We start from the raw sequence: 72,089 nt of genomic DNA on the forward strand, positions 1-72,089 counted from the left end.
ATTTTAATCAAGCTCATTTCCCCATAAATATTAGGCTAGCCAAAGATCTACATCTTTAATTCGCTCAATACTTATGTGAATTTATATGGAATGCAGAGAATAAGCTTATACCACAAGCTCTTCTGCTGTCTGCTAGTTTGTTTTTCCTATGTCAGATATGTAAATAACCTCACTGTAAAAAATTATTGCAGTTTATTTGCTAACCTGATGTTTAAGCTGAAAAAATATCTTGTTAAGAGAGGACTACCATTTTTACATGAGGTGTCTGAGGGCATGATGTATAAAGTAATAAGATTTGATCTGACATTGCTCAGAGTGCCCTTTGGCAATGCAAGAAAGAATATGCATGTTAATATCTGGAGAAATGTGCCTTGTTTACCTTCACCTCTGCACCTTGTCCAGAGGAAAAGGTACATATCGCAAAAGTGCTTTGGTGGCTTCACAAACAGTAATACTGTTTAAAAACATATGGCAAATCAGTGCCTTATAATATTATGAATAACCATTCTTGCATACAGCACATATGGAAGAGTGTATCTGGAGGGTTTTGCCCTTTCTAAAAGTGGTGTTTCACAAACAAGACAAATAAGGAAGGCATTCAAAAGTAATGTCTCTAGTGAGATTAGGCCGACTCATGCCAAAAAGGAATTAAAGGACCACTCTAGGCACCCAGACCACTTCAGCTTAATGAAGTGGTCTGGGTGCCAGGTCCAGCTAGCTTTTACCCTTTTTTTTTTTATAAACATAGCAGTTTCAGAGAAACTGCTATGTTTATTCTGAGGGTTAAGCCAGCCTCCAGAGCCTCTAGTGGCTGTCTCACTGACAGCCGCTAGAGGCGCTTGCGTGCTTCTCACTGTGAAAATCACAGAGAAAGCACGCAAGCGTCCATAGGAAAGCATTATGAATGCTTTCCTATGCGACCGGCTGAATGCGAGCGCGGCTCCTGCCGCGCATGCGCATTCAGCCGATGACGTCGCGAGGAAGAAGAGGAGGAGGAGTAGAGCTCCCCGCCCGGCGCTGGAGAAAGAGGCAAGTTTAACCCCTTCCTTCCCCTAGAGCCCGACGGGAGTGGGTCCCTGAGGGTGGGGGCACCCTCAGGGCATTCTAGTGCCAGGAAAACAAGTGTTTTCCTGGCACTAGAGTGGTCCTTTAAAAATAAATAAATGATAATATACAAAAATATTTAAAAGGGGAGATGCTAAACATACTGAAATCAACTGCCACCACCATAATCTATTGCTTATCATGTATTGGACATAATATCCTGGAAACAGCACTTTATTAGAGCCCTATAATCCAAGAGCAGATACTACATTCATATTTTAACCCCTCCTGTCATAGAATTCAATCCTCATTTGTAAAAGTCTGAGTGGTAAAATTAGAAAATTTGTCAATGTGGATGACACATTGACAAAAAAAAAAACACCTAAACACATTATAATATATATATATATATATATATATATATATATATATATATATATATATATATATTAAAATATTAATGCATAACGGGGCACCTCAATAATTTAAACTAAAGTTGATTTCCTACCATCTACTTGCCATAAACACATAAATTGGAATGTTAACAGGATCTCAAACAACGCGAGGTACATATTTGATCGGAGATCTGGGTAATACAATGTAGTCAACTAAAGGTATTTCTGATTGTTCACCTGTCCTAATGCATCATTTGTCCACAACTGTGAGAACATAATTGCTTTTCTCATACAGTATAAGTTACCATGACCATCTTTGACTGTAGAACTGCTTTACGATAATTTGCAACAATAAATTTTTTTTTTTTTTAAAACACGCACAAAGTTCTATAACTTCAACAAATGGCCTATTTTGAAAGAATATGGCAACCATTATTCACTTAAATTGACAGAGCCAACACTGAGAATGTCACACACAGACCATTTGTAACCTGCATCCGTGTTATGCAGGAAGCTTGCATGTTATAAGCTGTGTCAAGCACATAGGACCTTATATGAACTAGATACTAGATGATGCCAAGCACCCAAAGGCTGACTTATTACAAGGTCACCTGTATAAGATGCACACATTTGTAACGGCCATATTTTGCATTTAGCAGCTAAAACACAAGCAAATAATCCATTAAAATATACTGCTCATCTGGAAAAGTCTTCAGGAAGACGGCAAACAATGCAAACTGCCGATTGCGTTAGGAGTAAAAGGGGTAATATACTAGAATAGCCAATCAGAAATAAAACACAGAACGGTTTGTTTTTTGGCTGCAATTTGTCTCCTGTGAATAAGTTAAATACATCCCACGGCCACCAAAGATATGTGGCAAAATAACAATTCTGAACAAGTAAATAGCCACATGATTAGATCTTGCACAAAAATACCCGCATTAAAAAGGTTTGACACACACATACATAGATAGGGCACAGGGAGGTCCATAGGTGATGGAGGTGAGAGGAGAAGATGGTAAGGTGTGCCTTTCAACCAAACACATAGTGAGTACAGTTAAAGCTTGTCACTCATAACTAGGAGATCCTTAAGCCTTCATCCATCCATTTCATTATGATGAGGTGCCAGAGCAAATATACACACACAAAAAAAAAAAAATATTCAGGGTCCGTTTAGTCAAAAGAAATTAAAAAAAAGAAAAAAAAATAGTTAAGATTGTTCTTTCTTGAAAACTGTCCCTAACCAATAAAATGTACTGCAAAATAAACATTAAGGAAGCAGTGTACTTTAGGTGCCAGTCACAGTTGAAGAAACCGTTTATTCCTGTTTATCCTGCAGCTGCTGTTTCCATGCCTCATTCAAGTAAACTAGTCGTTTGTAATTGATGATAAAGAGAATGAAGTTCAGCACATAGGTGGTGATGCAGATAACACAGAAGTCCTTCAGCACAAAGTACAGAATGTACGCCAGGTAAAGTGACCCTACTACCGACACGATGGAGGAAGTCATTAACACTAATGCTGCCACTGCACTCACAGTCATACCTGGAAGAGAACAGAGAGTTAGTATACAAGGCACACATCTCTATTGTACATGCAGGAAGACTTTCACATTAACAAAAATAGGAAGACTAACTTTGATACCAGCATTGTGGCTCATTAACTATAAAATAGCTGATGCTTGCAAAACCGTCATGAATTCACTACAGAACAAACTTACGAATTCACTCTAATAGTCAATTCACAGAGGTTATACAAGGTTATTGTAAAAGTTATTTGTGACAGCATTTTTAAGCTTTATTTAGAATTAGAATCTTCTGCTACTGCACAGAAAGACAGTTTATGTAAATCTGGGTCATCCCATGTTAGGCGATCCAGTGCAAAGTATTACAGGCCTTAATTTGTTACACTAAATTACTATGTTCGAGTTAGTTGGCATTTCAAAACCCCATACTCAAACACTTATAAAATTACAATAATTCAAATCAATGTGTTCCCTGACATTTTAGAGCATTCCATAATAAACTTCAGGTTGGAATTTAAAAGTGATTTTATGTATTCAAAATCATATATCTACTATAAACTACTGGAGAAAGACTCCAGGCACCATAACCACTATAGGGACATCCTTCCAAAAGTAATCTGTCAAACTGTTTTAGAACAGTTTGACAACTTTCCTGGGAACCCACATTGCATTAAGTCTTCTCCTAAAGGAGAAGCTGGGTGTCTTCACAGAGCTAAATGCAGTCGATACGAGACTGCACTCATTAGCCAAAAACAATCAACCGATATTCCCAGTCAATGATCATAGTACTGCTGAAACCATTCATCTCAGTGGAGAATCTGGGGGCTCTCGAGGTTTGTTCTAAAACGTAAGACATTACTTTGGGTGGGAACCATAAGCACTACAGTGGATTGTAGTGGTTATGATACTTTTAGTGTTCTATATCTTTTTTTTTTATAATTATAACTATCATTTAGCAGACTGTTCATTCCTGCACAATCTTTAGTAGAAAGGTAAAATTCTAAAAAATTATAATTGTGTTTGTATTTTTAGCCGCAGTGTAAATTGTTATAGTAATTTTCTACCTACAAGCATAATACCATAAAGCTATAGTGATTTGAAGTGGTTATGGTGGCAGGAGTCAGTAAGTGCAGTGTTAGCTTGAAAACCTGCACATACGGAGAACTTTGTAATTGTGTGCTCTGCCTAACTGCATCCCAGCACATGACATTGGCAGCCCAGAACTCTGCAATGCCAAATCTCTGCGCATAATAGGTCTCTTTTCAGTGCACACCGACAGTAGCCGTGATAATTTACCCCTTGAAGGGAGTGAGGCAGTGTTTAAGAAAATAAAAATAACTCACATCCTGCGCGCGCGCGTACACACACGCTCTGAGCTAGCGAAATTGTCCAATCACAGGCTTTTCATACATTGCACCAGTGATGTCAGAGGGGGCACAGAAGCTTAACCCTTTAAGCTTACTAGATTAGTTTTATTTAAATTTGTTGGTTATCCTGAGAGAGTACTTTCATTGCTAATATCTGTTGTCTTCTCCCTCCTCCCCCCCCGGTTCTTAAAGGGTTACTCCAACCAAAACATGTAACACTAGTAACGCCAACCCAGTCCCCACCTTCCCCCAAAAAAACATTAAATAAATAAAAAATAGGAATGTGAAAGAATTCTAGTGGCTTGCTTTTTTTTTTATTTGTAGCAGCTCGAACTTCCTGAACTAGAGTCTCTTCCTTTTGGTCGTAGATGAGAATAAGAATGATGGGAAGCAGCACTTGCAACTGAAGTCCTTAGTTTCAATGGACCAATATGAAAAATAGAAGGGATAAAACCCAAATATATTGTAGTATTTTAGGGTATAAAATATGGCAAATAAAAAAGATTGCACTTACACTTTTCTGGAGCAGTATTGTACTGGACAGTACAATCCCAGTCTGTGGATATGTAGATGGTCCTTGTCCTATATGGAGGAGGCGTTCTTAGGCCAGTGGTTAGAGTTGTAAGGTCAGCAGCGGTAATTGCGGTGCTCACATTTGATGTACTGTGGTATGCCAGTAGATAGTGCTCCAGTAATATAAGAATATATATATATATATATATATATATATATATATATATATATATATAAAAAATAGTGCTCTCTGTAATGTTAAAAGAATAAATAAATGGAGATATACTCACAAAGGAAGAGCAAATAAGTATTGCTCAATCCTAAACAGCATCGTTGTTTTAGAATATGGAGTCTTTTAGGTAAAATCCTCAAGGACGCAGATAAGAAGGTCCAGAAATTAATTTTAAAAACTAGTTTTATTAACAAAATGTTAAAATAAATGTATTTTAATGATATCATTACAGAGAACACTATTGTTTGTTTTTATAGATTTTTTTTTCTTTCTTATATTACTGGAGCACTATCTTCTGGCATACCAGAATATATTGAATGTTAGCACCGATATTACCGCTGACCTTAGAACGCTAATAAAAGGCCAAAAGACACCTCCTCATGTAGGACCAGGACCAGCTACATATCCACAGACAGGGATTGTACCGACCAGGCACAGTGATCTGGAGATGATCTTGAGCTCCATATAAGTGCAAGTGCAATCTTTTTATATGCCATATTTAAAATCATAAAATACTACATTCAATTTGGGGTTTGTCCATTCTATTTTTCATACTGGTCCATTGGAACTTAGGACTTCAGTTGCAAGCATTGCTTCCCGTCATTCTCTTAAAAAATAGAAATGTGCCTTTTTTCCAGCACCAAAGAAAGTTCTCCCTTCAGCCCGATCTTGCTCTACTGACATCACTCCCCATTGCCAGAGGGGAAAGGAGGTCAAGAAGGGCAGAGTGATGGGGTAGATTAGTCAAAATTCATTTTATTGCCACTTCAAAATGTCTTGTTTTACAAATTATGGAACTCTATCTGGTGGCACCAAGACAGTGAAAATCACTTTTTCAATATCAAAGTAAGCTGACAGTGCATAAGACAGCCTGTTATATTAACCCCAATTCTTTTGAAGGAATGTAAAATGATTCTAAGTTCTACTCATGTTTATTTTCAGAACTATTAATCTAAATTCTCAGAAAAGGGGAAGAAAAATAAAAAAATGTCCAAATAAGAAAAACCATGAAATAAATATTAAAACTTTCTAAGCATCTTTGGTAGCAATACCTCTCAAGTGTCAATTAATAAGAGGGATAGTCCCTATATTGAGTCAACATCTGCCCCTCTGTCCTATGCTAATGTCCCTTTTTACTAGGAGCTCTATATTGTTGGTATGCCGACTGTATAGCAGAGCTTGACAACAGCACAAAGGTTATGATGCCAGGGATACTTTGACCCGGTTCCCCGGTAATGCGGCAAAACATTTAGCAACAGTTTGCCCTCTTATCGGTTTCCCTGCTGGGCTCCGATACGCCATAGTAGATCAATGATGCCTTTCAATCTGATACGTATGAGCTGAGAGCGTAATTTGACCGCTTAACCAATAAACGCAAATATGAGCAACTAAAGGTGCACAGAAATGAAATTAGCCAGGCAAGAAGTCTAGTTTTGAGCTTGCTGATGACACCCTCTGAAGTTTTTATGGTGCTTCAAGTAATCATTTTAACTAAAATAAATGTGTGTTTAGAAATCAGTCGCGAGTATAGCCAAGCTGGAAAAACAGCTGTTTTCTGGCTAAATATTGCAATTTTTATTGGTGTGTAATGAATAAATCAGTCTGTTGTGCATCTCAGTTATGGTATCACTGAGTGGCGTTCTGCTTTTACAGCCAATATAAGAAGAGCTTATTTGAAAGAAAGGGGGGAAATACACTATTTTATTGAAGTGAGCAAGAAATTGTATTTTAAAGAACAAAAACATTGGATTTTCTGCAGGATATTAGCATGTAAACTGGATATTCGAAGAGAAAGGAAAAAACAGCAGAAGAGCTGCACATGTTGAAAAATACTTTAAGATACTTTAATAAAAAATATATTTGTTATATTTTGTTTTTTGCACTTTGTCAAGATTATCATCCCAATCGCCCTGTGCAGATAATTATACTGATCTTGTCCATACATGTTTGAGGATGTTAGAGGGTATAAATTTAAAGGATTACTCCAACCAAAAAAGTGTTTTCCTTAAACACCGGCTTTGGTTAGAAAACTCCTTTCTGTGCTGTCACCCCCACAAATAATTTTTTTTTAAAAAGAAACACAAAAAACACTTTTCCACTGCCGAGGCAAAGTTCACCCTCATCCTGATCTTCCATTTGCTGTCTGGCACTGCATGCTCTGTTATATTAGCCTGCCCAGAACAGCTGCCGCAGTTGGCGTTACACCACCATCACCAACAGAGAGATTAATCTCAGTATACAGTATATGCGTTGTTGATGGTGCTTGGCATAAACCTTTAATTACCAGATGGATTCATAAACCAATTCTCAGTTGAAAGTGGCAGCTACAGAGGAGTTGGCAATAGAGGATAATCAAAACAGGGTAGTAGGGGCAGGATGAAAGGATTTGGTAGTAGGGGCAGGATTTGGAAAGGAGGCAGGATAGAAGATGGAGTGGGTAGTGACAATATAGTGGAAGTTTAAGTGAGGTGGTCAATGACAGAATAGTGGGAGAAGGGTGTGGTAGCACAGTATATTCGGAGTGAGCGAGCAGTGGCAGTACTATGTTCTCTTTAAAAAAAAAAAAAATTATATTTATTTTTTAAATCTATGCATCTTGTCTTACAAAACATAGCAAAATTAGATTTGCTAAGTAAACTGGAGCAAAACTTACCAAGTAGCAACTGTACAAAATAAAATACAAGTCCGAACACACTGTTTGGCTGGTTCATTACACTCTCCTTTCCAAAGATGGTACCCAACATGCCAAATCCTCGACCCCATCTGCACAATGGAAACACAATATGCATGCAAGATAAATATAAAGTTCATTTCATGCGTGACAGTGGCCTAAGCCAGCATACAAAATACTTTTGTACACATTTTTAATCTAAGGAGATTACTGGAACATACAAGTTCTGGTCTGGGCTAAACTGGTGGGAGCTGCAACGTCAATGAACAGTTGTCCTAAATTCCGCACTCTATCAGTAATGATAAAGCAGAAGAGGAGGAGGAGTAAAGTAGAAATATGTAGAACAAACAAAAAAACTTAACATTTAAAGGGGTAGATAATCAGGGTAAGGATCCTAACAACGTAACCACTATGATAAGTAGTAGTGGACAAGTTGGTTAAAGTAACAGAAATGTGCTAGGAATTTAAACCTGTATTCCTAACGCTATAGTGTCCTAGATCCGGACTAGTGTTAACCTTTTACTTACCTTTTCTCTAGCACCGAGGCTCCCTCAGTTCTGCTGCCTGCACCACCTCCTGAAGCATAATCTGTCTATCTCTGCAATTGGTGAGTGATGCTGACGAGCTGCAAATGTAGTGCTTCCAAATGCTTCTCAGAGAAATGCATTTAAGTCAATGCTTTCCTATTAACTGCATTTGTTCACATCTGGTATTGTAGAGGTGTGTTTAACCCTTCACACAATGTAAACATTGAAATCTTGTAGAAACTCCAGTGTTTTGCATTGCAAGGTTAAAACTACAGGGACACTGCACCTACGCTTCTTAATTGAGATGAAGTGGCCTGGATGACTTTAATTCTCCTCTAAAATGCTCCTTTAAAGTGGTACGGTCACGGCAGAATCCCGTTTTTATTTTTTAACCCCCCCCCCCCCCTATCGACTCCACTACACCTAATTGACCTCCTAGTCAGCCCCCAAATGCCCCTAAGCCCCCATATTACCTATTATTTAATCTTCATTTTCTGCCTGGACCTAGGTCCTGGGCGCCGCCATCTTTGTGTTGGTAGATGAAGTCCCTGTGGGAAATGTCATCTGCCCACACTAGATAGCACTGTGAAATTCCCGCGTATGCCCAGACGAATGAATTAATAGAAATGTCACACGAACAAACACTGAATATCAGTGTTCATTTTTTCCGTTTTTTACAATGAGGGAGCTACCGGCGTGCAGCTCCCTCCTTGTAAAATGTAAAAGTAGAGCGCTCCCCGCCACTTCCCAAGTCCCCTATTTCCTCCCTCACTCTATGAGGGTCAATATGAGAGGAGATTAAAATCTCCCGAACGCCCCTACTTGCTATGCCGCAAGTAGAGCCATGTCTACTAAACAGTGGCTGCTCACTAAAAAGGGTGGGGGCCCTAAATAGCGATAAGGGGGGAGTGGGGAGAAACACAACTATTGTCCTCCCCCCCCAAGCGGCGGGTGAGGGACCTATTGTCCACCCCCCACCGGCCCCCAACCATGACGGACGGGTGGGGGCCATAAATAACAATAAGGGAGGGACCTATTGTTCTCCACGCCAGGTGGAGGCCATAAAGGATAATGAGGGGGTGGGGGAACTATTGTCCTCCCCCCCCAGCCCACACCCCTGAGCGGTGGGTGGGGACCATAAACAACAATAAGGGGGGTGGGGGGAACCAATTGTCCTCCCCCCCTCCCCAGAGCGGCGGGTGGGGGCCATAAATAATAAAGGGGGGGACCTGTTGTCCTCCCACCCGGCCCCCACCCCTGACAGATCTAACACTGTATAGAGTAGCACATTTATGTCAAAGCGAACCTGTATATATGGGTGCATTTCGTGTACACACAGCCCGTAGCATTAAAAGCAATTTAGGAATAAATACATATTGTAAAATTTCAAAATGAAACGTTTCTCACTTAAATTTTCTAAAGCAAAAGTCTGCTTTCTCACAGAGCAATGAATTGTAACTCCAAAAATAGCAACTTCTGACCTGTCATTAAAGTCTGAGTAACTAACCCTGCCAAAACAAAATACTAAAAATTACTGGGAAAAATGCTACACAGAGTGGGATATTCAACAATGCTCGCCTTTAGGATCCATGGAACACTTACTAGGGCTGAATTCTCACTCATCAGGTTGAAATTATCACTTGCCAAAAGCAGTAGGGTAACATGCACCAGGCATTTTCATTGTTAAACATATAAAGAACTACAAAGTTTACGTAGAGCATGTAACATATCCCCCCTAAAATACGCACATTTCATATTTGCAGTACTCACTCACTCACGCCTTTTCACATTCCCCCCCTGCAAAACAATTTCACATACTCTAGCTCTCTTGTTCATACTTGCTCAATATCAGATGCTTATTTTATGCAACTCCTCACATTTCTTGCCCACTGCCATCCATTATACACTTCCCACCAAATAATCCATTTCCTCCAGATATCCATATACTGCTCCACACACACTTTTAAAATTCAGTAAACATTGCAAAGTTTTAGGTTTGTATTAAAACAGTTTCTCAGATACTCAGAACTCAAGAGGTCATCATGTAATTTCTTATGCTACCAGATAAGTCTAAAAATTACTAGCTACTGCGAGCCCGGTGGATCCACGTCATGCCCACTGAGGCTGAATCTCTACTCGCCATTAGGTGACAGACAAATGGAAAGTCTGAGCTATGACATATAGAGTATCAGTGAGAAGAAGTTTGGCGAATAATAAACTTTGCATATTCACCTGCACATAAGGAAAAAACTATGATGAAATACATTGAAACCAATACATTGAAGACCTCAACTACCCTAACCGAGTTTTTACCCTGCAAGTTAAAACCTTGCAGTTCTGCAGGTATGGTGGTTCAGCAAAGGGCATTAGGTTTTTGAACCTGTTAAATGCCACCTTCATGTCACAATTAGTAGAAGAAGCAAACTAGAAAGGATGCCTGTCTGGATTTCATTATAAAAACAATGTTCAAGTATGGGAGCCTTTAGAAAATAGTGATCAAAATATGGTGTCTTTTGAAAAACTGAATATAAATGGAATATCTTAAAACATTGGAAATGTATACATACACACACACTATGAGAGAGAGAGCGCAAGAGCGAAAGGGTCAGCGCTAATAGATAATAGAATGTAGGCAGCGGCCCAACAAAGGGTAACCCTCAAACCCTCTGAAGATAAAACATGTGACACAAAAAAACATAAGGGCTGCGCCAAAAGGTAGATAATAATAATAATAAAAGTAGTAATAATAGCATATACAATAGTTCTAAGACAATATAATTAGTAAAAGTCTCACTAATTTAGTAGGACTAAAGTTCTAATAAAATCACCAAAAGATAAGATAACCAAAAAATAAAATAAAAACCAAAAACAAAGTCTCACACAGAGGTAAATGTCTTTATGGAGTGCTGGTTTTTAGGTGTAGTGTCCTCAATTGCTTAAAGGACCACTATAGGCACCCAGACCACTTCAGCTTAATGAAGTGGTCTGGGTGCCAGGTCCATCTAGGATTAACCCTTTCTGCTGTAAACATAGCAGTTTTAGAGAAACTATTATATTTACATATGGGCTAATCGAGCCTCTAGTGGCTGTCTCATCACAGTGAGAAGACGCCAGCGTCCATAGGAAAGCATTGAGAATGCTTTCCTGTGGACTGGCTAAATGAGCGCGCGGCTCATGCCGCGCATGCGCATTAAGCCGATGACGGGGAAAGGAGGAGGAGAGTCCCCAGCGTCGAGGGAGCCCGGTGCTGGAAAAAATAGGTAAGGGATTAATCCCTTCCTCACCCTAGAACCCGGCGGGAGGGAGGCCCAGAGGGGTGAGGGGGACCCAAGGACCCTATAGAGCCAGGAAAACAAGTATGTTTTCCTGGCACTATAGTGGTCCTTTAAGTTGTAGAGCCTCCTTGCTCGTATGTAAAACAAGAATGGAAAAATACAATGGTGCAATATGTACTGACAAGTGAAGATAAAATAAATGGATAAGTAAGGTCAACTCACATTTAAAAGAGCTATATAAAGCTCGGGTGTGAAGAGCTTACAGCGGTATAATCCCCGCTTAAAGGATGTGTGATAGGAGTCCTCTAGAGGGGTGAGGTCCAACACTCAGGAGAGTGAAAAAAAATAAAAAAAGACAACTAATAGTGCTCTCAGTAAAATAAAAATGCAATAAACATAAGTAAAATTGTACTCACAAGTGGAGTGCGGGCAAACTGCACTATGGTATAAACGTGGGTGGTATGATCACCACCTCAGGATATACTTGGAGTCGCACGAAGATAAAAAGCAGGTAAAAGTAGGTCAGGCAAAAAATTCCAAATATAAAAATGCGTAATTAAAAAGATTGGCACAATCTTGTAACCAAAAAAATAAATAAAAATAAAAAAATAAACTTAAAATTACACAATTAAAATAACCATACATTTCGCCACTAGGGCTTTTTCAAGTGGGATAACATTTCAAACCTGGCTATTCTGAGTATATATAGGGATCCAAATGCTTAAAATTGGTGCCAAAATAAAACCACAGTTCTGCAGCCAATAGGATACAAGAATATATATACATAGTTAAAACATACAACAAGGCATACTGAAGAGGTTCTGAGTGTAACTGATTTCAACACTAATGAAAATTAAAAAAAAAAAAAAACTAAGCTTCTAGTAAAGTCTAGTAATGATTAAGTTATTTTTTTTTTAATTTTTTATTAAAATTATTTTTTATTTAAAAACAGAAATACACAAACGATTTGCATTGCATCTTGGGAAATGTAGTCCTGCTATTGACATTATGTTAACATAAAGATCAAAAATAATTTGCTTTGCGTCATGGGGGCTGTAGTCCTGCTATTAACATTTTTTTTTTTAACACAAAGCAAAGGAACAGATACTTGGATATAATTGATGTAGGGGAAGGACAAAAAGAAATATGAGAGGAAAAATTGCAAATTACATCAATATTAACCCCTTAAGGACGGTTCAGGACCGTCATCGGCATTTTTGCGTTGCCGACCGGTGACGGTCCTGAACCGTCCAATGTACTTACCCGATCGTTGTCGTTCCCCCGGCGGCGATCGGCGGTGCTCCCGTTGTGGGGAGACTGCCTGCAGCCCAGACAGACAGTCTCCCCATGGCGAATTAGGACCCCTGTGGCCATGTGATCGCTCAACAGGGCGACCACATGGTCACAATAGGTGTCCATGTGTCTGCCTGCAGGGGGACTGTCTGTGCTGACAGGCATTCTCCCTGCTGCTGTAAAATCTTTAAAAAAAATTAAGTTAAAGTGAATAGAAAAAAAAATATTATATATCTATATGATATATAGACCTATATAATATACGTATATATATATATATATATATATATATATATATATATATATATATATATATATATATATATATAGTCATACTAAGTGTATTTTTATATTAATATGTACATATATCAATATAAAAATACACTTATAATTAAATTACACACGTATATATATAATATAGATAATAACTATATATATTGTGTATATATATTATTATAAAATACAAATAAGTAATTTAAATTAAATTAAACATGTAAAAATAATAAAAAATTGTAAAAGGCGGGCATCCCTCCAATGGCCATTGGAGCAACTAAATGACCTCCATTTGTCTAAATATACATAGGGATTAAGGAGAAAGCGCAAGTAACATTTTCTTTTCTTTGGTTTTTACTATATATTGGGGCTGATGTGTGTTGTAGTCCTTGCTGCTTAAGCGCAGGACTTCTCTTTTTGTATTTAAAAAATTTATATATCTATACGAAATTTTATTTTAACTGTATTTTGATATTAATATATATATTTATATCAAAATACACTTAGAATGAAATTGTATATATATCTATGTATATATAAATAAAAAATAATACGAAATATACATTTGTTTAAATACAAAATTACATAAATAATTATATAAATATACACGTAGACTTCAAATATATAAAATAAAATTTAAATTCTACGTGCGTATTTATGTAATATTTTTACATAATTAAGTTATTTTATTGATTGCAATTTAAGGGACCTGCCTGCCAACCCAGGCCAAAAGTCCAGAGAATTTAATTTGCCATCACTGTATTTTACCCTGTAACATTCTACGACACCCTAAAACCTGTACATGGGGGTACTGTTTTACTCGGGAGACTTCGCTGAAAACAAATATAAGTGATTCAAAACAGTAAAACATATCACAGCGATGATAGTCAGTGAAAGTGACTTTTTTTGCATTTTTCACACACAAACAGCACTTTTACTGATGATATAATTGTTGTGATACATTTTCCAGTTTTGAAACACTAATATTTGTGTTCAGCAAAGTCTCCTGAGTATAACAGTAACCCCATGTACAGATTTTATAGCGTTTTTGAAGGTTACAGGGTCAAATATATGGGTCAAATATTTTTACATTGAAAATGGCCAGATTGGTTACGTTGCCTTTGAGAGTGTATGGTAGCCCAGGAATGAGAATTACCCCCATGATGGCATACCATTTGCAAAAGAAGACAACCCAAGGGTTTGCAAATGGGTTATGTCCAGTCTTTTTTAGTAACCACTTAGTCACAAACACTGGCCAAAATTAGCGTTCAATTTAGTTTTTTACTTTTTTTTTTTTTTACACAAACAAATATGAACGCTAACTTTGGCCAGTGTTTGCGACTAAGTGGCTACTAAAAAAGTCTGGACATACCCCATATTGAATACCCTGGGTTGTCTACTTTAAAAAAAATATGTACATGTGGGGTGTTATTCAGCGATTTATGACAGATAATAGTGTTACAATGTCACTATTGATACATTTTAAAAATGTATGTTTTGAAACCGCAATATCCTACTTGTACTTATAGCCCTATAACATGCAAAAAAATAGCAAAAAGCATGTAAACACTGGGTATTTTTGAACTCAGGACAACATTTTGAATCTATTTAGCAGTTTTTTTCATTCGCTTTTGTAGAGGAGTAAAAGATTTTTCACATAAAAGTCAAAAAACATGTATTTTTTTTCAATTTTTCATCATATTTTTTCATTTTTTTTAAATTAAATTACATGAGATTATATAAATAATGGTATGTAAAGAAAGCCCCTTTTGTCCTGAAAAAAACAATATATAATTTGTATGGGAACAGTAAAGGAGAGAGCGGAAAATTACAGCTAAACACAAACACCACAAAAGTGTAAAAAGATGCCTGGTCGCAAATGTACAACATCGCAAAAACAGTCCGGTCCTTAAGGGGTTAAGGAGGATCATATGTATCCATAACAAAAAACTAAATAAAAACAATAGTCAAAAAACACTGGCATCTTTTAATGCAAGATGATCACCTTAACCCCTTAAGGACCAAACTTCTGGAATAAAATGGAATCATGACATGTCACACATGTCATGTGTCCTTAAGGGGTTAAAGGACACTATAGTCACCAGAACAACTACAGCTTATGGAATTTGTTCTGGTGAGGAGAATCATTACCTTCAGGCTTTTTGCTGTAAACACTGTCTTTTCAGAGAAAATGCAGTCTTTACATTACAGCCTAGTGATGGCCACTCCTCAGATAGCTGCTAGAGATCCTTCCTGGGTCATGGCTGCCTAAAATGCATCCAAACATGCAGACACGGAACTTTCCTTATAGAGATTCATTGATTCAATTCATCTCTATGAGGAGATGCCGATTGGCGAGGGCTGTGTTTGGCTGTGTTTGAATAGGTAAACTGGAAACAGAGTGGGTTTTTAATTTACAGACCCTAGCCCCCCACGGCCTAAATGCTGATTTTGACTTGCCTAATTTCTTATGATTCGCTCCCCATTCTCCGCCCCCCCCCCCCCCCCCCCATTTTATTTTTATGAGTTCTGTCATTGGTTTAAATTTTATTTTTTATTCTTTAAAGATTATTCATTTTGTCTCTCAGTATTTTAGTTCTGTGTAATTGTGTCATTCCTTTGACTTTTACACACTACTAATTTCTACATACCATACATATCATCCTCCTTAAAGCGGCACCGTCATGCCAAATTTACCTTTCCCCAATCGATTCCTCTCTCCCTCATGATCTGTTCTTCATTTCTTCCTGTCTGCTCTAGTTTTCTTTAAAATATAAGACAAAGTAGGGACTATTTCTCTTCTGGAGGTTTCCTATGCCATGACCAGCGGAGGAGCAAAGTGTGCTTCGTTTCCGGTGGTCAAAGCAATTTCCCCACAATCCTTAGCTTTCCTTCCTGTCAGTATTGCCGAACGTCCTGTCACTTAGACAGAATGCCGGCAAAACTACCGAATTGCGTCCTAACGGAATGAGAACAGTTTCTCCATTCGTGTTAGGACGCAATTCGGGAGTTTGTTCGTATCGGAATTTTATTGGAATGAATAAAGCTCCGATCCTATTCATTGCCGCCGTTTAGTAGATAACTCCCAATTCCTCACACTAGGTTAGTCTTCAAACTAAAAGAAATTGGTCTAGATGAATATTCTTGTCCTTGGGTAGAACATTGGCTTAAGGATAGAGTACAATGAGTTGTCATTAATGGTAAATTTTCAGGCTGGAAAAAAATGGTAAGTGGTGTCCCTCAGGGTTCTGTTTTGGGACCGCTTCTATTTAACATATTCATAAATGATCTTGAAATAGCCATTGAAAGCCATGTTTCAGTGTGTGCAGATGACACAAAACTCTGTAAAGTAATAAAATGTGATCAGGATATTGCTTTACTGCAGAGGAAATTGGATAGATTGGGGAACTGGGCACTAAAATGGCAGATGAAATTTAATGTAGAGAAATGCAAAGCTATGCACTTCGGGGTCAAGAATGCACAAGCAACTTACACCCTACATAGTAGTGAATTAGGGATAACCACACACGAGAAGGATTTGGGGAATTGTTATAGACAACAAACTAGGCAGCAATATGCAATGTCAATCTGCCAAGGCCAGTAAGGTTTTGTCATGTATAAATAGGGGCATAAATTCTCGGTATGAAAAACAGTAATTTTACTTACCGTAAATTCCTTTTTTCTTAGTATAGTGGCAGTACTTACAAGTGGGATGTTCCTTAGGATTCTGGACAAGAAGCTCCCCCTTCTTTAGAATTTAAATGCTGTGCTCCGCCTGCTGCCTCCATATAAGCTGTAACTCAGAGACACTCACCAGTAATACAAAAGAACCAAAACGGAGACCGAATGATGCATAGAATTTTATCTATTTGAAAGCGGAGGGAAAGCCAGTACTGCCACTATACTAAGAAAAAAGGAATTTACGGTAAGTAAAATTACTGTTTTTCCCTTCGTATAGTGGCAGTACTTACAAGTGGGATATAGCAAGACCCCTGCAAACAACAAAGGGTGGGAACTCAGCAGGCCACAGCATGTAGCACCTTACGCCCAAAGCAGCTTCAGATGATGAGAATACGTCCAGCCTACAATGCTTGATAAAAGTATGTAAGGAAGACCAAGCAGCAGTTTTGCAGATGTCTTCAGGTGAGGCGGCTGCTCTTTCAGCCCAGGAGGTCGTCATAGCTCTAGAGGCACGAGCCTTGAAAGGGAAACTAAGGGGAATCCCTTTGGATTGATAAGCCAACCTGATTGTATACGTTAGCCATCAGGCCGAAGAGGGTCCTGAGACAGCACAACCCCTGTTAGCGCCATGAAAGAATACACATAGGTCTAAGGATCTAATCCCTGAGTCATCTGAAGACAGATTTTCAGGGATCTTCCAACATCTAGGAGATGTCACATTCTTTCTAGATCCGACGTAGGAAAATGATAAAACCCCGGTAGGACAATAGGTTGGTAATTGCAGCACCAGAAGAAACCTTAGGCAAAAAAGAAGGCTTGGTGTGCAGGACCACCTAGTCGCGATGAAAAAGGTGAATTCCGGAGAGAAAGAGAGAGCTCGGATCACACCTACTCAACTAGCAGAGGCGATAGGCACCCGGAAAACCGTCTTGAAGGTAAGAAACTTGATATGAACCTCCAGTAAATGTTCAAATGGTGGTTCACAAAGGGCTCGAAGCACCAGACAGATCCCAAGTAGGGAAAGGTACTACTTAGGAGGCCTCTTAAGCCTTATGGACTTAAGAAATCTTAGAAAAAGCAGGTTTGAGGCAAAGCCACGAACCAGGAAGTGATTTAGAGCTGAAATCTGGCCTTTGAGCGAAAACTCCCAGGCCGGCTTCAAACCCATCTTGCAAAAAAGAAAGACTTTCCGGGATAGAGGCTTTGGCCGGATCCAACCTCGAAGTGAACACCAGGTTCTGAACTTCATCCAAACTCTGAAATAGATTTACGAAGTGGACCAGCGGACAGAAGACAGCAACACATCACATAAAGGTCAGAGAGACCATGGCCTTGAAGGATCACCCTTGCAGCAACCATGCAGTCAGGTGAAAAATATCCAGAGTTTCCACGGGGAGAGTCACATTCTCCAATATTTGAGAAGAGACTGGAGATGCTAACGTGAGATTGTCAAGTTTTCCACTTCCGAAAACCAACTCCTGTTCGGCCAGAAGGGCAGGACTGCCAATTACTTGCCTTCTTCATCTTACTTATGAACAATCCGTGGTATAAGAGCGACAGGAGGGAAAACATAAGCCATGTCGAAGGTCCAAGGTATCGATAGACCGTCTAGGACAACTGGGTACTCTCCTGAATGGAGAGAAGCAAAACATTGAACTTTCCTGTATCTCCTTGTGGCAAACAGGTCTATCTCCGGCCTGCCGAAGCGTGAACCCAGCGCCCAAAAAATTTAGCTTGACAGTGCCCAGTCTGCCTGAGACCAAAGTCTACGGCTGAGGCCGTCTGAACTAACTTTAGAGACCCTCTGACATGGATAGCTGATATAGCGAGAAGATTCGCTTGAGCCCAAGACATATGAGATAGCAGAGCTCTTGAAGAGCTTTTACCTTCGTGCCACCCTGGCGAAAAAAACCACTGTAGTGGCGTCGTCCGACTGAATCCTCATAGCCTGATTTGTGATGGCTGAACGGAAGGAAACCAGTGCCTTCCAAACAGCATTAAACCCTGAAACTTCAGGAAGCGCCTGACTCCACTCCGTTCCAAGACCCTGACGGAACTGAGAAGCTAGATGGGCGCCCCAACCCATCTGGGAGGCATATGTGGATATCATAAACCATTGTTTCTGAGCAAACGATAGGCCCTTTGAGATTTTGCTTCTGTGTTTCCACCAGTTCAGGAGTCCTTTCACCCTTTTGGATAGGTGGAAGGAGAGTCTAGATCTTCCTGTTTTCGTGTCCATTGGGAAAGGATGTCCGATTGCAATGGTTTTGCTTCTGCCTTTGCCCAGGCCACTGCTGGGATTGCAGAAGCGAGGAGGCCTAGAACCTCATAGCATCTCTGATTGAACTTTAAAAATCCTCATTTGTTTCACTAATGGTAGAAAAAGAGAGAGGGACTGTGAATTTCCTCTAAGACCCAAGAACTCTAGACTTCGTGACGCAGTCAGCTTGGATTTTTCCAGGTTCAGGATCCAACCGTGATCTCTTAAAATCTTCATTGTAATCGTGAGATGAAGATTTAGCAGTTGTCTTTATTGGGCCTTCAGGAACCAAACGTCCAGGTATGGAACAAATCGAGATACCTTTCAGACGTAAAACCACTGCTATGGATGCCAGGATTTCCGTAAAAGCTCGAAGAGCTGAGGACAGGCCAAAGGGAAGAGTTTAAATGTAAATGGAGAATCCTTCGCTTTCTTGAAACAAGAATGCTTGGGCACTTCCGGATTTGAACCCGGGACCTCTCGCACCTGAAGCGAGAATCATACCACTAGACCAACAAGCCAGTGTTGCTAGAACCGCAAACCTGAGAACTTCCGGTTAGATTCTGAAACCGGTACCTGGAGATAAGCATATTTAAACCAACTCCGCCATGTAATCTCCCTTTGTAAAAATGTGTGTCAAAAGACAAAATACGTTCCATACGGAACTTCTGTCATGTAAGCAGGTGTTTACTAGATTCCATCTGGTATTTGAACCAGAAAAAAAGGCGTGAGTAAACTCCCTGAAATACTCAACGTTTGGGTACCTCTCTACCACATTTCTTAAAGAAGAAGAGAATTTGTTTACTCTTGATGGATAGCTTGACCGTAGGAAGGATGGACGTGGTTTCGATGAAACTTAATTCTGTAACCTTCTGAAATGGTTCTTGTAATTCACCTATGAAGCACTCTTTCCTAGTCTTGGGTGAAGAACCGAAGGCGTCCTCCCATCTTATGGCGTCAAAACTTCCCCTTTTGTCATGCCTGTTGATTCCTGTCAAGACCACTGGCTGTTTAATTAAGGTACATAGTTGGACTCCCATACAAGTACTAACCAGGCCCGAGTCTGGATGGCTTCTGAGATCTGACGAGATCAGGGATTTTCAGGCTGGTATGGCCATAGGCCATCATGCTTTTGAAACCTGCAAAACCGCCCTGGTAACGAAAGGACCTCTGACCCTTGTACTGAAAACTTTAATATCCCTGGGTTCTTTAATCCAGAGGCAGGGCTTTCTTCGTATCAGACATCTGTCTAACAATGTCTTCCAAAGGAGTGCCAAAAAAAAATTTTTTGTTCCTTTCAAAGGGTAATGCACATAAGGGTGCTTTAGACGCAGAGTCAGCTGTCCATGTTCGTAGCCAAAGAGCTCTTCTGGCTACTGACGACAAACCCATAATCCTCGCTGATAAACAAAGAAAACTCATCTTTCAGTAGGAACAAGAGATGGGAAGGATCTGTATCAGATTTCCCATAATGTAATCTTCCAGGGCTTGTAGCCAAACGCTCTGAGCTCTGAGAACCGCTGAACCTGCAAATTCAGCTCTGCACTGATATCCTGCGGCCTGGAATATTCTACTATACGAAGTTTCGGCCCGTTCGTCCATTGGGTCTTTAAGCCCTGAGACTTCGCCAATGGGTATAGTGGTTTTCTTTGATAGCTGGTCAATCTGAACATCCACTTAGGAAGATCTTCCCATTTTTCTCCAGACTGTAGCTTGACTTGAACGTACGTCTTTCAAGATTCTTTCATTCTCTATGATGGAGATCCAAGATTTAAGGAGACATTGGGAAACCTTTAACCTTACCCTTGGTAGGTTCAGTTTCTTGTACCGCCGTCGTCACTTCTTTAATAAATTTCTTCAGCTCTTCTGGTGGAAACCCCTCCTCCACACTTGAAGTCAGGCTGGAAATATCCGAAGGCGAAGAGACGTCAGACACAGAAGGAGATCTATTCCTCCTACGCTGTGTGGGCAGTTTCTCCCGAATAGCTTCAAATGTCTGGGACAAATATTCCTGAAACCAGCCCAGGAAGGATGCCATATCAGTCTGCTCGGCTTTTACTAGCCGATCCGTTGCGCACTGATTGCATGTATTTATGCGACATCCGTCAGGTAGAGGTAATGCACATTCCAGACAACATAAGTGCTTAGATTTACTTGTGGTGTTTGGAACAGAAGTTGACATCTTGTCTATATCTGTCTTATCTGGAGACATAGGACTTATTCTAGAAGCATGCATAAAAACAAAAGGTGAAAAAAAGGAGAGTTCAATAGTTAAACCTCACCTCAAATCACCTAAGATCCGTGTAGGAGGGCAGGTGACACGGAGAACCAGAACTGTACACCCACCCTTGGGGTCAGGAAGGTCCTGCACAGCCATGTATCCAAATTTTAAATTTGGCGCCAAACACCGTTTCGCGCATGCTCAGTAGCGTGATTCTGTGTTTGGTGGAACGCAAAGCCTCCCGGGCGTGCGTTCCACCGCTGTGCGCATGCGTAATGAGCAATGAAGGAGAACCGCCTGGGAACTCCGTCAGAAAAAACCACAAAAGACAGTACCCGGTCACGTTCCGTAACGCGAACCCGGAAGTACTGTTGCCGCTCAGTTCCCGCCCGGGAAACTATCGGGCACTCACCTCCCGGTCAGCAACCTGTGCTGAACGCACCAAATCTCCACCTGCACTGTGGGGGAACCTGTCCGTCCCGTTGCCGGGACAAGAAGAACTGGTGAGTGTCTCTGAGTTACAGCTTATATGGAGGCAGCAGGCGGAGCACAGCATTTAAATTCTAAAGAAGGGGGAGCTTCTTGTCCAGAATCCTAAGGAACATCCCACTTGTAAGTACTGCCACTATACGAAGGGAAAATATAATTTTGCCTCTTTATAAATTACTGGTAAGGTCACACCTTGAATATGCTGTGCAATTTTGGGCACATGTTCTAGAGAAGGATATCATGGCACTAGAAAAAGTGCAGAGACGAGCTACAAAATTGATAAAAAGGACTGGAGCATTTTAGTTACGAAGAAAGGTAAGAAAATGTAAATCTCTTTAGTTTAAAAAAAAAAAAACAGCGCCTCAGAGGGGATATGATAACATTATACAAATATATTCAGGGCTAGTACAAACCATTATCTGGAAATCTATTCATAAACAGGGCTATACATAGGACACGAGGTCACGCATTTAGGCTGGAAGAAAGGAGATTTCATCTAAGGCAAAGAAAAGTTTTTTTTTACAGTAAGAGCAATAAGGATACGGAATTCTCTGCCTGAAGAGGTGGTTTTATCAGAGTCCATACAGATGTTTAAACTGCAATTAGATAAATACTAGCAAAAACATAACATACAGGGATATAATTTCTAATTAGTGGGGTAATAGCTGCTTGATCCAAGGAGATATCTGACTCATTTTGGAGTCAAGAAGGAATTTTTTCTAGTTTGTTGCATAATTGGAAGCGCTTTAGACTAGGTTTTTTGCCTTCTTTTGGATCAACAGTAAAAACATATGCGAGGAAGGCTGAACTTGATGGACGCAAGTCTCTTTTCAGCTATGTAACTATGTAAGAGGGAACCCTTACACCTACAGTCATCAGCCATATTGTGCACCATACTCTATGCCAGGGCTAGGCAACACAGGGCACTCCGGATGTTGATTACTACATCACCCCTAATGCATTGCCAACATTATGGCTGTAAGAGTATTACATCTGTAGTGCCAAAGGTTGCCTACCCCTACTCTATGCAACAAGCATAGCTGTCATGGCACAAAGTGTCCTTTTAAAACGAGATCGATTAAAGAGAGCAAATAGTAGAAATGAGGGATGTGTCCACAAATTCATATTCAAGTAGGTATACATATACAACTATATTGTGTAGAGAAAATGCCTAGCAAATGTAGAGATTAAAATTTACATGTAACCTCCTCACCTGTAAGATGGATGCAGCAATGTATTTAGAGGCTGCACACATTGCTTTCCCCTGGTGAAGCACAACATGTGTCGAGTAGGTCGCTTATAGGTGGGAGGTATTATGGTTGGTCAGCTAGGTAAAAATTGTGGAAAAGGTGAACTGAGCATTCATTCAAAGGTAGCAACAGGTAATTTCTTCAGGTTGCTCAATGCAATGTGTGATCGATAGGTAAAAGAATACGATTAAAAATATCTTTAAAATACATGCAAATATAAAAACACTCTGGATTTGCCTGCAAAATTGCTTGCATTTTTTTTGTTTGCTATTCATATAAAGAGGTTTGACAGGATCATTTTTAAAACAAATGATATCCATTGTCTGAAGAAATGGAATGTGAAAAGAAATTATGTTTTACTGTGCAGAGAACACAAATAAGCAGTAGACGCAAAGACTAGAATTAAAAATCTCAGATGAGAAAGATGGACAGAAAAGAAGGAAGTGAGCTAACAATAACCAAGTTGCCTCCATGTGAAAATGACTCAGCTGATAAACCAAACTGCATGTGTTACTGGCTGCCACGTTCACATAAATAACAGGACACAGACACACCTTGGAACTAAGAGACTATAATTAATCACTGGTAAAGGAGAGACAAGATATGGGAAAAAGAACTGTCCAAAACACTTGGCAGTAATTAACAGTTTTAAAACCCTGATAAATATATCAGATAGACTAAAAACTTCATTTCCATTCACTATAAAACAGATATATGACAGAAATATCCAGATGTAGCATGCACTTAGAAAATTAAAAAGTAATATTGCAATTAGGGGGAGATAAAGATTATTTAAATTGGAATTTTTAAAAACAAAACAATGCTTTTAAATGAAAAATCTATCTAAATATAGTTTTCTATTTAGGGTAAATAATAGAGTCCAAAGGTTCTATAGCATGAAATATGGATTAGCTATGTAACATGAAGCTGTGTATTCAGCCAGTATTTACATTATTGGTAAATGAATTGCATTAATCCATATTAGTTGAACTTGTCTGCAGAGGAACACACAGCAAAAATGTTTTTAAATAGACATTCACAATTCATTTAAAAAGACACAAAAGAGGGGGGCGGAGCCAAGCAACGGAGCTGAATGGCCGCATGTTCACTGAGCTCTAGGCCATCAAACGCAATATACAGCGATTAAAAGGGTCTTTCACACCCCAAAACCAGGCTAACTGAGCCCACGACGCTCCCTCACGATATGGGGAGAAAGACCAAGAAGCCTAGGGCCGAAAAACCGAACATGGGCGACTTATGGTGCCAGGCCCGGAGAGAAACAGAGCCCAACATGGCCGACCTTTCAGACGACTGAGTTCTCCGAGGACTTCCTACTAGGAACACCTGGAGGTCAGATGCCTGAACAGAAAACGGGCAAGCCCGTGCCCTCTCATCTGGACTCGGCCCCGGTGATGACCGCAATCATGAAGGGCCTATTAGCGGAGCTCCAACACACAATCCAGGCCGACATGGCCCAGCTCTGAGGGGACATACAAGGCCTCACGACCCGCATGGGCGCCATAGAGAACAACGACCAGACTCAGGCCCAACACACCACCCGTCTCCACGCAGCTATACAAGAACTACAAACCCAACAAAGCAAAATGGACAAAAAGCTTGCAGAGTTGGAGGACCGAAGGCGCACACTGAACCTCAAGTTAAGGGGCATCTCAGAGGAGATCCCGGAGAGGGAGCTACCGCACCTCCTATGTTGACTTCTCACTGGACTACTACCCCATAAGCAGGCCAAACAGGTGGGAGTGGAAGAGCCTTTCCGACTCCGAAAACCAGCGACAGCACCACAGTCAGCCCCGAGGGATGTCTTGGTAAAGTTCCACAGCAACCAAGACAAAACGGCCCTCCTGAACGCAATCCGCAACAACTCACCATACCCTTTCGAAGGTATGCAACTGACGTTCTATACTGACCTGTCTGGAAGCACCATGGCGTGGAGAAGGTCACTTAAGCCCTTCACTGCGTTACTCCGAACCAACGGCTTGGCTTCAGTTATCGATGGCGACTGCAACGCACACTGGAAGTACTGCACGGCACCGACACACTGTCAGCGATCTCAAGGAGGCAGCCGACCTGCTACCCACACTGGGACTACCAACGAATGCCCTGGACACAGTGCGACCCAACACAGCGGCAACCCTGCCTCACGCTTGGAACCCGGCAACAACACGACCCTTTATACCGCGGGGTGCGAGACAAGACAAACGGGCAGCTGTCACTACCTGAACGGCCCCAGACAGCCTGCAGAGACGGGCCTGAACTTGCCTCACCGCCGGAGCAGTGATTCCAGTTGCCATTCTAGAGTCTCTCTGGACTTTACGTAAATAGACTGTTACCGTTTTTCTTTTCTTTTTTCTTTATACTGCTGATGTAACCTACCAAGTTCAGATCCCCCTCCAATGAGACACCCCGCATTCCATCACTCCCCACACCACACATAACGGGGCACTGTAAGGCGCACCACCAAACCACCAAGTCTCACCCTCACAGCATCCGCAGTACTAGCGTCCTTTCCAGACAGCACCGCGGAAACTAGTCATGTGGAGCCAACCACTGCCTACAAAACCCTGCTGCAGATAGGGTCAGTCAATCCCGTTTATGCTAAAGTCAATGTAGCTCACACTACAGGGCACCATATCATATAAGCCACACAGCTTATCAACACATAACACACACGAGAGCACTACCCATGGCTTACAAACAAGGCTCATGCCCCCACATCCTATCTGGTTGGCACCACCCTTATGCTTAAACCTACACCCCTCGACACATTATAGAAAGGTACACTGCAGGTATAGTGACATGTCCTACGAAACCCATGCCTCTAACCGTACCCAAATGCACATGTTGTCAGGCCACTACAAAACCGTATGTCCCTGTTTGCGTTCTCTACTTGTCACCAAATTGTACTAACCTGTCTATATAATTGTTATTGCATGCTTACATTAATGTTGGAATTGTACTAGGCTTAACTACTACCTCCCACTCGATTTGTCTCAGGTCCAGGCTACCAACACACAAGACACAACATGCTCATATATTGTAGATATACCATCCTGCCCTACCGAGCATCATATTTTTTTTTTTTTACTTAATTTGCTTCGACGTAAGCCTGTTTAATACTTTTATTATTTTATTTTAATATCCCTCTCACTAGAATATTTCTCAAAAGGCATTCTACGAAACGAGGCTTCTCGCACTAACTAAACTACCTCGCCCGTAGTAAGCACTCATTTTTTTTCTTAGACCGCAATCTTCCACTCAGCAACTATAGATAAGCCTCTACCACCCAACAAAGTAATTCGCAAATCGCTTAGATAGAAATGCTACTGCTGTTTATGATATCAAAATTGTGCTGATCTTTCCTCATGCTGACCAATTGTTACCATATGTCTGATTATATACTTGTCAATGCTGTTGGGGCATGACGAGCCCGCTTGTTATACTTTCATGCACTCCCAAAATAAAAAAAAAAATTAAAAAAAAAAAAGACACGAGAGTGTAGCCCATCCCAGCCGACCACCAGCAGTAAGGTTCTCCCTCCTTGGGGGGGGCGTGGCCTGACTGAGCACCGGAGAGGTCGCATGGCTTAATAGCTCCGCTCCTGAACGGCAATAAATGAGTATTTAAGCCCAGAAAAAAGACTGAAAACAACGACATGTCACACACTAAAGGAAAGAGAGGCATGGAAAAGACAGAAAAAAAAATTCTCACCTCCAGAACCGGACAAACCAAAAACCAGCAACCGCTAGAACAGGCCCAAGATGGCGCTGAAGATACAGCAGACCGCATGGACCAGTCAGCAGACTGTGAACCAGTGCTGACACACACCTCGCTGAAAACGTTACTGGACGAACTGTCTGCAAAAATCCTGTCAAAGCTGGACTCGGCTATGAAAGGCCTCAAGCAAGATCTACACGAGCTGGGGACGCGGACCTCGCAAGTGGAGGACAAGATGGCAGATTACGAAGAGGCACACAATGCCTTAGCAGACAAGGTAGACACCCTCTTAACCAGACTTGACACACAGGACGTGAAGCTTGCGGACATAGAAGACAGGTCCCGCAGGAATAATTTACGCATAAGGGGTATAGAGGAGTCGGTGGGCACACTTGACCTCCCAGCCCATGTCACTGGCCTCATGAAATGCCTTCTGCCGGACTGGCCGCAGGACATGCTGCTCATAGACAGAATACACCGCACAGCGAAGCAGAGTTTTTTACCCCAAGACACGCCGAGAGATGTGTTACTGTGAATGCACTATTTCCATGCTAAAGAAGCAGTCCTGAACGCAAACAGAACGAAAGCAAACTTTCCAGACACCTACAGGAACATAGCAATCTATGCAGACATATCTGCTTTCACACTGAAACGCCGCAGAGATTTTAGAGAAATAACCCAAACTCTGAGGGACCAGAACCTTCCATATCGTTGGGGTTATCCTACAAAGCTCCTGGTAAACAAAAAAGGGAAAACCACAGTAATACAGTCACCAGAAGAAGGACGGCAAATCCTCGCAGCATGGGGAATTGATATGCATGCCCAGTCAGCCAAGGAACAGAGCACCAACAGATTGTCTCCGGACTGGAGAAAGAACAAAAGAAAATGAACTGTCCGAACCCACCCCAGATACCAATAGGGTGCACTACCTTACAGGGACTTAAACCGGGCCGAACAAGGGATGGGTAACGTATATACTGCTACGAGTATCATCTAATATATACGTTGCTTGGTTAGCTGGCAAAGCATTTAGCTCAGCACAGGCTTAGCTAGACGACACTAAACAAAAAAAATGTAGATTTTTTGTCAATACGGACCTATACATTGGCGTAGGGCATGTCAAGCAATAGGCCTATAGGATGCCCGCAGCCCAGATAGCATTACGTACACGACTTACCCAACCCCCCGGTAATGTGACACTAGAACACACCCTAAAGAACCCGACCTGCCAAACTAAATGCGAATGAGTACCGACCTGCCAGACGTAAGCCTAACAAAAGGCGATACACAAGAATATAAACCAAGAATAGCCGTAGGAGCGGAGATATGCCAGGCAGTGAAGCTTTGCTTCAATGCCCAAGGCACGTAAACGCAGTGCCAAGCCGCACTTAAGGCAGCTCTAATGTTTGTAAATACTTCTGTTATTCTGTTTATGTTTAATCTTCTGTTCAATGATTATGCTTATGTATATCGCTTCATACACACTGTAAGGAGACGTGGGAGCTACCCCCTAGTGCCAATTCTCTCGCACAGGCAATATAGGCCTCCACAGGCCCCGCTAGACGCCATCTCTATATTGATTTTACAAACCCCTCCAATCTTCCGCACCAAAGGGGAACCAGCACTTGGCTTGATGCTGCTGGGAGGAGTGATGGTCCCCAAAAAGATAGATTCCGTTACACGACACTCATACAGATACCTTGAGAAACCACAGTGAGAATCTGCACATATAATGTAAGGGGACTGAATATCCCCGCAAAAAGGCATATGCTAAACAAGGAACTAACCCTTGAGGATGACGTAGTGTGTCTACAGGAGACACACTTCAGGCACAATGACCACCCCAATCTACAAAAAAAAACAAAGAAAAAAAAAAAAAAAAAAAAAAAAAAAACTTACCACACCAGTACCACATAAATCTAGAGGCACCTCCATCCTCCTGAGCAGACACCTGAACTATGAGCCACAACATCAAGAGATAGACGTAAATGGCAGGTACATCATACTACAGGGTAAGATAAACGACATGACCTACACACTAGTCAACCTTTATGCGCCAAATCGAAACCAAAAAAGTTTCCTCCTGGGCATCCTCAAAAAAGTAAGCCAAATGCAGCTGGGCATCACCATTCTGTGTGGAGATTTCAACCACATTTGGGACCCTACACTAGACAACTCTTTCCAGTCATAGACAAAGCTCATTGAAAAGACAATGCAAAGCTCTACAAAAACTAATAAACGAGCATCACTTCTATGATGCGTGGAGAATTATGCATCCAGGGGAGAGAACATTTACACATTTATCCGCAGTTCACAACACTTACTCAAGGATAGATAGCTTCCTCATCTCTGGATCATACTTAAACCAACTCAGACTATGCGACATAAAACAAATCACATGGTCAGACCACGCGCCAGTGACCCTTGACATGAAAAACATGAATGATTTCAAAAATCGTAGCCCCACTGCTGCTAAACTCCGAAAAGACCTCCAATCATACTTTACCCTGAACGACAATGGAGAGGTAGCCCCAGAGACGGTTTGGCAGGCACATAAAACAGTAGCGAGGGGCTTACTAATCAGAGAGTGACATACCTCAAAAAACTATCGCAAACTAGATTAAAACAATGGAAACAAGAATTATATGACCTGAACGCACAAAACCAGATACACCCGACAGAGGACAAGAAACGCTGCATTCTATACACAACGGGGTTAATACGCCAACAAGCACTAGAGCAAACAAGCCCACATGACCAAACTTAAAATAAATCATTATATGCAGGGAAACAAGGCGAGTAAACTCCTAGCAAACCATCTTAAACAAAAACAGGCTAATCAAAAAAATCGCCTACTTAATAGACAAGGGCCAAAAACGCACTTCACCCAGAGAAATTAGCGAAGAATTCGCCAAATACTATCATGGCCTGTATAACCTGCAGGAGGACAGACAATACAACCTGACAGAAGCATAACAACCTACCTAGATAAGATGCAGTTACCTACACTAACCCCGCAACAAAAAAACAGACCTAACTAGGAAAATATAACCACAAGAGGTCATAAAAATAATCCACACCCTCCCAACAGGCAAATCGCCAGGCCCGGATGGGTTCACAAACCTATATTACAAGAAGTTTAATCTAGTACTAGCACCCTATCTGGCAACAACCTTTAACAATGCGATGGAGACAAAGAGATGCTAGTGGCCCACATCGTCACACCACCAAAGCCCAACAAGCCCCCAACTACTCCGCAAAACTTCAGACCCATTTCGTTATTGAATACAGACGCGAAACTGTTCGCAAAAATTTACGCTACGAGACTGGGGAACATTATTACGCACAGACCAGGTGGGCTTTGTACAGGGGAGACAAGGGGCGGACAACATACGAAAGGTTATAAACTTGCTGTATAAGCTCCAGACGCAGGAAAAAGGGGGAATATATCTGTCGCTGGATGCTGAGAAAGCCTTCGACAGACTACACTGGGGTTTTCTCAGAGCGGTCCTAGCAAAGTTTGGGATGCCTGACCAATTTGTTGCGGCGGTAGAGGCACTGTACAGCGCGCCCGAGGCGCGAGTGCTAAACTCGGGGTTCCTTTCAGACCCGTTTAGGCTGTCAAAAGGTACAAGGCAGGGCTGCCCCCTATCACCCTTATTATACATACTGGCTTTAGAACCACTAGCCACTAGATTGCGAGAAAACGCAAACATACATGGGGTAACGATGGGACAAAAAGAATAAAAAGCGAGCCTATTCGCAGACGACGTTATGCTGACAATTACACAACCACAGATCTCACTGCCAAACCTCATAGGGAAAATCAGGGAGTATGGGGACCAATCATATTATAGATTAAATGTTACTAAAACACAGGCCATGGGGATAGGGATGTCACAAGTCACGGTAAACAATTTAAAAGAAACCTTTCACTTTGACTGGAGAGACGATTACCTCACATTCCTAGGGTTAAAAATTCCAAAACACCCATGCAAACTCCTAAAACTGAATTATGGCAGACTACTGAAAGAGACGGGCGACACGTTGAAAACATGGGAAAACAAATACTTTTCGTGGGTGGGCAGACTGACAGCCTTAAAAATTATACTATTACCCAAATTCCTATACCTGATAAGAACGCTACAAATTTACCTTCCAAACGCATACCTGAACAAACTACAACGCACACTTACACACTTTGTATGGGCACATAAAAAGATCCGAGTAGCCTCAGTAATACTAAGCAGACCCTTAAACAAAGGAGGATTAAGCATGCCAGATGTGAAAATGTATTACAGGGCAACACTCATGTCAACCTGCCTCCTCTTACACACAAGCAGGGATAAGCCTCAATGGGCAGAGATGGAAGCTGCAGAAATAGGACAGGGCGAACTGAGACCCAATCCCAACAAAATGCTTCCAACTACCTCACTTCTATTAAAACTGTGGGACTCAACGACGAAAACACTGGGCCAAACCACACACTGGGGAATGTCGACCCCACTACACAGCCCTACACATAGCAAATCCCACGCTAGACCACCGCCCATGGATACAGAAAGGTTGCACATTGATAAAGCATCTTTATCACGAGGGCAAACTAGAACAACACCCTGTGTTAAGCCACAAGTATCTGCTGCCTAGCAGTACGATATTCTCATACCTTCAAATTAAATCACGGTTATCAAAAGAAACAAATGTTGCCACCCCGAAACCCATGGAACGTGTTCACAACATATGCGAAACAGGAAAAATACCAAACAAAACAATATCATTCATGTATGCCTTACTAATTGACAATCCCATGACAAAAAGAGCGGACAATTTCAAAGAACAATGGCACGCCGACCTACACACACAGTTTACAGACGCACAATGGCTGAAGGCCTTCACAGCACATAAGGGAAGATCCAGGTGCACATCACATCTAGAGCTCATGAGGAAATTGCAATATAGGTGGTACATGGTGCCAGCCAAGTTAGCTACAATATACCCACAAACTTCAGATGTGTGTTGGAGATGTGGCCTAGAGAAGGGCACAATGCTCCACACATGGTGGACATGCGACCGGATAAAACCATACTGGCAAGAGGTAGAGGGGAAAATCAGGAAATCCCTACACTCTGACATACCATTGCAACCTGAGTGCGGATTACTATTCATGACACTAGAATCCTACAGCAAGCCGCAAGCGGCCCTACTGTTTCACATTCTCATAGCAGCGAACACACTGATAGCTAGGGCATGGAAACAAACCATACGACCCGACCTAGATGACCTACTAACGCAAATTTCCACCAACCTGATATATGAAACGAAACTAAACACACAACATGGGGCATCCCATCACATAATCAAAGCCAAAGAATGGTGGGATAATACACTAGAGGAGGCAAACGAAGGAGTGAAATACAATTGAATAAACTAAATGCAACAAGAGAAGGAATGGGAGGGGATGAGTATGTCAAATTATACATAACAATTGTATGACAGACACAAGGCACTGTAGTGAGGGAAGCGGACCGACAGGAGGGGAAGGCACCAATGGCACCACTGATACTAGTGTGTATATAGTTATGAAGACTAGGAAAATTGTATGTATATAGTTAGGATGAATGCGCAAAGGAATCCACACCAACACAGACGTAAGAGATGAAACCTGAACCACACTAATGAAAGGGCGGCAACGCCAGAAAAACACAGCTATAAGATTAAATGTGGGAAGGTGTCGTCCTTCGGTAGTGCTGGTGTACCCTAATCTACTGCTGTTGTACTGAATACACTACACCATTGTATATTGTAACCCCATGACCTGGGGAACGTGTATGAAAAGTTAATGTACCAAGACACATGTGGACTTGCCCCCCACCCTTTTTCGGTACCCTAAACAAGAAAATATTCAATTAAAAGACGATTGAGTAAAAAGACACAAAAAAAAAAAATGATGATTCCTATTGTTATTCTGCAAATCTATGAACACGCAATGAACAGCTTACTTTAAAAACACCATAACTTTAGTGATTTGAAATGGTCATAATGCCTGGAGTCTGTATGTGCGGCTGCATTTCAATATGAACCTCTGCACATGACTTCAACTCCAGCAGTCACTCAGTCATCAGCCCAGAACAAGCGTTCCAGGCTGGCTAATGTCAATTCTGTACATATTTCATGCACAGATTGTTATTTATGGTCAGAGTGCGCTCAGCCAATGAAAGTGCGTGCGGAGCCATATGGGCATTACCCAACATGAGACAAGTCTTGGTGCTTGACATGGACACAGGTTTTTGTTTCTTTTAATATATATTGTGTACAGTCACTTCACTTAAACATTGATGTTTAAACAAATACAAGAATATGTATGTTATAAAATATTATTTTAGTTCATGAAAACAATTTACGTTGCTCTCCAAATTTAAGTGATTACCTATTTCAATTGGAAGTGCATGTTCCAATGATTTCATTATCTATGTATTTCCAATATTAGATATCAAATTCAGTTTGGAAATAACTGTTAAACTAATGTGAGGTTATTAATCTAAATATGAAATCATAGTTGTAAAAATTTAAAATATAACAGCCAGCAAAAATTTGTCTTCATTTAAAAATAATAACTTAGACTTAATTTAAATCAAATCCATCCTGATGGCAAACATTTAAAGGATCATTATAGGGTCAGGAACACAAACATATGCTGGCTTATGTCATTTCCAACGTTTTTATTTTTTTCCCCCCCTTCTGCTCATCAACAATATTTTTGAGTAATCATTGATCTTTACAAGTAGTTGCTATGTGATGCTAAAAAGCATGTCCTCTTAATTAAATATATAACTTTGGCATCTTTAGAAATGCTATATGAGCTCATAGACAGAAATTAGGCACACATTGTGCATAGAGTTGGAAATTACATAAGCCAGCATATGTTTGTGTTCCTGACCCTATAGTGATCCTTTAAATGTTTGCTATCAGGATGGACTTGATTTAAATGAAGTCTATTTAAGTTATTATTTATGAAAATATAAAGGAACACTATAGTGTCAAGAATGTAGGTTTGTTGAATCAATGCATCTCTATGCAAAGCGTGGAGAAAGTAAGTGCTGCATCGAGATAGGAAGCTGCTCTAGTGGCCATCTGAGTGACTGCCCTAGAGGTATTACTAGGCAGCAATGTAACCAATGCCTTTTTCTGAAAAGGCAGTGTTTACAGTGCTCAGACTGCAGGACAACTTGCCATAGACATTAAGCTGTAGTGCAGTGATGGCTAACCTTGACAACATAAATTGTTTCTGGACTACATTTCCCATGATGCTCAGCTAGCTTTTAGGCTCTAAAAGCTAGCTGGGCATCACGGGAAATTTAGTCATCACTGCTGTAGTGGTTCTGGTGACTATTGCATCCCTTTAAAATACAGAGCTAGCCAGAAAAATGTATACGCACTTCAGCAAAAGAAAAACCTGTATAAATATTTTAAATTCATTCAGACATCAGTAGATGAATGCAAGTTACCTTTGATCTCTACGATTACTAGAGGTGCTCAAATTGCTTGCCTATAGCATCCAGACACTTACTACGGAGAGCTGCTGCCTAGGCAACATTGCCCAAAGTTTCTAGTGGGATTGCTGCACATGCGGTTTAAATTTTTTTGTGAACACACACACACACAAACTTATCTCGAATTTGGGATATTGTCAGGTGTGTTGTAGGTTCTGTTGCAAACTTACACCTCCATTCTCAAATTTGAAATACCACTTTAGAATGGTCTTGCTTTCAACAAATGACAACCGTGCCTTGGTCATTATGTTTGACTGTCCCTAGTTAAATGTTGATGCTAGAGTCATGCAGGTAACAACATCTTTTGAGAAAACATCATACTAACTATTGCTACGGTAATTCGATCCAACTGCAAAAAAAGTCTAATATATATATCAACTGTGAAAATGTGTATTAGCATATTTGCAATCTCTTGACAAGATACACATCTTTTATTATTTGTAAGACTACAAGGAGTGAACGGCAGGAGGGCTTTGCTCTATGTGCACCCCTCCTGCTGGTCACCAGGACATTGTGCTGGGTGACACTTGGAGCATAGAATAAGGCAATTTTTTAATTTATTTTTTTTAAACCTCAAAATACAGTTTAAATTCAATTTGATTAATTATATAAAAACCACATCAAGGAGACTAGTGACAAAATAATGGGGATACTTAAAAACACATAAAATGAAAGTGTCAAACTCATTTTCCTGACATTATATCATCCTTGGGACCCCCCACCCATGGCGCTGAAGGGGTTAAAACCCCTTCAGCCACTTACCTTTATCCTGGTGACCTCTCCTCCCCCGCGGATTGCACATGAGGGGCAAGAGCCGCGTGCGCATTCAAACAGTCCATAGGAAAGCATTTCTCAATGCTTTCCTATGGACGTTCTGCACGCTGGATGAGAAATTTGCATCCAGCGTCGCAGAAGTGCCTCTAGCGGCTGTGAGGAAGTAAGCCACTAGAGGCTGGATTAACCCTGCAATGTAAACATCTGAAGGGTTAAAATCTGGGGGACCTGGCACCCAGACCACTTCATTGAGCTGAAGTAGTCTGGGTGACTATAGTGTCCCTTTAACCCCTTAAGGACAGATGACGGATTCTAGAAGTTGTGTCCTTAAGGGGTTAAGTCACTTGAAAAGCGTATTCAATAATATTAAAATCAAGGCCTGACTTGAAAAAATGTCAATATATCAAAAACAAAATTACAAATTAAATAAGATCCAAAAATATTAAAATAGAGGCCTTATTGGTTAGATCTATACAAACAATTTTTTTTTTTTTTTTTTAAAAGTCTCCAATGCACATGCCTCTAAAAGTAAAGAATGTTTTATTTTTTTTTTTATTTAAACACCAGTGGAATGTCATTTTAACGCTTCAGCTGGAATTTTTGTCATTATTCCCAACCTTTTTCAACCAATGAGCATTTCAAAGAGAGCAAAATTGCCAAGGTACACTTTTTTTCCCTCCCACTTTGCCCTCAAAACCTTTAAATGTCATTACTTAATGCCTTATTAGAAAGATACGGAGATTTGTAGTTAAATTTATCTGATTTATCTGATCTGCCACCACTACCCGACCTCCAAAAAGAGTAATTCAAGATAAAATATTTATGAAATATTCAGATTGCCTGTGTTATCACTGTACTTCAGAACCCACATAACAAGTATGTGAATCAGGAGGTAAACACCGAGGGAAGAGTGAGTTGTGTGAGCCTACCACTGCAGGACTAGGAGTTTAAAGGAACACTACAGTGTCAGAAATACAAACATGTATTCTAGACACAATATTGTTAAAGACACATTTTAGGTAGCCAGCCCTCTTGCCCTGTTCAAAAGGTATATGAAAAAAAACAACAAAAAAAAAAAACACTCCTTTATGCTAGTGCCATGCTGATCTCGCAGAGGTTGCTTCTGCCCCCGATCTGCCTCCTTGACTGAGATCATCAAAACTAAATCTTAGCTAATCCAATGCTTTCCCATAGGAGAGCATTGGGAGGCTATTGCGCATGCATGGTTTGTGCATCCCATCTCCTCTCACTTAGTACAGCATTGACCCAGGAAGCACCTCTTGTGGCTGTCTGAGTGACTGCCAATACATGTGTTCTTTTGGCTGCAATGTAAAAACTGTCATTTTTCAGACAAGGCAGTGTTTACATTAAAAAGCCTGCAGGGACAGGCAGTAGACACCAGAACAACTTGTTGTTCTGGTGACTATAGTGTCCCTGTAATCTACCGTATCCTTGGTAAAGGCTCTTTACATGTTACAGTGAAAAGCGTGTACCATGGAATATTTTACCGTAGTAGCAGTAGTCCTCTGAACCATCATAATCTAGCATAACAAACAAGCTGCTTTAGTGGGCAGGTATTTCTAGTAAAATAGAAAAACAAATATTGTGTGTTCAGGCGCTTAGAATGGATTTTAGTGGAAAAAATAGTGCTGCTACCACCAGTGTGCAATCCTCTCACAACTTAGTGTAACATATATAATATTAGACTGAGTGGTTAGTGAACCAACACACCAGTCAATAGGTGGAGCGCTCAAAGTGAGATAACTCACCCCCCTCTTGGGCTATGTAGATAACCTAGAGGTGGGGATGAAAGAAAATAATATTGTGTGATATGTTTAAATTGATAGTAGAGTGGTAGAGAGAGATATGGACCCACTCACATGGTTTATATCCTTAGCAGGATAGGCTCAGATCACTTGTGCAGGCGTGTTTGGGATAACACGAAACCTTACACTGGAAGAATGGTCACGCTGTTCCTTTAAGAGATAAAGAACCAAATTTGGTGCAGCATGTAAAGATAATACAGTTTAGGTGACAGGATACAGGAAACTGCTCACCTGGTTCAGAGCCTAGACCCTGGCTCTGAGTGTATTAGTATATGTGTCTATGAGGGGACACAAAACCCTATAGATGGATGGCAGGAACACAAGCAATTTCTTCACCAGGAGGAGGTTAAGAAAAAAAGAATTTATTAAACAAAAAACTAGTTTAAATAAAATTGCTATATAAAAACAATGTATATAATAAGTCCTCAATCCTGTAAGTTGTCGGAGACGCGTTTCGCCGGTCGGCTTTATCAATCGAATAAATAAAGCTGACCGGCATACATATGATGAGTGGATTCCATGCAACAAGTACCAACTAAAATAGTATGGGTCCAGACCGACAGGTTAAGAAAGGACTGCACCAAATATATTTGAGAAAAACGTCTGAGTGCCCCTGTACTTGCTTTGTTGCGTACACCAAGATTTATGACAAAAAAGTGGCCATTATATTTCATGAAACTGTCATCTAGCTATAAAATGACAGTTACAGTACTTACTAAAATGTGAATTGTTGGAAGTTCAAAGTGAATTTCAAATTTTAGGCAAGAACATTTTCAAAATCAACTATTCTGGAATAAAATTTGAGAATTTACTTTGGATTCCCAACTAAACACACTTTAGTGACTAATCCTTTTAAAATGCTAATATGGCTTCTTCAAGCCCCACAATCATTCAAAGTGCCAACTGACAAACCAAATACTCCTGCACTGAAGGGAATGTGAATCGGATGGCCCAGTGGAAATGAAGTTGGCCAGTAAAGTAAGTTTATTATAACTGTCTAGCTGCCAAGAAACAAACACCCAGATTTATTCTGGTTTCAGTATGCATTGGTATCTTTCCTTAGCTGTGCTAACAGACATGAGCACCACCTTATGTCAACAGCAAGCAAAAGCCAATTTATTTCCAAATATTTTAAGAGGGGTGTAAATGGCAAAACTGCATTACATCTCCACAGGTTTCTTGATGAGCATAGCTGCAATCTACTTACATTATTAGAATTGCCAAAAAGATACGTCCTCTCTGGCATTGCTAGCATACATACTTCAAGCAAGAGTTTTTGATTTTATTGGCTCCCAGTTGTTATTTTTCTGTTCAGTCCCCATAAAGTACAATTGCTCAACTGCATGAAGCCTCCTGACATTTTATGAATTTACTGCATTGACATTGTCAGGGTTATTTTCTAAAGTGAGCATTCAAAGTTGACTTCTAATTTAAAGGACTACTAAAGGCATTCTGACCACTTCACCTAAATTAAGTAGTTTGCTTGGGAAGCATTGGATTGTACGAGATGATCAATCCCAAGTATCTCAGCAAGGGAGGCAGGGCAGCAGGACTGAGGTTTGCACAACAATGGAATACATTTAACTAAAGCTTGTTTTGTACTTTACACAGGGAGGGTGACAGTAATCAGACACTATGGCACTGGCAATACAAACATGTATTTCTAACACTGTAGTGTTCCTTCAAGGCCACAGTAGCCAAACTGATAGCATAGCTGGCTTGGAGAATTTTTCCAATAAGGCTTTTTTGACCTTAAATTTGATATGCACTTTGAATTCTCATATTCGTAAACAACTGTTTTGGAACTACAAATACAATGTAACTGTAATATAGCATACAATACTGTAATAAGTTCGGGTCACTTTGCTTACAATTGGTGAAGTGCAACACCAAAACGAATTAGTACTTTGTTTTATTTTCCATTGCACGCATACAAAATATATTAAAAATGGCAACATTACTTTTTAAGCCTACTTAAAGTATTTCAATAAAAATACAAAGGGTTTACATTAAAAAAAAAAAAAAGTTTCCGAAACCTGATTAGAGATGCTAAATTAAAATTAGAATTTTGATTTTCAGAATATTATATTGCATATGAAAAGATCTAAGATTGTAATGCTTAAAAGTGATCATATAGTGCCAGGAAAACAAACCCGTTGCTCCTGGAGTGCCTCCCTCCCTTGCACCCCACCTCCTGCGGGGCTGAAGGGAAAAAAAAACCTTCAGCCACGTAACTGAATCCAGCGCCAGTGTCCCTCTGCGCTTTGTCAGGCTCTGCCCACATTCCACTTCCCCACGCAGACGGCATATCTAATGTTTTCGATGCTTTCCTACGGGGAAAATCTGATGCTGAAGGACCGTGAGGACGTCTAGCATCAGATAAAGGACCAAAAGTGGAAGCCCTGTAGTGGCTGTCTAGTTCTCTGGAACTGCAATGTTTTACATTGCAGCACTAAGTGCAAAAGGGACACTGCACCCAGTTCACTTTAATGAACCGAAGTGGTCTAGGTGCCTACAGTGTTCCCTTAACCACAAAGCTCACCCTAAATAAGTTAAAATAAAAAAGTAGCAACCCAAATTACCATAAAAAAAATATTTATGACTGATGAGATCACTTTGCAGTTTTGGTGCAGATGTCACACTTATGCAGATTTTTGGTTGTAGCTATTTTGCACGTCAGTATCCACACAGTTGTCTAATAATATGTCTGGACACTTCCTTATAGGTTTTACACTGGGTGACCAGTTCGTAAGTGTGCTACTCCAAATTAATAACATTATCCACCAATAATACAATCTTGTCTGCCGCCTTAGCAAGCTCTCCCTTTTTTGAGTGATCAGACGCTTTTCATTGAGAAGATGATTAAGAGCCACAAGCGGCTTTCCAATGTATATATTTCTCATTGCATTGTAACAGCTCAAATAAAAATTCCTGGCCAGGCAAGGGCTGTTGCATCCATGAGAGCGGTCTTTAACAGTGCAGAGCTCTTCGATGGGGGCTTCTAGCCAGCTTCAGCAGTATACAATCACTAGACAACCAGTAAATAATTAAATGCATGGGAGCTTGGTGGATATGTCTACTCACATAGCTCTAACTCTATATTTAATATCAAGAAGACAGCAGGGATGTGTACTAAAGTTTTTGGTTTTTTTTAAAGTGCAAAATTCAAATAGAAGTCAACACTTTTAGGAAATTGACATAAGCATATCCTCATACATAAACCCCCCCCCCCAGGTGAAGTAAGAAGAAAGGATAGTTTGGCATCTGCTGTGAAGACATGTCAAATTATTTAGTCTTAAAACACAAGCAAAACACCCAAGGGTTCATTTAATAAACTAAAAAACAATATTAAGTCAAAATAGAACATTTGAGGGAAACAAAAAAAACAAAAAAACACTATTAGATGTCTATTTATTACAATTGTATGTTCAGCAGGTAAACCTTTTGGAGTTAAATACACCCCTGTGATTTAAAGGTGTCTCCCTGCATTACAATGAAAGTTGATTTTAAAAGCATGTGAATTATGAAACTTTTTGGGCTTTCTATATACACCTATCGGTATACAGTACAGTTGGCATTCACCTTTGCACCTATATGTGTAGTTTTCTCCCTCCCACCTGGGTCTAGGGTCCAAAAAAAGGCGTTGTGTTCAGATGATACAAGTGCTGCCTCATACTGCACCAGAGAAAGGAAAAAAAAATCAGGTTAAAAGAAAATGAAAAAATAAATAAATAGAGCCTATAAGCGACAGTCAGACCTTGCAAGTAACCATGGTTGCCACGTCTGACAAATACATTAACTTTATATGGGGGGTGTGGGGGAGAGAGACACAATGACAAGTCGAGTCATATTGGGTGATCTCTACAATCGTAGAAAGGAGAGGGTGATATCATGCCCAGACCTTCCTCCTGTCAAAATGTCTCACCTGACCAGTCATCAGACCCCCAGAGCGGGGACTAGTGCCCCCCCACACACACACACACACAGAGGAACCTGTCTCAATCAGTGAGGCTTTGATTGGAGTTCGAGCAATGGCTCCTTATAATGTGATGCTTTCTGTGGGAGCACAACCCCAAAAAGCCCCCTGTCCCATTGATAGATGTTTGAGGGGGGCTCATTGAAGGAGAGGGTGGGGGTGATGAAGTCTATCCGGTATCTGGCCAGGTCCTGCACTCAGTGACAGGGTGAGCGAGGAGACCGGCCCCAGCCTAGCCCCCTGCCCGGCCGGTCACAGGGTGTATCCCTGGCCCCCCCAGTCCATTCCCAGACAGGACCCCCACCCCGGGTACCTGGAGGACAGGACAGTGGAGCAGCGCACCCACTCGCTGACGTCGCATAGAGCCCGGTAGGCAGGGTCCCTCTCCTTCTCCCTCTCCACGTGGTAGGCATAGATGGACAGCACGATCCCCAGCACACACACCGCATACCGGGCCCCGCTCTCCCAGCGCGGCACAGACACTCTCAACACGGGCGCCGCCATCTTAACCCCGGCCTGCTCTAAACTCGCGCGGGAGCGACACACTGGCAGCGCGTGCACCAGCCGCAGGAGTGACGTCAACCACGGGCGCATGGAAGAGGGAGTAGGATGGTGGCGTGGGCGGGGCCAACGTCCATAGCGGCAACGGCGCTGTCACTGGGGTAGGGCGTGGCCGCCGCGAGGTGTGGAATGCTGAGAGTTAGGGATGGAGCGAAACGTGTCAGTCTCCCTCAGAGGGAACCTAGTACCAGACACACTGCTCAATGTGGACGTTATTTATTAGAGTAATACTCAGGAGTCACCAGCGCTGCAGATAGGCCATTTTATGCCCTAGGCAAGAAAAGCTACCTGCACCATAAAAACTGCCAACTCTGTGTGTCTCCCCCAGCCTCTCTGTGTGTTTCCTTGTAGCCCCAGTCCCCTTGTGTGTTTTTTTTTTCTACCCCTAGTACCTTTATGTGACTTTTTATTGCCCTCCCCCCCATCTGTCTTAACAGCATTATAAGCCCGGGGGCTAAGCAGAGCACCGGGGCCCTGTCTTCAATAACTCACAGGAATAAAAATGTAAATCATTAGTAAAATTAAGCTTATATATATTAGTACCTTCAACAAAATCAGTGTTTATCCACTTAAAACCGGAGGGCGTACTATTACGCCCTATTCTAAGCGGCTCTAAACGCTGCAGGGTGTAATAGTACTGATACCGGAGAAACTGACGGAAGCCAAGCACAGAGAGATGGACACAGGTTTCTTCAGGAAGGAAGAGATTCTTTATTCGATTCACCGACCGGGACTCAGAGGGACTAATGTCACCAAAAACACAGCAAAGTCTGAGCCCTGATCATACAGTGTAGGTCCCTTATATAGGCATGTAGCTCCTCCCATAATCAGTTCAACCTACACATACTCTTATCCATCAACCGAATAGAGACTAAATTCCTGTTTGACCACATGGCTTGCCCAGCACAATGGAGGAGGGGAATACTATATCCTGTATCCTTGCACATGCTCCGTACACTACTGATTGTATCTTTGCCACGTGCAACCAACCGACCGATACACCAGTATATGCACGTACACATACCACGTGGTAATCTCGGCCTACTAAATTTATTTTTACCGAGATTCCACCACATTCCCCCCTTTGATGCTTCTGATATTTCAGATTCCAGATGCATCACTTAACCATAGTTTGCTTACACCTCAGGTTGCCATGAACCAGACCAGACTTTGCGACTCCCTAAGGACATGAATCTCTCAACATTCCTCTTCCTGTACTAGTTCTCCCTGATTTAGAGCCTCATACCTATATATAGCCATTATCTGTGCAGCAACCTTTCTCTCTGCTATATTTTCTATAATGCTCTGCACAGACCTAACTACCAAAGGAATAAGACATGGTAGGAGAAGACACAGCATCAAGATTAGCATGACTCCACCTACCAATGCCTTAAGTCCTCCAAACTGCTCATACCAGTTACCAAACCAACTACTTGGATTATACCCTTTCCATACCTGAGTAGGCACATGCGCTAGTTTAACCATATGGCTAGTAAGCTCAGCTATTGCTTGCCCTTCATCATCTATTTTAAGACAGCAATTGCTTAGGTTAAACTTCCCACATACACCTCCCTCTACTGCCAATAGGTAATCCAAGGCTAATCTATTTTGGTAAACGGCTGTCCTCATCCTAGTATTATGTTTCGCTAGGAGATTGAGCGCTTGCGATGTTTCATTGGTAATTATCTCAACCACTGCCTGTAACCTTATAATACAGTTGAGCATATATATTGGGGTTCTATATCCAAAAGTACCATCCTCTGCCCACGTAGCTGGCCCATAATAATCTATAATACGCTGGGGAGGCCATTCATTATCTTCCCAGGTACCTATCTCTAGGGGTCCCCTTTTCTTTCTATGATTCACATCATATACCTTAACTCCCAAAGTCTCTCCTGTTTCAATAGGCAACAAGAAGAAGGATGGTTTGAGCATACCTAACACACATGCCCCTTCCCAGTCCTGTGGTAACTCTGAATAGGCTTTCTTACCACAGATCCAGTATAAATTTGCTGGGGCTTTCCAACCAGATGTAGAAGATAGGTCAAACCACACATCCTTTAAATTGGTATAACTTGCAAACGGGTTAAGTGGTTCTGAGACATTTGAAGCTGACCACCAAGTTGTATTCTTTGTATCATCATCATAAGCTTTTTGCCCTAGACAAGTCAATTCTCCTACAGATGTATTAAACATTATTCCTTTCCTTGCTATGCAAACATAACCTATAATGGAGGTCTTTAATCGGCACTCAGATTTAGCTCTAACACTCATTTGATAATCGGCGTGAGAAGATGTTATCTGTTCAATTGTCTCAGAACCAGAATACATTACCTCCTTTGCTTCCCATGGCCATTGGTCTCCCATATTAGTACCTCCACACACATAGCAGTTGGTCACATTAAGACTACCAGCAATACTCTCGGCTAGATCAATAAACAGGTTCTTAGCATTATGGGGGATCTTATTTTCTACACTCATCTCTTCATAAAAAGAATGGAAAACCTGATGAGTCTGGGCTGCCACAGTATCGGTTTCTATCCCTATAAATAATATTGTCCCAGGACAAACCTGTCCCATATATCTGGAACCCAAATAAGTTTCCGAACCTATCTATAAACTGTTCAGGATTATTAATAAGTATATGCACTGGGTTACACTCCATAGACTTACAATATGGTTTGGTAGGCAACTTAGTAACAATCATATCCTTATCTACTGTCTGTCCCCAAGTTGCCCACCCTACACAAGACCAATATGGACAATAATTATAATCCTTATTTGGGCATTTTGGATCTATATACCTGTTCTTACTACTGGGGCAAATATACTTATCATTAGACCCATACGTTCTTTCCCATTTAAGATCCCCGCATACATTCCACGGTTTTCTACCACTTGATATCGCCTTACATGCATCAAATAGCAGAACACCCGAAGAATGTACGGTTTCTAGTATTGTCTTATTTATTAGGGTCCCCTGTGAGTCTCCATTCCGAAGGGTCAACCAAATTGTACGGGGTTGATACTCTGGACTTAAACACTTAGGTTCTCCTACTCCTAAATGGCATACACTATAATCTATACCTAAGTATCTACACTTAGATACATATCCTTTACACTCCTATTGTGAATGCCAAATAAGGGTCTGGGAAATATGATTACCTGTTTTTGTAGTCTTAATGCAAACCTCACAGCCAGGTGTGTCGGTACCTATACCTTCCTGAATAATTAAAAACACAAATATATACATTATCAAATACATTCCTCCTGACATCTTTATCCTAATTCTTCGTCCGTGCGATGGCACCTCAGCTTCCAGGGTGTAAGGGCTGCAAGGAATGGAGTTCTTCAGGTCCTCTCTTCCCTTCACAGAGGTCCCTTCAAGACACTCTGGCTATGTCACGTGGGTAAGTGGTCAGGCTTTATTATGGCTGTCAAAACACCTACTTGCTGATCTCCTTAATTACGCTTGATATATATCAAGCGTCACTCCGACTGAGTTGTGCGCTTTAACCGGATCTTGCAGGGATTCTCTGGATCTGGTGTAGCTTGCCAAGAATCTACTGCTGCTGGTTTAACCCTGGAGTGATGAATCCACGGAGTCACTTCAGCCACCTTTATAGCTGTAGGGGTAGACAAAAGAACAACATAAGGACCCCTCCACTTTGGCCCCAACGGTACACTGTTCCACTCCTTTATCCAAACTTGATCTCCTGAATGATAACTATGAACAGGTGGATAAATATTCACAGGTAATCTATCTTGTACCCATTTCTGTACCTCCTCCATAGTTTTACCCAACTCTACAACCTGCTGCCGCGTAATTCCTTCTCCCAACTGACTTAAATCCCCCCTTAAGTTACCAAGTACAGGAGGTGGACGCCCATACATAATTTCAAAAGGTGAGAGACCCATCCTTCTGGTAGGTGTACTACGAATGCGTAACAGAGCTATTGGCAAAAGAACATTCCATTTAAGTTGAGTTTCTTGACACATCTTTGCCAATTGGTTCTTAATAGTTCTGTTCATCCTTTCCACTTTCCCAGAACTCTGAGGTCTATATGCCGTATGAAGCTTCCACTTAATACCAAGCATATGAGTCAGTTGTTGTAGACACTGGTGAACAAAGGCTGGACCATTATCCGATCCTATAGAACATAGTAGTCCATATCGGGGTATTATTTCTCGCAACAGAAATCGCACAACTTCTCCTGCTTTCTCTGTACGAGTAGGACATGCTTCTACCCATCCTGAGTAGGTACACACAACTACTAGTAGGTAGCGATGTCCGCCAGATTTAGGCATTACCGTATAGTCTATTTGGAGATCGGACATAGGGAGTCCTCCCATATACTGGACTCCCGGTGGTTTCACTGGACCTTGCCTTGCGTTGTTCTTGGCACATATCACACATCTTCGTACAATGGCCTGAGTCAAGTTGGACAATCTTGGTATGTAGAAATGCTTCCTAAGAGATTATTCCATGCTATCTCTTCCGAAATGTGTCCCGTTATGATAATTCTGGACAATTTCTACAGCTAGCGATGCTGGAACAACTATTCTTCCATCTTCTAACTGATACCAATTGTTCTCCAGGTACTTCCCAGCTTCAGTCTTTAACCACTCTTCTTCTTGAGCTGTATAAACTGGAGTCCATTGAGACAGAGGGGTCGGTATGAGAGCAGCTATACGTTCCACATACTCCTGTTTTCCTGATTCAGCGGCACGCTTAGCTGCATTATCTGCCATCCGATTTCCTTTTGTTACATCACCATCACCTTTCAGATGCGCTCGATAATGTATGATACCAACTTCTTTCGGTTCCCACACGGCTTCCAGTAGTTGTAATATCTCAGCTGCATACTTGATTTCTTTACCCTCTGAGTTCAGTAGTCCTCTTTCTTTATACAAGGCTCTGTGGGCATGAGTGGTTAAAAACGCATACTTGGAGTCCGTGTAGATGTTCACCCTTAAACCTTCAGCCAATTGTAACGCTCGTGTGAGTGCGATTAGTTCTGCCTTCTGTGCCGATGTTCCTTTTGACAATGGCCGAGCTTCTATCACCTTGTCTATGGTTGTCACTGCATATCCTGCATAGCGAATCCCTTCTTTCACATAACTACTGCCGTCCGTATAGTACTGGACATCAGGGTTCTGGATGGGAAAATCACGAAGGTCCGGTCTACTTGAAAACACTTCATCCATCACCTCCAGGCAATCATGTTGACTTTCAGTAGGTTGTTGCAAAAGGGTAGCTGGATTCAAGGTATTAACAGTCTCTAGATGCACTCTCGGGTTTTCACATAACATAGCTTGATACTTAGTCATGCGGCTATTGCTAAACCAATGATTGCCTTTATAGTCTAGCAACGTCTGTACTCCGTGTGGGACTCGCACGTAGAGTTCCTGACCCAGAGTGAGCTTATCAGCTTCGGCTACCAGCAGGGCGGCGGCAGCTACGGCTCTTAGACAAGGTGGAAGACCACTGGCCACTGCATCCAATTGTTTGGACATATATGCAACAGGTCGTTGCCATGATCCCAAGTACTGTGTCAATACTCACACAGCCATTCTTTGCTCGTGTACATATAAGTAGAATGGGCGTGTATGATCAGGTAGACCTAATGCTGGGGCGCTCATCAATGCCTTCTTCACATCTTCAAATGCCTTTTGCTGTTCGGGGGTCCACAGGAAGGGATCGTGTTCTGTACCTTTTATAGCTGCATAAAGAGGTTTCGCCAATATCGCATAACTGGGAATCCATATCCTACAGAAGCCTGCTGCCCCCAAGAATTCCCGCACTTGTCTTCTATTCTTGGGTATTGGTATTTGGCATACAGCTTATTTTCTCTCTGGCCCCATTATCCTTTGACCTTCAGAGATATGGAATCCCAGATACTTGACAGTTGGCTGACACAACTGAGCTTTCTTCCTGGACACCTTGTATCCTACCTTCCAAAGAATGTGTAGTAAATCATGTGTTGCTTGCTGACATATTTCTCTTGCAACTGCCGCTATCAACAAATCATCTACGTATTGTAATAATACACACTCTCCTGGGATGGACTTGAAATCCAGTAAGTCTTGACTTAAAGCTGATCCAAATAGGGTAGGCGAATTTTTAAACCCTTGGGGCAGTCTTGTCTAAGTCATCTGGCGTTTCGAGCCCGTTACAGCATTTTCCCATTGGAATGCAAAAATACACTGGCTTTCCGCAGCAATTCGAAGGCAAAAGAAGGCATCTTTGAGATCCAAAACAGTGAAATAGGTAGCCCCGCCCGGAATTAAAGCAAGCAGGTTATATGGATTGGGCACAACTGGGTGTATACTTACGACCGCATCATTGACTGCTCTCAAGTCCTGCACAGGGCGATACTCATCTGTACCGGGCTTTTGAACAGGCAACAATGGGGTGTTCCAGGGGGAAGTACAGAATTTCAGGATACCATACCTTATGAACTTATCCAAATAAGATTGTATGTTCTTCTTGGCCTTTTGTGGGATGTGATATTGTCTTAAGCTCACTGGATACACCCCAAGCTTTAGTTCGATACGAATTGGTGGGATATTACGAGCAAGTCCTGGTGGGTTATTCTCTGCCCACACTCCTGGTATATTGAACAAGGATTCATCACTCTTAGGGTTTTGGCTGGTCAACACTGTATAAAGTCGCCACTATTCTTCCTTTGGTACAGATATTGTCATTATACCTGAGGGTCCATTGAACTTCAAAGATGTTGTTCCGTAAGGTAGAAATGTTATCTGTGCTTGTAAAATTTCGACAACAAATCACGTCCTAGCAGTTGGACTGGACATTTAGGCATATAAAGGAACTGGTGTTTCGCTATGTGGCCTCCCAATGTACAGAGTCGACTTTTAAGAACCGGTTTAGCGGCACTCCTTCCAGTTGCTCCTATTACGGTGATAGTTCTTCCTGAAGGAGGAGCGACTAGGTCAGTCACCACCGAATGTTCAGCACCAATGTCAATCATGAAAGAACTGCTTTTTCCCCCTATTGCTACATCGACCATAGGCTCCGCTCGGCCAAGGGGGATGGAGCCCGGTCGGTATCAATAGTCCTCCATGACTGTGTCAGCCAAACCCACAAAGTCCCTATCCTCTCTCTCTCGGGGTCTCTGCGCTGCTGGGTAATATCTATCTCCATTAACACTTCCTCTATTATTCCCACTATTTCCTCCATGGCCTCCTTTACCTCTCGCTCTACCTCTATAATTATTGCTATATCCTGCCCTAGGTCTGTCTCTCTCATACTGTTCCCTTCGTGGACACTCACTTCTCCAATGCCCTTCTTCCCTACAGTACGCGCATTGGTTCCTACTCAAAGGTTCCCCATTCCACTTATTCTCACCTTTATCCGTTCCCCTATATACTTCCTTTTCCCTTCTATCTACGCCTGCGATAGCTACTGCTAGCATATCTGCTTTCCTACGCATCTTTCGCTCTTCCTCCTTCTTCGTCTCTGTCTCCCTATTCATATAGACCTTATTTGCTATTTCCATTAGTTGGGTTATAGACATCCCTACAAACCCTTCTAACTTCTGTAGCTTGCGCTTTATATCTCCGTAGGCTTGGCTGACAAAGGCAGAGTTAACCATTCGGGAATTCTCAGGAGCCTCTGGATTAAAGGGAGTATACAAACGGTATGCCTCCAATAATCGGTCATAAAAGGCACTGGGCGATTCATCAAATTTCTGCAATACCTCAGACGTCTTAGACATATTAATCGCCTTTTTTCCTCCGGCTTTCATGCCAACAATAATAGCGGCCCTGTATGCTTTTAAATGGGCCATATCTGCGCCATTGACATTCCACTCCGGATCAGTATTTGGATAATGTGCTGCGGCCCATGCTGCTGGGTTGGCCTGATTTTGTGTACGGGCCACTTCTTCCAGCGCTTTAATTGCCGCTTGGTTTATCCGTGTCCTTTCCTCGTTGTTAAACAATGTCATAAGCAATTGCTGGCAATCAGCCCAAGTGGGATTATGTGTCTGGACTATGGAGGTAAACAAATCCGTCATGGCTTGAGGTTTATCGGTGTATGAGGAGTTATGGGTCTTCCAGTTAAATAGATCAGTAGTAGTGAAGGGAACATAGACGAATACAGGATCAGCGTGTTGTAACTGGCCGTCACCGTTAATGTGTGTCGGGCCTGGTGTCAGTCGGAGAGGCATTTGATAATGTCGGGGTTGGAGGGTACCGGTCAGTTGTTGGGTTAGTATGGGGCTTCGTTTAGGAACGTTAGTTAGGGGTTCCGGTCGAGGGGTAATAAGACAAGGGGATGGGGACGCTTTACTGAGGGGGAGGTCAGCAAGTAAAATATTCCAGCCCGGGCTAGGAGGAGCCTGACCAGGAACTAGAAATGGCGCCAAATCTGGGTAGGTGGAGTTAACAGAGGTAGGTACTGAAAGGGGAGGGTTTAAAACAAGAGGGCTGGGCTCTGAGCTAGAGGAGGGGGTAGGTGGGGACAACGGGGCAAGGGGAGTAGCGTTACCAACAGCACCTCCTCTTCCTCTTCAGTGGAGGAGGAGTAAGGGGGCGGCATCGGGATCTCGGACTCAGGAGGCGTGTCCAAAATGGGCGTAATTACGGCCTTAGTGGACAGGCGAGTTCTGGCCACCATGAGGCGACATTGTTCCTCGTGGCATACCCGGATCCATTTGTCATTTACGGCCTGCTTCCAACAATCAATATACGGAAACTGGCCGTAAAGTTCAGGCCTACCTGATACAGCCACGTGTACACGCTGTACCAGATTAGGATCCAAACTGCCACGTGGTGGCCATGCAGCCACCAAAGTAGGCCATTCCCTACTACATAAAATAGTCAGGCGTGTTGGAGACATCTTTACCCCAAAATCATACACAGTGTATCCCTTTTTAAAGTTTTTCAACATACATCCTAAGGGATCCATAACCGTTGAATCTGACGCACCCATACTAACAATGAAGCGTCGTCTCCAACAGAAACTAAACAAACACTCTTCCAACGGTCACACCCGTTCCCTCGGCAACAGCACCACGTGGTACAGTTACTAAGCGAAACGCACACAACAAAACACTCAGGGAATTCCCGTACACACACAGCTGTTACACCAGTCACTAAATAACTATTACTGTGCCTCTTGGCGAAACTATACAGTCACCCACACTATAATTCCCTATATCTGAATTACCCGTCTATAACATACCCCAGTAACATCGTCTTTACAAACAGTAGTTATAGTACGGTTAGCATTGGTTAGAGTACAATTTAAAGTCACAGTTCAATTAGTAATGGTTATGGTGTTAGACATACAACATAGACGACAGTTATTATTAGTTATTTACAGTATCAGTAATTATACATGGTTATGGTACCGTGCGCTATAATACAGTTACACACTATTCACACTCTCGCTAGACGGCAGAGCTCACGCTATCTAGCAAGATATACACTCTACTACAACAATCTTTAACACATTTACAATTCCCAACTAATCTATTGGCCAGTACCTTGATGGACTACCTAAAACTATCTACATCCGTTTTGGTTAGCCACACTGCCCAAGCACCACATATAGCGAACTAGAGGGCGGAATTTACACAGAACCCTCTTAGTCTAAATACTCTATCAAAAATCTAGTGGGTTCCAAATTTACACGCCTTCCCACTTAGCCAAGATAGGTTGAGATCTAGCGGACCAAATTTACACAGACGCCGCTTAGTCTCCCGGTCCCTCCGACCTAGCGAACGTAATATACACCCTAGAACGCTAGTCTAGACAAGACACCGGTGTCCGGCTTGGGCTATTTACACCAGAACCCAGCCTGACTCCAAACCAAAATTAAACGGGCTGACTACAGGGCGTTTAATTGAGCGGTGCGCCTTCGCTCCTTCCCTCCACTGGAGGGGGCAGATTCCATACACAAATAACCCCTTATGGGCCTACCGCACAATCGGTATCCAATACCCCTAGTGGGTCCACCGTCTAAAACAGTGGTCGTCTTACCTCCTCGTTCCTGAACCTGAGTTCACACTCATCGACGGGGACATCCCAGCACTTACTACGTAGAGGCCGATGATCTCCTGGACAACAGACCAGTGGCGCCGAGACGAAGGGAGGTCCACGCAGAAGTTCAGGGGTGCAGCCGTAGAGAGCGTGGGCAAAGATAGACCGTCTCACGCCTCTGCTTCTCAGCTACCGTTGAACGATGAGCTTCCCGGCCAATGCACCAAATGATACCGGAGAAACTGACGGAAGCCAAGCACAGAGAGATGGACACAGGTTTCTTCAGGAAGGAAGAGATTCTTTATTCGATTCACCGACCGGGACTCAGAGGGACTAATGTCACCAAAAAAACAGCAAAGTCTGAGCCCTGATCATACAGTGTAGGTCCCTTATATAGGCATGTAGCTCCTCCTATAATCAGTTCAACCTACACATACTCTTATCCATCAACCGAATAGAGACTAAATTCCTGTTTGACCACATGGCTTGCCCAGCACAATGGAGGAGGGGAATACTATATCCTGTATCCTTGCACATGCTCCGTACACTACTGATTGTATCTTTGCCACGTGCAACTAACCGACCGATACACCAGTATATGCACGTACACATACCACGTCGTAATCTCGGCCTACTAAATTTATTTTTACCGAGATTCCACCACAGTACGCCCTCTGTTTTTTTTTTTTTACTTACCCGGTCGCTGGCGATTGCGGTTGGGGGGACTCCCAGGGAGTCCCCCGCGGCAGATCCTGCCTCCTGAAGCCCCCCCGCCATGTGAAAGTGAGGTCCTTGCGAGGACCTCACAATCACATGGCCGGGTTAGCTGGCTGCTGCAATGACAGTTAGTCCCCCCTGCTGGCTGAAAATAAAATTAAAGTTAAAATAAGTGTAAAAAAATATATATATATACTTAGATCATATATATATTATATATATATATATATAATATATATATACATACACACATACACTGTCTAGGTGTATTTTACTATTAATATATATATATATATATATATATAATTATATATATATATATATTAATATCAAATTACACGTAGACTGATACTGATTAAATATATATATAATTATTGTTATATATATTTATATATAATATAAAAAAAATGTAAATACATTAGAAAATTAAATTAAAAAAATAATTAAAAATAAATAATTAAAAAATATATACATGTGTGTTATTTTGTTCTAACTGTATTGTGATATATATATATTTATATCAAAATACACGTAGAACGAAATAATATATATATCTACCGTATATACTCGAGTATAAGACGAGTTTTTCAGCACATTTTTTGTGCTGAAAAACACTAACTCGTCTTATACTCGAGTCAGTTGTCTGTATTATGGCAATTTTCATTGCCATAATACAGACAAGGACCGGGGGCTGTCAGGAAGCTGTTACCTACCTTCACAGCAGCTCCTGTCAGCTCCCTTCTCTCTCCTCCGTCCGTGCAGCTCCCAGGTCAGCTCCCTCTGCAACTCTCGCGGCCGCGCGGAGCGTTGCCACGGTAACCCGTGGCAACGCTCTGACCCCGCGGCTCTCGCGAGAGTTGCAGAGGGAGCTGACCTGGGAGCTGCACGGACGGAGGAGAGAGAAGGGAGCTGACAGGAGCTGCGGTGAAGGTAAGTAACAGCTTCCTGACAGCCCCCTCCTACAGCCCATCCACTGGACCACCAGGGAGTGAGAGCCCCCCTCCCTGGCCAGCTAACAAGCAGGGAGGGGGGACGAAAAAATACAAATATTAATAATAAAACAAAAAATAATTAAAATAATAACATAAAAATAATAATACAAATAATAATAAAATAAAAAAAAATAGTTACCTAAAAAAAAATAACATTTAAAAAAAATATTAAAATAATAATTAAATAATAATTAATAAAATGCCCACCCCCCACCAATGCTCTGCACTCATACACACACACTGCACATACACACACTGCACATACACACACTGCACTGCATTCATTATAAACACACTGCATTCATACACACTGCACTCACACACACTGCACTCATATACACACACTGCACTGCATTCATTATACACACACTGCATACACACTGCACTCATACACACACACTGCATTCATACACACACACACACTGCACTCATATACACACTGCACTCATATACACACTGCACTCATATACACACACTGCACTGCATTCATTATCCACACACTGCATACACACTGCACTCATACACACACACACTGCACTCATACACACACACACACTGCACTCATACACACACACACACTGCATTCATACACACTGCACTCATACACACACACACTGCATTCATACACACTGCACTCATACACACACACACTGCACTCATGCACACACACTGCACTCATGCACACACACTGCACTCATGCACACACACTGCACTCATGCACACACACTGCACTCATGCACACACACTGCACTCATGCACACACACTGCACTCATGCACACACACTGCACTCATGCACACACACTGCACTCATTATACACACACTGCACTCATACACACACACACTGCACTCCATTCATTATATACACACTGCACTCATTATATACACACTGCACTCATACACACACTGCATACACACACACTGCATACACACACACTGCATACACACACACACACACACTGCATTAATTATATACACACACTGTAAATAAATATTCAGTTAATATAATTTTTTTAGGATCTAATTTTATTTAGAAATTTACCAGTAGCTGCTGCATTTCCCACCCTAGTCTTATACTCGAGTCAATAAGTTTTCCCAGTTTTTTGGGGTAAAATTAGGGGCCTCGGCTTATATTCGGGTCGGCTTATACTCGAGTATATACGGTATATACATAAATATATACGTATATATCACTATATATATACCTATATATAAATAAAAATATTTAAAAAAAATTATATATATATAAACATATATACACATACGTATATATACACATATATTAATTCTACATATATATTTATGTAATATTTTTGCATAATTTGGTATCTTAATTAATTACAATTAGCGGGACCTACTTGACAACTCGGGAAACTTCGCTGAACACAAATATTAGTGTTTCAAAACAGTAAAATGTATTACAACGATGATATCGCCAGTAACAGTGAAGTTTTTTTCATTTTTCATGCACAAACAGCACTTACACTTATTGCTGTGATACTTTTTACTGTTTTGAAACACAAATATTTGTGTTCAGCAAAGTCTCCCGAGTACAACAGTACCCCTCATGTACAGGTTTTATGGTGTTTTCAAAAGTTACAGGGTCAAATATAAGGCTTGTGTTTCATTTTTTTCACATTACAATTCGCCAGATTGCTTACGTTGCCTTTGAGACCCTATGGAATGAAAATTACCCCTATGATGGCATACCATTTGCAATAGTAGACAACCCAAGGTATTGCAAATGGGGTATATTGTGGTAGCTACTTAGTCACAAACACTGGCCAAAATTGCCCTTTTTTTTGCATTTTTCACACACAAAAAAATACTAACGCTAACTTTGGCCAGTGTTTGTGACCAAATGGCTACTAAAAAAGACTGGACATGGGGGCGGAGCCTAACTAGCAAGCAGACAGGACGTGCCCTGCATGAGCTCCTGCTACTTGGACCCAAAATCAGCAGATTTCTCGGGCAACAGAGCTACAACTCTCCCAAGACCCAGCTGACTGAACGGGGGATGCCTGCATGAACACAGCGATACCACACATGAAGCCCGGAATGTCCGCAAACTGCAGCAACGAGTTGAGGCCTGGTGCAGGAGGCGAGGGGGAAAGACGGCCGCTTTCCCGCCTAACGCTGACAACCTCATGGGGGCACAAAACACCTCCCCTCCCCCCTTTGGACCGGTGGGGGATATCCCGGTCTCCGCCAGGTGAATTTCTCCATACCCCACACCTCACAACGGGGCCAGCGAATCTCACAAGAAACGTGGGCGCAGGAGCTTCCAAGATGGCGGACGCACTGGGCCCTGCTCAAGGGGCCATGCGGCAGCAACAGCCCGCTCTGGCAGACATGAACACCGCCGTCAAGGACACCATTGGCGATATTTTTGACCGCTTCTGGGCAAGACTGCTAGAGCACCTACAACCAGCAACGACTATCTCAGCCCCACCTGCACGGGACAAAGCCCGCGGTGAGAGGAGGCAGAAGAATTCTCTTCAGGGCACAATACTAACCCGATCTCGGGATTCAAGCACTACTGGCCCTCCCGGGCAGAGAGCAACAGGGGGAACACCCCACAGGTGCCGACCACACTGGCGGAGGGCAGTCAAGCGACAGCCACAACGACTCAAGATTAAGACCCGCCGCACTATCCCAAGAGGGACGACCCTGGGCCACAAAGGAACCCGGGCTCGTGGTAAATGGGCACCAGCTCTCCTACAGCTCCGGGGCAGAAGAATAGACCTGCATCCACGACTCCGCGGGATCTCCCCAAGGAGCGTCAGAGCTCATGGCTCGTTTCAGCAACGCATCGACAAGCACGGGAGACGGTGGTGTCGTTTGCCTCCCACACACGGCGCCACGAAGCTCAGCATGCTATACGCTGGACCACTGAGTAGACCGACAACGGGTATCGGCTGAAGCCCGGACTACAGGTAGTCTGCCCATGCTGGACTGAAACCCTATAACTAGAAGGGGCACCAACTTGGGACTTCATAAGTTCTTTACACTCTAGCTAAGCTACTTTGACCTAATCTGTGCCATGGGACCTTTTATTTTACACTTTAAGTAGCGCTGAACTACGTCTTACCTGTGACAAATCGTTATGTAGCATAGTCAGATATTCTATAAGCCTGCTATAATAGCCTGATTTAAAAAAAAAAAAAAAAAAAGCCTGATTTAAAAATGCCTGATTTAAAAATGCCTGATTTAAAAATGCCTGATTTAAAAATGCCTGATTTAGAAAAAAAAAAAAAGCTTGATTTAAAAAAGCCTGATTTAAAAAAGCCTGATTTAAAAATGCCTGATTTAAAAATGCCTGATTTAAAAGCCTGTTTTCTATGCCTGATTTATAAGCCGGTTTTATATGCCTGTCTTCTAAGCCTGTTTTATACGCCTGTTATTCATGCATATCCCGTCTTTACAAATAACAAAAAAAAGTGCATTGTCTATTACCCCCTACTGTAACTAATGTCTTGAAACCTGCATGTGGAATGCCATTGGGGTACCATATGTAAGCCTGTGACTACTATACGCACTACAAAAATAAAGAATTAATAATAAAAAAAAAAAAAAAAAAAAGACTGGACATACCCCATTTGCAAATGGTATGCCATTATGGGTGTAAATTTAATTCCTGGGCTACTATACAGTCTCAAAGGCAATGTAACCAATCCTGCGAATTTCAATTTCAAATGTAACGTGCTATATTTGATCCTGTAACTTCCCAAAACACCATAAAACCTGTACATAGGGGGTACTGTTTTACACGTGAGACTTTGCTGAAAACAAATATGTGTATTTTATTGCAGTAAAAGCAAACAGTATTATGACATTGACAGTTAAAATGTCATGTAGAGGGGGGCGGGGCCAGACCGCCGAGCTGGACGGTCGCAGGCAAAAGAAGCTCCTGCTACACAGCACCAAATATGACAAAAAAAAAAACATATCTTTCGCCAAAAAGCTGACCGACAGCAACAGTGCCCAAAGCAGAAGGCCTGCTGGAGCCAGGGAGAGGCTGGCTTATCAAGCTGCAGTCCCCTGGAGGAGAAAACTTTGTTGTCCCAACTGGGGCCTTCTCCGGCGGTGAGTGGGGCGGACGGCCGCCGCCGCACCACTATACTGCCACACAGCGCCCAGCCGACGGTTCCTGAAGTGTGTGCAGACTTACGAACTTTTGATCAGCCAGGGTGATATTATACTTGTAGATTGCTGCCTGGCCTTAGCATGTTTAAGTTTATATACTGAGCCTTTGAATATAGCTTACCGCATAAATCTTTTTCGTTTTAACACATAAAAATGCTAGCATTAATGGCACCATTAATGGCACCATTAATGGCACCCTAAAAATGCAGAAATCGTTAACCAACCTTTACTCATGCATAACCTGCAATAGAAATGTTTTAATCTATAGTGTTAATTATGTGTTCCCCCACTCTGCCTGTACTTGTAACATGTATCCTGCCTTCTCGGGTGAGCAACCAGGGAGTACTCCTGGATAAGCAACGCCATCACACAAAACATAGTATATGACCTAGCTACTTTCACTTGCATCGAGCTATACTTGTTATTAAAGGGACACTATAGTCACCTGAACAACTTTAGCTTAATGAAGCCGTTTTGGTGTATAGAACATGCCCCTGCAGCCTCACCGCTCAATCCTCTGCCATTTAGGAGTTAAATCCCTTTGTTTATGAACCCTAGTCACACCTCCCTGCATGTGACTTGCACAGCCTTCCATAAACACTTCCTGTAAAGAGAGCCCTATTTAGGCTTTCTTTATTGCAAGTTCAGTTTAATTAAGATTTTCTTATCCCCTGCTATGTTAATAGCTTGCTAGACCCCGCAAGAGCCTCCTGTATGTGATTGAAGTTCAATTTAGAGATTGAGATACAATTATTTAAGGTTAATTACATCTGTTTGAAAGTGAAACCAGTTTTTTTTTCATGCAGGCTCTGTCAGTCATAGCCAGGGGAGGTGTGGCTAGGGCTGCATAAACAGAAACAAAGTGATTTAACTCCTAAATGACAGTGAATTGAGCAGTGAAATTGCAGGGGAATGATCTATACACTAAAACTGCTATATTTAGCTAAAGTAATTTAGGTGACTATAGTGTTCCTTTAACCCTTGTTAGCCTAAAGAATGACCTAAATCACTAAGCATGCTTATATATATGAAAAATGTGCCTGATAAACATATGCCCCGCATGTCAAGCGGAGGAAAGTGCCTGAGGACTGCTTTTGGGGCACCTCAGACCTGCCTGTATCACTTTCGTGCACTGCAACAACAAAAAAAATCAAAAATAAATATACAAATAAATAAAATGTCATGTAGAACTAAAAAAATAACAACATTTCTTATTTTCTCCCATTTTTTCATATTAAATTAAATATTTGATATCAAATGAAAGCCCTGTTTCCCCTGAATAAAATGATACATAATAAGGGTGGGTACATTTAATATGAAAGAGGTGAATTATGGTTGGACAGACATATAGCGCAAATGCCAGGTTTTGTTTACGTTTTGTTTTGTTCACAGCGTGTACATTTGGCTCAGTCCGGTTAGGACTGAGCCAAATGTACACGTTGTGAACAAAACAAAACGTAAACAAAAAACGTAAAACAGTACCCCCCCCCCCCCCCCCCACCCCCCGTACAGGTTTTATGGTTTCTTGGAAAGTTACAGGGTTAAATATAGTGTTAGCAAACTAAATTCCCAGAACTTTTGGCCTGGGTTGTCAGGCAGGTGCCGCAAATTGTAATTAATATAATGACCTAATTATGTAAAATTATTATATAAATATATACGTAGAATTATTATATATATATATATATATATATATATATGTGTGTATATATATAAAAAAACCAAATAATCTTGCACTCCACCTGATCCGTAGTCCAATGCCCGGTGCTTGTCAGCCAAAATACAACGGAAGATTCAAAGATAGCACTCCAGGGACTTGATAAAATGTAACTTTTATTTTACTCACTAAAACATCAAAGGTGTCAACGTTTCAGCTTGATCCCCTCAAGCTTTCGTCAGGACATACTGTGCAGACAAATAAACCCACATATATACCATACAGATAACGATAACTCACCACACTTGTGAAGCCTCTGACTCCATGGTCATCACCATGGTGACATATATCAACAATAATAAAAGTGCAACCATACACATAGATCGTGCAATTAAAAAATATTCAATTAGACTATTTTACGCTAGGGGAATCAATTACTTAAACATTAGTCACACTGGCAGCATTGAATAGTAACTACTGCAATGAATATCCTTCATAATGTATAAACTGGACTCATAGAAAGCAGGGCTGAAAACCAACAGGAATACTAGAGACTCTGAGAAAGTTCAGACAAAACTAATCAAAAAACATATTTAAACATCATTATAAGGGCATATGTCCCACTGGAATTCACTCCACAGAAGATTGCTAGGATAGGGGTAGATCGCCTAACTGATTCCAAAATAGACTTCACAATTAAACTCACTGGAGATTGGCCAGTTACTAGATAATAATAACTACTAATGATCTCAAAATTGATCACAATGGCCACATAGAACGGTAACTGATGCACTATATTCGATTTCTTAGTATATACAACGGACTCCAACAAAGCCAATACGAGATAACAAGATAATCTAACAAAAGGGTGACACACCAATGCATGAGCACCTGTATCACCAGAGTTAACAAAATCAAAGTTGTTTAAGATAGGGGTGGATCACCTAAGTGGTTCCAAATAGACTACCCAATTAAACTAATACTGACTAGTGTAGTTACTAGAAATAAACTAGATACTCCTTATATGAAATACTAAACAGAGCTGCAACTGTCTCATATAGTAAAAACCCATACATTTCAAACCTCTGTATCATCATCATAATGAGTTACAATTCTGAGGCACATGGAAACTATTAAGATTTTTCAAAGTAATGAAGGTCCTGTGCCAGTGCCACCATGGACAAAAGGGAGGATTGCCTATCCCCCAGGGTGGGCATCCACATCCCGCCCCATATTCGTGACATATTCCAGGATCAACATAGTTATGAGAGAAAACATGGTTATGAGAGAAACATAGGTATGTATGCCTATCCCACAGGGTGGGCATCACATACCCCATCTCCAAAAAAGATTAATTGGATAGCACAGAAAATGAAAAATTATAAAAATGCAGTCAAGGTATATTTCTCATTCAGACCCTCAGGGTATACTGTTCTCAGAGTTCTGATCCAATATAGTTCACGTTGTAGTAACATTTTCTTGCGGTCCCCTCCCCTCCTGGGTGGAGGTACATGGTCGATTGCCATGAGTTTCAGAGTCGGTAGAGTGTGGCCTCTCTCCAAGAAATGTTTGGCCACCGGTAAGTCTGATTTCTGATCCCTATACGCCACTCGTATGTTGGATCTATGATTGCGAATACGTTCGCGCAAGGGCAGGTCCGTCTTGCCAATATAAGTAAGTCCACAGGGACAAGTAAGCCTGTATATTACATAATCAGTGGTGCAGGTTAGCCGATGCCTAATGATGTACTTTTTTCCTGTATGAGGATGAGCAAAGAATTTTCCCGATAACATGTGTCCGCAAGTGACACAACCTAAGCACTTATAACAGCCCAGATTTATAGAGCCTTGTTTCTGCTCGTAACAGTGTATAGGATCTGTCTTAACTAACAAGTCTTTCAGATTTCGATTTCTCCTATAACACATCATAGGTGATTGGCGAAATGGTTCTGGTAAAGAAGTATCGTTCCTCAAAATTCTCCAATTTCTATCAATCATCCGTTTGAATTTTGGAGATGCTGTAGTGTAAGTGGTTGGAAAAACCAGTCTCCTTGTTGATACAGTGTTTGACTCGACTTGTGTTGAGTAGCACCTATCTAAGGCTTTATGGAGTGTCTGTTCACTGTAACCCCGTTGGTGAAACTTATCCCACATTAGTTTCAATTGTTCCTCCGCTTTACTGGGATCTGAGTTGTTCCTCATCACCCTCAAAAATTGTGAATATGGTAAGGATTGTTTGAGGGCATTGGGATGGAAACTATTCGCCTGAAGTAAAGTGTTGCGGTCCGTAGTCTTAGAGTAGAGTGTATATGCCAACTTGGTACCTTCTCTAATGATCCGTACATCCAGAAAATCCACTGAAAGCGGGTCTGCTGTCATAGTGAGTTCTACATTCGGTGTACAAGAATTGATATATTGGACCATAGATTCTGCAGTGCTGTTGTCTCCCTTGATGATCATGAAAATGTCATCGATGTAGCGACCGTATAGTAAAATAATATCTTTAAATGGCTCCAATATATATTGAGTTTCAAATTCAAACATGAATCCATTCGCATACATTGGAGCCATGGCAGCTCCCATAGATGTTCCTGCTGACTGCCTGAACCAATCAAATTCAAAACGAAAATAGTTCTGAGTCAGAACCAATTCCAGAATTTGCATAACGTATTCGATTGGGGGGCCCCTGTATTTGTCTGAAGATGAAAGAATCCGTTCCATGGCTTGGACTCCCCCTGAGTGGGGTATGATAGTGTATAAGCTCTTCACATCACACGTAACTAGTGATGTCAGCCCAACTGGTAAGGAAATCTTGGAAATCATATCAATGAAACTTGGAGTATCCTTGATGTATGTTGAAAGGTTTTGAATCGTTTCCTTAAATAGGAAATCCAGCCATTTAGCCAGTGGTTCTAGGATGCCTCCCACCGCCGACACAATTGGTCTCCCAGGAGGGTCCTGAAGGTTCTTATGCACCTTGGGGAGTGTATAGATTACTGGGGTCCTCGGGTTTGGTTGATGTAAAAATTCCCAGAGGTCCTGATCGATAAAATTCTGTTCCAGACCCTTCAGTAGAATGGCGTCAATTAAAAGTTTCACTTGAAGCGTAGGATCGCCTTTCAATTTCAGATAAGTCTGGGAATCAGATAATTGTTGGATAATTTCCAATCTATATTTAGCATAGTCTTGAATAACGATTCCCCCGCCCTTGTCTGCTGATCTAATAACAATGTCTTTGTCCATAGCCAAAGACTTAATGATCTGTCGATCCATTTTGGAACAATTTGAATGGTAGGAATGAGTAACTTTTAGATGGTCCGTTGTTTCCTTTTGTACAGACCTTAAAAAACTTTTTATAGAGGCTTGATTCGGCAGGGGATCAAAGGTACTTTTCCTCTTAAACCTTATTTCATCAGAGGGAGTGGTTTGTACACCGAATGTAGAACTCACTATGACAGCAGACCCGCTTTCAGTGGATTTTCTGGATGTACGGATCATTAGAGAAGGTACCAAGTTGGCATATACACTCTACTCTAAGACTACGGACCGCAACACTTTACTTCAGGCGAATAGTTTCCATCCCAATGCCCTCAAACAATCCTTACCATATTCACAATTTTTGAGGGTGATGAGGAACAACTCAGATCCCAGTAAAGCGGAGGAACAATTGAAACTAATGTGGGATAAGTTTCACCAACGGGGTTACAGTGAACAGACACTCCATAAAGCCTTAGATAGGTGCTACTCAACACAAGTCGAGTCAAACACTGTATCAACAAGGAGACTGGTTTTTCCAACCACTTACACTACAGCATCTCCAAAATTCAAACGGATGATTGATAGAAATTGGAGAATTTTGAGGAACGATACTTCTTTACCAGAACCATTTCGCCAATCACCTATGATGTGTTATAGGAGAAATCGAAATCTGAAAGACTTGTTAGTTAAGACAGATCCTATACACTGTTACGAGCAGAAACAAGGCTCTATAAATCTGGGCTGTTATAAGTGCTTAGGTTGTGTCACTTGCGGACACATGTTATCGGGAAAATTCTTTGCTCATCCTCATACAGGAAAAAAGTACATCATTAGGCATCGGCTAACCTGCACCACTGATTATGTAATATACAGGCTTACTTGTCCCTGTGGACTTACTTATATTGGCAAGACGGACCTGCCCTTGCGCGAACGTATTCGCAATCATAGATCCAACATACGAGTGGCGTATAGGGATCAGAAATCAGACTTACCGGTGGCCAAACATTTCTTGGAGAGAGGCCACACTCTACCGACTCTGAAACTCATGGCAATCGACCATGTACCTCCACCCAGGAGGGGAGGGGACCGCAAGAAAATGTTACTACAACGTGAACTATATTGGATCAGAACTCTGAGAACAGTATACCCTGAGGGTCTGAATGAGAAATATACCTTGACTGCATTTTTATAATTTTTCATTTTCTGTGCTATCCAATTAATCTTTTTTGGAGATGGGGTATGTGATGCCCACCCTGTGGGATAGGCATACATACCTATGTTTCTCTCATAACCATGTTTTCTCTCATAACTATGTTGATCCTGGAATATGTCACGAATATGGGGCGGGATGTGGATGCCCACCCTGGGGGATAGGCAATCCTCCCTTTTGTCCATGGTGGCACTGGCACAGGACCTTCATTACTTTGAAAAATCTTAATAGTTTCCATGTGCCTCAGAATTGTAACTCATTATGATGATGATACAGAGGTTTGAAATGTATGGGTTTTTACTATATGAGACAGTTGCAGCTCTGTTTAGTATTTCATATAAGGAGTATCTAGTTTATTTCTAGTAACTACACTAGTCAGTATTAGTTTAATTGGGTAGTCTATTTGGAACCACTTAGGTGATCCACCCCTATCTTAAACAACTTTGATTTTGTTAACTCTGGTGATACAGGTGCTCATGCATTGGTGTGTCACCCTTTTGTTAGATTATCTTGTTATCTCGTATTGGCTTTGTTGGAGTCCGTTGTATATACTAAGAAATCGAATATAGTGCATCAGTTACCGTTCTATGTGGCCATTGTGATCAATTTTGAGATCATTAGTAGTTATTATTATCTAGTAACTGGCCAATCTCCAGTGAGTTTAATTGTGAAGTCTATTTTGGAATCAGTTAGGCGATCTACCCCTATCCTAGCAATCTTCTGTGGAGTGAATTCCAGTGGGACATATGCCCTTATAATGATGTTTAAATATGTTTTTCGATTAGTTTTGTCTGAACTTTCTCAGAGTCTCTAGTATTCCTGTTGGTTTTCAGCCCTGCTTTCTATGAGTCCAGTTTATACATTATGAAGGATATTCATTGCAGTAGTTACTATTCAATGCTGCCAGTGTGACTAATGTTTAAGTAATTGATTCCCCTAGCGTAAAATAGTTTAATTGAATGTTTTTTGATTAGTTTTGTCTGAACTTTCTCAGAGTCTCTAGTATTCCTGTTGGTTTTCAGCCCTGCTTTCTATGAGTCCAGTTTATACATTATGAAGGATATTCATTGCAGTAGTTACTATTCAATGCTGCCAGTGTGACTAATGTTTAAGTAATTGATTCCCCTAGCGTAAAATAGTCTAATTGAATATTTTTTAATTGCACGATCTATGTGTATGGTTGCACTTTTATTATTGTTGATATATGTCACCATGGTGATGACCATGGAGTCAGAGGCTTCACAAGTGTGGTGAGTTATCGTTATCTGTATGGTATATATGTGGGTTTATTTGTCTGCACAGTATGTCCTGACGAAAGCTTGAGGGGATCAAGCTGAAACGTTGACACCTTTGATGTTTTAGTGAGTAAAATAAAAGTTACATTTTATCAAGTCCCTGGAGTGCTATCTTTGAATCTTCCGTTGTGTATATATATATATGTATATAATTTTTTTACATTATTTTTTATTTATATATAGGTATATATATTATTTCGTTCTACATGTATTTTGATATCAATATATATATTTTAATTTACACATATATATATTTTTTATTTATTTTTAATTTTTAATTATTTATTTTATTTTAAACGTATTTAAATATTTATTTATTTTATATTATATATAAATATATATAATAAAAATTATATATATATTTAATCAAGATCATTGTACATGTATTTTGATATTAATATATATATATATATATATAATTATATATATATATATATTAATGTTAAAATACACTTAGATAGTGTATGTGTATGTATGTACATGTGTGTATATATATACTTAGATCATATATATAATAAATATATATATGATCTAAGTATATATTTTATTTTAAACTGTAACTTTAACATGTATTTTACTTTTTTCAGGCAGCAGGGGGAGTACCTGTCATTACATGCCGTCCATGTGATCGTGACGTCCTCGCAAGGACCTCGCTATCACATGGCCCAGGGGGTCTGAAGAGGAAGGAGGGGGACTCCCTGGGCCAGGTCCCCAAGGATGGCATAGAACGCCCACCATCCTTAAGGGGTTAAGGACACAGCTTCAGAAGCTGGACATACCCTTAAAGACACAAGCAATTTTTGCATTTTTTGCTGTTTGTGTTCAACTGCAATTTGCATCTCTCTCATTTATTGTACCAACACATATTATATACAATTTTTTAAACAACAAAAAGGGCTTTAATTTGATGTGAACATATACATATATAAATTCTCATTTATTACCAAAAAAAATGAAAAATAGGGGGCGGAGCCTAGCAGTGAAACAGGCCAGATGCCATATCTAGCAGCTCCTGAAAATACAAACACAATCCGCTTGATATCGCAAAAACTAAATGCCATCCAGGCACAAAACCCACAGCACTGAACAGGGGAGACCATCCCGCATCACCCGATGCCCTTCCTGTATACCCCAAGGCAGGCCAAGCCGAAAAGCAAAGTTCGGACCTACTACACGCCGAGCAGCCGTAGCCTGGAGTACCTGCTGGGCAGAGAGGACGCCTGGAACCCCGGGGGAGAGCTGCAACAGGACTCAGAGTACGAAAGCACGGAGATGGGACGCAGATCACAAAGATCCCAATAAGGTACTGCCACAGCACAGCCTGACATAGGCACCCTATTCCAACGACAGGCACCCGCCAAAATGGCGGCCGAACAAGGCCCAGACCTCCCACACACAGCTACCCCCATAGATCAAACCTCCCAGGGAGTCACACAAGGGGCCATGCAACCTAAACAAACCACGCTGCCCAAACCCACACCCCAGCAGGGAACCACAGATCTGGCTACTAAGCAGGACCTGCAGCAACTGCAAACCATGCTGCAGGACATACAATGCTTGCTGGCAGCAGACTTACCTGCGCTCAAAATGAGCATGCAACAGATCACAGAGAAAGTTGTCAATACAGAGGGTGAAGTTAGAATGATCCAGGGAGAAATCTCCACGCTGAAGGAGTCATTCCTCCAGCTGCAACACAGCCACCTACTCCTGACAGTACAAGTGGCAGCACAAGAGGATAAAAACCGACGCAATCATATTAAAATCAGAGGCATACCCGCCTCAGTAAACAAAGAGGACCTACCGCACTATATTAGGAGACTCATGCAATCACTACTACCACCCGCAACGGCAAGGAAGCTCACATTCGCAGGGATATACCGCTTACCAGCACCTCCCAGAGCCGCCACCACGCTTGCTGGAGATGTCATCGTCCACTGTGTCCTACCCCAAGACAAGGGGCACATTATGAATGCGATCAAAAGCAAGACTCCACTGGATTTCGAAGAGTCCCAACTAACCTTCTATCAGGACTTAACCAAAACCACTCTCCAATAGAGAAAATCACTTAGTGAACTCACCAGTCAGCTGCGTTCAGCGGGATACCATACCGCTGGGGTAACCCACGCTCCTTACTAGTCACCCACAAAGGGACCACACACAAACTCTCCTCGGGGACTGAAACACCCGCACTTCTAACGAAGCTGGGCCTACCGAACAAACCCGACCAAAATACTGCCCAAGCCTGGAACCCAGCAACCACGGAAATATTCATTCCAAGAAGGCAGAGACTGGACACACAGGCCACCTGACAGGTAGGGGGGGAGAAGTCTCCTACCCCTGCCTGGTCAAAGGCGATACAAAATGTTAATGTTATAAAATGCCTATATACCATTTACTGCACACGCAGTAATGTTACACAAGTTACGACACTAGTTTATTATAAGAGCCTGCTAGAGAAGGCGCTGACACACAATACCGCGTCCACAGAACATGTATCACTGCGCAAGACGGAACACACACGCCCGACTGCCCCTAGGTTAGGGCTACCACCCCTCATCAGTTGTCTCTATTGAGCTCAAGCCATCTACACCTCTACCGAGAGGTAGAGCATACTGAAGACTTATTCACAGGACTCAACAACCAGCATTGCAACCTCTACCAAACCCATACTGACCCAAGCAAGGAACCAGAACCACGACCAGCCCGCTGATAACACTCACACTGGGCCAGACCTCCGCAACCGACCCATGACCTAGGTAACAAAACCACAATCTCATACGCTAGCTACACATATTCTAGACCTTACTCACCACCTAGGATTATCTACTTGTTATAACTAAAAGAAAAATTTGTGCTAAGCTCTGACACATGCATTGTATAATCATTGTTGAAATCTGTTAATACCTGCTATTATGCATATGGAAAAGCTATTGTGGGTTTGCAGCACGCAAAAATAAAGAAGAAAAAAAAAAAGAAGAAAAATAATTGAGAAAACATTTTGGCAATAATACCACGTGCTTAATATGTCCAGCTTAGGAAAAGTAATTCAAAATCAATTCATTTACGTGTCTTGATTTACAAAGTACATAATATGTGTAGGATTTCAGTTTATTTTTAAAGTTACAGGTCACAAACTACAAGGTCTAAAATAAAATTTCAATGTGAAACAATTTTAGAAGTTGGTATGTTTGTCTTGGAAGTTTAATACCCATTACAGAAAACAAAATTGCCACACAAAAGTATATATTTATATAAAGTAGACATCACAGGCTATTTACCTAAGGTTATTTTGAAACTTTTTACGTAGCCATTTCACCGCCAATCTCTAAATATTGGAGTAAAATTGTGTTTTTTCTCTATTTTGGCATATACACACATAACAAGGTTTTATAATGTGTATTTCGTAAAGCTGGTGTGTGCTATCCTTGTACAGAACCTCATATTGTGTTCAGCTACATCTGCTGAGTACAACAATACCCCCGTTGTATTCCTTTGTCCCTATTTTGTGAAGCTACAATGCCATATAGGAGGCCTTGCTATTTCAATTTCTCTAGTTGGAATTTTCATGTCTTTCTTTCTATAGTGCTCTCTATAACACTACGTATAGACCTGACCACTAGTGGGATTAAACAGGGCAGGAGGAGGCATACGAATATAATAAACACTACTCCTCCTACTAATGCTTTAATCCCACCTAACTGCTCATACCAACTTCCAAACCAACTATTTGGATTACACCCATTCCAGATCTGAGTAGGTACATGCGTCAGTTTAACCATGTGGCTGGCAAGGTCAACCACTGCCTGCCCCTCGTCATCTATGTGCAGACAACAATTACTGAGGTTAAACGTTCCGCACACACCTCCTTCTACTGCCAGCAAATAATCAAGAGCCAGCCTATTTTGGTAAATGGCTGATCTCATACGGGTATTTTGCTTAGCCAAAAGGTTAAGTGCTTTAGCCGTCTCGTTGGTTATGACCTCAACCACCACCTGTAATCTTATAATGCTGTTGAGCATATATATGGGGGTTCTATAACCATATGTACCATCTTCCGCCCAGGTAGCAGGTCCATAATAATAATACGCTGGGGAGGCCTATGTTCAATGATGCTCGTTTCTTTTTATGATTCCCATCATAAACTTTAACTCCCAAGGTCTCTCCTGTTTCAATTGGCAACAAGAAGAAGGATGGTTTGAGCATAGCTAGCACACATGCCCCTTCCCAATCTTGTGGTAACTCCGAATATGCCTTCTTACCACAGATCCATTATAAATTTGATGGGGCTCTCCAATTAGATGTAACAGATAGATCAAACCATACCTCTCTCAAATTGGTATAATTGGCAAATGGATTAGTAGGTTCCAAGACATTTGAAGCTGACCACCAAGTAGTATTTTGAGTACTAGCATTATAGGCCTTCTATCCCAAACATGTTAACTCTCCAACAGGTGTATTATACATTGGACCTCCTCTAGCTAAACATACATGACCTATTATAGATGTCTTTAAACACCATTCAGATTTTTCCCTTACATTTACTTGATGGCCAGTTTGGGAAGACATCTGTTGTTCAACTGTCTCAGAACCAGGGTACCATACTTCTTTTGCCTTCCATGGCCATTGGTCTCCCATATTTGTGCCTCCACATACAAAGCAGTTAGCACCTTTACCTTCCTGAAAAATTAAGAAAACATTAAAACACACAAATAAACACAACATTCTTGAGGTCCTCATCCTATTCTTCGACCGTGCGTCGGCACCTCAGCTTCCCGCTTGTGAGGGCTGCAAGGATTGTTGTCCTTCTGATCCTCACTTACCTTCACAGAGGTCCCTTTGGGACACTCTGACTATGACAAGTAGGCAGGTGGTCAGGCTTTATTATTGCCGTCAAAACACCTACTTGATTTCCGATGATGTTTCCAACGACGATACTTCAAAAATCACCTCGTACAAGTCACACTCAATCTGACTGGGTTATGCGCTTCAACCGGATCTTGCAAGGATTCTCAGGATCTGGAATAGCTTGCAAGGAATCTGCCGCTGGTTTACCCCTAGAGTGATGGATCCAAGGAGTCACCTCTGCCACCTTTACAGCTGTTGGGGTAGATAAAAGAACAATATACAAAGGCCAACAGGATATACCCCAAGCTTTAACTCAATATGTATCGGTGGGATGTTACGAGCAAGTCCTGGAGGATTATTTTCTGCCCATACTTCTGGAAGGTCAATTAAAGTTCCATCACTCTTAGGGTTTGCATTTGTCATTACAGAATAGAAACGCCATTCTTCTTCCTTTGGCACCAATACCGTTATCATGCAGACAAAAAAGAAATAATGTGCACCAAGTGCAAAAAACCCTTGTGGCTAAAAAAAGGATAAAATATACAAATATATCAATACCCTTTAAAAAAAGGAAGTGCGAAGACTCCCCAAATATCTTCAATAGCATAAATATAGAACAATAAATATGCACAACCTAAAATTACAAAGGGAGACCACAATAGTGCAGATAAAACAAAAAAAATAAAAAAAGGGACTAAAATACACTCAAAAAAGTAGAAATAAAAAGGCAGGGTATAATCAGTCTCTTCAAGTGCTTCCTTTCTTCTCTTATTCCAAGATGAAGGCTTAGAACAAAGCACAAGAACAAAACATAGTGTATAGCTGTATGAGTTAAAAAGATTAACTTTATTTAATGCACTTACAAAATAACAGTAGTAAAAAGGCTCATCAAATCAAACTCGATGTCTTGCCCACCAGGAACAAGAATAACCTTCAGGGTATGGAGACCAAGTAGATGAAAGAGTCCACGGTTAAAAAATCAATAATAAAGTAAATCTTGCCACCCTACGCGCTTCGTCTAAAAGACTTTGTCAGGGGCTTGTGACAACAATATAAATACAATTCACATACATACACTTTAAATACCCCGCCTAAAAAACTTTAGCAAACATACAACCAATCATAGGAGAGTCCTTTGAATCAATCCACCTGTGGGTAATCCCGTCCGTCCGGCTTCTTTTCTTTTTCGCGCTTTAATTTCCTCGTATGCGTCCCAAGCCTCGCTTTCAAGTATCAACCGGAAGTGACACATCCGTAATGGAACGCAAATGCATTCCACTTCTTCTTCATGTTCAGACGCTGAAAAAGGCAGACGGAAGTTCTAAGTTCACATTGGAACGCATATGCGTTCCAATAATAGGATAAAAGAAGTCCATCATTCGTGATAAGTCCATCCATTTTAAAAAAGGGACAAAAAAGGACATAAATAACAGACATAAAAGACAAAAGTGTTAAAACAGATAAAAATACTAAATAATTAAAACAAAAAAAACAATTACAGGAAACAAACCATGTCAAAATCTACATTCATACCATCAGGTTGGTAAAATTGTACGGACGAAAAAAAATTTTTGGACCAGGCCTCTGTTTTAAAAAATAAGTTTATAGAAAAAGGTTATAAGAGTAGTTTTATAAATAAAGAAATTATGCATTCTTATAATAAGAAGAGAAGAGATTTATTACTTAATAAGGAAAAAAGAGTTTCATTGGCTAATAATAAATTTGCCTTCTCTTTTAATACTCAATATAATGTTCATGCTAATAAAATTAAGAAAATATTAAATAAACATTGGCCCCTTCTGTTGGAAGATGATTTTTTAAAGACAGAACTCCCTTCTGTTCCACAGATTATTTTTAGGAAAGGAAAGAATTTTTAAAACGTTCTGACACCTAGCACTTTTAGAAATAGGAACAAACAAGAAACTCAAGATCATGTGGGCTTTTATACATGTGGCTCATGTAAAAGTTGTCATCATAAGAGCCAGAAAATTCAGTATTTCTGTAGTTCAAAAACTAAAAAGAAATTTAAAATTAAGGAACATATCACATGTAATTCTACACATGTGGTATATCTCCTAACATGTGGATGTGGAACTCAATATGTAGGACGGACAATTGGACCTGTGAAAAAAAGATTTTTAGAACATCGCAACAATATTAAAAATAAATTATTATCCCATTCAGTTCCCGTCCACTGTAATAGGTGTCAAAATTTCAATCCCAGTGCTTTTTCTTGTATTGGGATTGAAAAGGTGTCTTTGGATAAAAGAGGAGGTGATCTGGTACTTAAACTTAGACAGAGAGAAGGATACTGGATTTATACTCTAAAAACTATGCAACCTGATGGTATGAATGTAGATTTTGACATGCTTTGTTTCCTGTAATAGTTTTTTTCGTTTTAATTATTTAGTATTTTTATCTGTTTTAACACTTTTGTTTTTATGTCTGTTATTTATGTCCTTTTTTATGTCCCTTTTTTAAATGGATGGACTTATCACGAATGATGGACTTCTTTTATCCTA

The 72,089-nt window shown here is 41.2% G+C and overlaps 2 protein-coding genes across 2 annotated transcripts; both read right to left on the reverse strand.

Annotated features, from left to right (window-relative positions):
- Positions 1-1,517: 1,517 nt before the first annotated feature.
- On the reverse strand, positions 1,518-41,427 carry VKORC1L1 (vitamin K epoxide reductase complex subunit 1 like 1). The gene is made up of 3 exons (XM_063444593.1): positions 41,191-41,427; positions 7,730-7,839; positions 1,518-2,984 (listed from the first exon to the last, which is right to left on the reverse strand). Exons 1-3 carry the CDS (start codon positions 41,379-41,381, stop codon positions 2,758-2,760), a joined length of 528 nt encoding a protein of 175 aa, XP_063300663.1. The 5' UTR covers positions 41,382-41,427; the 3' UTR covers positions 1,518-2,757.
- A 1,247-nt stretch (positions 41,428-42,674) lies between these two features.
- ERV3-1 (endogenous retrovirus group 3 member 1, envelope) lies at positions 42,675-43,880 on the reverse strand (the record flags this gene model as incomplete). The annotated part of the gene is made up of 1 exon (XM_063444594.1): positions 42,675-43,880. A coding segment is annotated over one exon (1,206 nt), but the record flags the coding sequence as incomplete, so codon positions are not given.
- Between the last annotated feature and the right edge of the window lie 28,209 nt (positions 43,881-72,089).

Source organism: Pelobates fuscus, chromosome 1 (genome assembly GCF_036172605.1).
Source record: "Pelobates fuscus isolate aPelFus1 chromosome 1, aPelFus1.pri, whole genome shotgun sequence".
NCBI lineage: Eukaryota > Metazoa > Chordata > Amphibia > Anura > Pelobatidae > Pelobates > Pelobates fuscus.

Excerpts from the sequence above, each read along its gene's own strand:
- VKORC1L1 (XM_063444593.1), bottom strand. The coding sequence starts at position 41,381 with ATGGCGGCGCCCGTGTTGAGAGTGTCTGTGCCGCGCTGGGAGAGCGGG. Across the intron at positions 7,840-41,190 it reads TCCACTGTCCTGTCCTCCAG|ATGGGGTCGAGGATTTGGCA; the intron begins GTACCCGGGGTG and ends TCCATTGTGCAG. Across the intron at positions 2,985-7,729 it reads TTTTGTACAGTTGCTACTTG|GTATGACTGTGAGTGCAGTG; the intron begins GTAAGTTTTGCT and ends GTTCTCTTCCAG.